Source organism: Diadema antillarum, unplaced genomic scaffold, assembly GCF_040938485.1.
Source record: "Diadema antillarum isolate AM-2024a unplaced genomic scaffold, OU_Dant_1.0 seq00001390_RagTag, whole genome shotgun sequence".
In the NCBI taxonomy this organism is placed as follows: Eukaryota; Metazoa; Echinodermata; class Echinoidea; order Diadematoida; family Diadematidae; genus Diadema; species Diadema antillarum.
This window is the reverse complement of record NW_027272145.1, coordinates 522,501-585,000: the sequence shown is the minus strand read 5'-3', so window position 1 is coordinate 585,000 and position 62,500 is coordinate 522,501. Positions and strand designations below refer to the sequence as shown.

The 62,500-nt window shown below is 39.4% G+C and overlaps 1 pseudogene; it reads left to right on the top strand.

Moving 5' to 3' along the window:
* The first annotated feature begins 8,472 nt into the window (after positions 1–8,472).
* LOC139708926 (uncharacterized) lies at positions 8,473–45,425 on the top strand (annotated as a pseudogene).
* Positions 45,426–62,500: the final 17,075 nt, after the last annotated feature.

Here is a 62,500-nt window from a genome sequence, read left to right as displayed (position 1 = left end):
TATGTAAACACATATCTTTTTTTCTAGTGTCTTTAGCTCCCTTCTATGCCTGTGTAAAGTAGGCCTTACGTTTCTCCCATTCACCATCCTAGTCAACTCCCTGCCGCATATTGCTCGATTTTTCATTCGGTTTCACTGAACGATTTGATATAAAGATGCAGAATTTATATTCGTAGTTTACTGGATTACTACCTCTAAGCGCACGCGTAGGAGATAGGGATAGGAACATTATTAAAACGGCTGTGTACGTTAAACTACAACTCCGTGCCGCATATTGCTCGAACTTCTTTCGGTTTAATAAAAAGATAGTTGAATTCTAGCATGTTTATCTATATAATCGTTTAACCCATACTTGAATATTCTTGTCAAGGATTGAAGATTGAATTATAGAATATTGTAAGTCATGGAGTCTTGGTGTAATATGATATTCCACCAGTGCAGGCCTACATCTGTATAACATAATGCTATATTGAATGAATATAATAATTATATTGAATAAATTATAAAACAATTTATCATATTAAATGCCAGATTAGTGATTTCTTATGTTCACATGGGCTAATCAGAAATAAACGCGTACGTGATGATGTAGTTCATTAGTCTATACAATTGTAGGTGTTTCCTTTTGTTTCGCTTTTTTTCCTTTCTCTCTATCTCAGTCAATGCAATACAGGTATATCAATCTTGTAAACTATGAGAACCACTATTTACTTCCGAGAACCCTTTGGCCAATAAGCGTCCCTTTGCTTTACTTTACCAAGATTAAATGTTATCTTGCAAAAGTATCTTGTTTGCCTTTTTTTTTATTGGTGTTGATATTGCCTTCCTATTATACCTTATCCCAGTGCTAATGATATGATAATTTTCATTATGCCATTTCTTTCTGAATTTGGAACAGTGCAGATAATGAAATTAAACAAAAATGTAATGAAATGTAAATCAACTTGCTTTCTGAGCTTGGAAATGCACAGATGAATGAAATGAAACAAAATATGCATTGAAATGCAAACTTAGTGGAAATAAAACACAGTAATCTTATTTACTTCTGATATTCTAGGAACGGGGGCTACTTTTAGGAGCGGCATTCTCCAAATAAACTTCTATGTTAGACTTTCTCAAACCTACAGATTTAAAAGCCTGTATTCCTTATAAACCAAGAGAGCGTGATTATGCATCATTACATTATCTTTTGAGTGATGCGCACAATTAGGCGTGCTAACCCGGGTTTTATTTTTTATCCCTATAATGCTAATTCCTTGCGGCTCATTGGCCATAGCGTAGTGCGTGTACAGACCTATGTTTAATATTTGTTTGCCAATGTGTATAAAAGTCATATATAAACGCTACTTTTTTTTTCCTTCTTTATAAATTCTCTCATGAGCGTTGCAAGCCATGCATTCAAGGGAATAAATATAAAGCATGTCCCTTGTATCCCTCATTTCCCTCCTCAATCAGTTGCGTGAAGATTGTCTGGAATAGTTTGTTGGTTGAATGTAGATCTGGTTTTACGGCTCATTTTGTAACTTTGATGAAATGGTCATTGTATATTGGCAAAGCAGATGATTTTCTAGCGGTTTGGTGGATTTTTTGTTCCTGTTTGTTGGATACGTCGTTTAGGTAATCATTATTCGCAAAGAAAGAACCAAAAAGAGAGAGAGAGAGAGAGAAGACGTAAATGAGAAAGTTGTAGGCCTGCTACATGTTCTCATCACAAGGCATGAGTTTTTTCATCTTTTTTTTTTTGTAGAAAAGTCATCTTTTTTTTTTCTTGGTTAATGGACATCAGACGAGCTAAAAAGTAGGAAGGCTTATAGTGAGGAGCTAAATGTACACGTATTCACAGTCACAAAGACATGGCGCGCGCGCTCTCACACACACACGCAACACACAATCAGGCAATTTAATGCTCTTCTCAATGCAAAACTATAGCAAACAGAAGAGTGCGAAGACAAATCCCGCGGTGCACGCGCATCTAGACAAAAGTCGCTGCAGATCTTCGTGATTCCATACCATCGAAAGGAGAGTGCGAGCCACACCGTACCGCGAAGTATCAATACGCGCGCTAGCTGCCCGCTTCCTCGGCGTGCGTGGTGCCAAACGCAGAGCGATATTATTTTGTTGTAGTTGTTTATGCGAGCGCTGTACTAGCTTCAGCACACTCTCTCAGCATGGATATAAATCGATAATTTTCTTGCACCGAACAAAATTCCCAGCGCCAAAAATCTTCGCCGAAAGACTTCCCACATGAAATGTTGATGTGCAAACCTCAGTAATTGTCTGTCACTGATAACACTTTTTTGTGTGTGTTTAAATTGTGAAGTGGTAACAGAAATTCTCTTTGATCTCAGGGTGGCTTTGGCTGATGCCGTATTTCACTATAACTTTATGTATATACACTATTAATGTTCTTCCCAGAGAATGCCGATGTGTGTACATCAAATGCCTCATGTGCTGTAAATATCTTTTATAAATACAAATATAATGGGTCAGTATATTTCTCGTGTGTCCTCTTGAATGCTTTATTATAATTATTACATCGTTACTATCTACATACGATAGTTATGCCATACCTTCTAATACTGCTTGAAGAGGCTGTTGAAAAACACTCCGGTAAATAAAGATAAAGGCTTAATTTTTAACCACGATTGTTAAAAGAAGAAGAAAACGGTTTCCATTAATAACGAAATGAAGGAACATTCTCCTTTTCTTCTTCTTCTTTCTCTTCTTTGTTTTTTTTTTTAAAGAAAGACTAGATAACAACGGATGATACTGTACCAGTCACTAAATTACACTCACAATGTGTCACGTGTTGCTTCCCTGTTCATTTTGTGTGATAGGTCAACTGTACCATTTCTATTGGATTGTGAATGTATGTTATGTAATTGTTATTGTGATTTTCGTTTGGCTGAATGGATAATGATAATGACAGAAATAATAATAATAATAATAACAATAATAATGATGATTGTGATTATAATGATAATAATAGTGATGATGACAACAATAATAGTGAATTTAATGAAACGCAATAGACGTCGTTAATAAAGTAGAGTAAACTATGTATGACTTTAAAAAGATTCATCATGGCTTTTTTATGATGATAATTTTTATATCGCGGAATGTTTTCACTTCTATATGCAGTGATATGTTGGAGAACAGACAATTAAATGACTTGCTCAGAAGATGTGCTGTTTATATACATGAACATAATTGCCGTTACTTTACGACCGATTATCTTGGACTGTAATTCCATACTTAAAACAAGAATGCACGCGGCTTTTTATAATCATTATCGTAGAATTTTTTTTTTCGCATGGCTCTATGCCATCATGTTGTGGTGCTGATAGCATTTTCAAACCTATATGTATGTATATAAACATAATGTATATTCACAGATGATAAGGATGTGTGTGAGTGTGTGTGTACATGTTGTGTGTGCATCTCTGTTAAACGTGCCCAACAACCAAATCAGTCAGCCTTTTATGACTGTCTGTGGCCATTGATGTAAATATTGTAACAAATTAATGTTAACGCGTAATTTTTAATACAAGTCTTGCACTGACTATACCTTAAAGGGGAAATCCAGTCCAAAGTGAGTCTGATAAGAAAGAATAAAATATAACGAGTTCAACGGTAAAATTTTGATGACATTTTAAAGTTTCGCTAATTTTTGAGGAAACAGTTCTTGAACGGTCAATATGAATATGCAAATGGCAAAGTGAGCATGTCATCCCCTCACAACTCGCCATATATTTTGTCTATGAAATTTTGAAATTTCCAGTTTTTCATTCAAATGCAATTATGCCCGAGGCTCAAATCCTGATATATCTAACTGATCACTATTCTGAAGTTACTCAACCAGGAATAACATCATGTTTCAGACTTCAATGACAGAAACATTAAATTTTCACCATTTTTGTACACGATCAACACGTGATCAACGGAAAATTGTGAGGTTATGACATGTCATCTCACTCATTTGCATATTCATATCCGCTGTACACGAACTGTTTCGCTAAAATTAGCAACACTTCAAAATTTCATAACTTCCTTATTTTTCATCCAATTTCAGTCAAATTTCAGCCGTTGAACTCGTAAGATTTTACTCTTTTTTTTATAAGACTAACTTATTTTTGGACTGGATTTCCCCTTTAACTTTTATCATAAAGAATGCTTCTGACAGTGACGATTTAATTTCGAAATATTTTTAAAAAGTTCCAAGACCCATCACCATATGAACAGCCACTACTATGGCTAAGGAAACAACAAAAAATGAACTGAAATGAAATTAAAATGAAAAAACACTAAGCATGGACGAATTCATAAGTCGCTTACAAACCTCTGTTTGATTCAAACAGAAAATCGATAGCATGAAATATGCGACAAATCATTCAAGATACAAACTATTAAAATCAAATGGCTAAACATTTACTACTCAAATTAACATGCGTTAATCTATGGAAGGAAACTTGTCAAAGACCAACCCAAAGTAGGTCTATACAACTGAAAATAATTCCTTTAAAATCATAGCTGTAGATCGTAATAAATAAGAGGTGGTGGGGATTTCTTTTTTTTAACCAGAAGTTGAATGTATATCATTATTATAACAACAATCACGTGTTCTCCTACTGAATGATTTACGTTACTCTCATCATTCGTTTTAGTGTTGTCATTGGAATGGTGCCGAAATGACACACAGTAAATCAACAACTTACAAACAAATCTCAATCCTGATTAGGCCATCCTGCATTTCAAAAAGCAAAATAAAGCAAAGCAAACTTAAACGAATTGGATTTGATTTTCTTATTTGTTCTGTTACAATAATAATGAGTTTCCATATATAATATAATGTGGATAATTTTTCTTTCTTTCTTATGAGTTCCTCCACTGACACTCAGTATGATTATGAGATCTCTTAAAGTGAAATTTTATTAGCATGCAGATTTACATAATTGAAGTGTTTTATTTATTAATAATATCATTTCATTTGGTATCAGTACTGGCTTGAGTATTTTTTCTTTTCAAAAGGGCCCTATTTTTCAATAACTAGCAACAACGCATCGACATTGGTTTTATTTCAATTTCGGCGACAATCCCCTCATATCTACAGCTTCTTTTGGATTGAAAATACAATGAGGGAAAATATCTTTCTTTGATACTCGTAAACGTTAGTCATGGAAGTTTGTTGGATATCTGTAAGAACTTTTAATTTTTTAAAGAAGATATACAAAGTGTATCGGGACTCCCAATGTTTCGTAACATCACTGAGAAACATTGTGAGTCCTGATACGCTTTGTATCTTCTATAACATCTCATGTTTCACAAACAAACTTGTAATTCCAGTTACAATAAAAAATATTTCCATATACTGGGGTAAAACAGTAAATTGTTATTGTTTCTGCAATTCCAGTTACAATAAAAATATTTCCATGTCTTGAGGTAAAATAGTAAATTGTTCTTGTTTTCATTTTGTAAAAAAAGAAGACCCTTTCAAGAACGTTACAAAGAAATGTTTTTAGATTATGTTGTTGCCTGCGACTGTGGTATGATGTTTGTTTTTATGGGGCTGCGTGATCTCTTTGTAAAAGTATGACTTTTTACAGAATATGTTGTATTATATTTATTGAGCTTTTTGTCCATATCGAAGACCACATATCTCACAAGGTTACTCTTTTCATAGTCCTCTCTTTCTTTTTAAAAGATATTTGCATTCCTTTATTCGGGCTTGGGCTGCGTGATTATTTTTTCTTTGACATAGATATACGTTTCGAGCAATCTATGTAATGACATCGGTGTTGGGCAAAGGTGGCTGTCAAATTAAAATGCAATTCAAGCAAACATCACATTCTGACGTTGTAATTTTCTTAAAATTATGCAAAGTGATCATTTTCCTTCCATTTGCTGTTTCAAAGAAAACCCTTCAGTGAATGAGGCATTTTCATGGTAAGACTAACGTCTAAAATCAAAGCTTTCATATTAAGCTTTATATAGAGTTATTGCACATAATCTTGTATGCGTTTCGATAAGGCAAAACGTGGCAAACAATGCATGCAGTCGCGCGTGCCAAAGTTGCCTTTTCTCTGTACGTGCGCCCATCCGAGCATGCAACACGTCTGAAAGCTTGCGGTCCAATCCACTCACGACACTTCGGGCCGAGAAGGCTGGCCGGGGAAACTGTGAAGTACCGCCCCGCGATGACAGCGGATTCCATTCACGCTGCCTGCTGAAAGGGATAACTTCGAGAGTGTCGGGCGACGTCTGGCGGAGATCGAGTGCGTTTGCTCGGTCGCCGGGTGGCGGTCGGCGGTCCGTGGGAGCAGCGATGCGGCACGGGAATAGAAGATACCTCTTCGTCTCTTTCTTTCTCTCACTTTCGCTCATTCTTTCTATCCATACCAACCTCTTTAAATGACTGCATAAACGTTTTGTTTCGGCAGCAGATAATCAAATGGTGTCGTAGGGCTTGACTTGGATACGATTCGGGCGAGACACAATGCGACAGTGCCGCAATGGCGACATAGTTCCTGAATCTTGACGCCAGAAAAACCACGTAACTAAAAGAGTGCTTGCGTAATAGGCCTACAGTGCAAAGTGAAAAATGTGATAGACAATGAAAGTGTTACAGAAATGAAGCAAAGGGTTCGTCAATAATAGCTCACACGATCCTTAAAGTCACATGAGAATAATCTCTTTGTTTTGAATGACATCAAGTTACACACAAATGTATCAGTTATGAGAGAATCGGTTAGTATTGTAGCAACAACATTCAAAACATGGATACGGCAAATATTATTTGACATGAAATCAATCAAATCCCTAGAAAGTGATGACACACATTTTCTAAGATATGTGAAGGAAAGCAAGGATCAACAACTAATCAAAATTTAAAGCTTTGATAAATGATTAAGATAGAATAACAAGCTAATCAATGAATAATCATGCTCGTCTAATTACAGAAATTTAGACAATACAGCAGACTGTGATTAAATATTCAAGAAATGTGATAATGGACGTAGCAAATTCTTTCGAAATTTTGATCACACAATTTTGGAGAAAGAAATGGAAAGACAGCATGAACGCACTATATTGATCATAACCTTTCAAACAGAAGGAAAGCAATACATTTAATCAAAATTTCTGTTACTAAACACGATATGAACATTTAAAGTAATCATAAAGTAGGTTGTACATTACATCTGAAAAGAACATTGCACATCCTTATAATTTGACGATCACTACGATCACACACGTCTTTTATGTTCACCGCATTTTGTCATTAATTTTCCACAAAGATGACTTAACTGCATGCTGCTTTGAAAAAGGTAAAAAAAAAAACAGTCGGCAGGGAAAAATCAAGGGAAGTAAATAGGCTGACACAGAAGCGCAGAGTATTAACCTTGGAACGTTACTGAAACATTACGAGATATTTGCATAGTGAGGGTCAAAACACACAAACCACCCCGAGTGTGGTGGAAGAGGAATTTGTCGTCCTTTTCACTGCATGCCTACTGGTGTTGAGGAAGGAGAAAGTGTGTGTGTGTGTGTGTGTGTGTGTGAGGGAGAGAGGGAGAGGGAGATTGAGAGTGCATAGTTTGGGTACTGAATGCCCATTGGTCTAAAATGTCATTAGATTAAAACACGTAATCATCAACAGTTACATACACTCAAATACACACAGACACACACACAGAAACTCACGCATGAGATACTACTGTGCTTTCCCCCTCGAATACCCCTACACACACACATTAATTCTTGCGACCACATACACTAAACACACAGACACACGTGCGCCGGAGGATGGCGAAGCGAAGAAGAAAGGACCACACCGGGAGAGAAACACAAACGTGGCGGCCTATAAACCACACACACACACACACACATACACACATGAGTTCTTGATGGATAGAGGGCAAGTTGGAAGCGGTGCGGCGCCAGAACGTTGGCCGTGTTGAGCTGAGGGTTGACTGCTAGAACACGTTTCATTAGAAATTTCCTATATAATGACACTGCGAGTGCCTGGCGGCTGTCACTTAAACTGTTTAGAGTAGTTTTGTCTGTAGCGCCTTCTACTCCACGGCCACCCTGTGGGAAGTCCCCGATGACCGTATTGGCTGGCCCAATTTCATGCAAAATTGGAATATCCATCGACTGTCGTCCTGAAATGCTCCAAGTTTGGGGGAGTTTTATTGCTCTTCTTTCTCTTTCAAATCCATGATTGAGGGGCTTCTCAAAAACGACGATGTGCAAACATGATTATGCAATCATCCTCCTTTCGGAATTTCTGTGAGCGCTGAATGTCGCGGGATGACATGAATCTACACAACACTGTATTAAACGTTACCGGCAGAATATCATCATAAACACAATACAGTGATTGACACAACTTGATAATCCTTACATTGCAGATATATATTTCTTCGGATAGAAGACAGTTGGTTTATTCCAAATTGTATCGGGACGAAAACGGCGATGGACGCCCAGCTGATGCGGAGTCACCTCTCGCAGGCGAGCATTGGCGGCCTGAGCCCCTTCCCCGCCTACTCCTTCTCTACCGCCGCTCAAGCGCTAGGCTTCCACGTCCCGCCGCCGGGAGCAACGCCGGCAACGCACGGCGAGCTGGCCATCGCTACCTCGGTGGCTGCGGCAGCGGCGGCCGTCCGCGTTCAGAGCTCGATGGCGAACGAGCTCAAGCACGTCTCCGGCGACTGCTTCTCCGCCAAGGGGAAGTTGATGAGACCCGTCAACGATGAGGACGATGACGATAAAAACGGTGAGCGAAACCATTTTGTTTTTTCCGTATGTCGGAAAGCAGACTTATACTCAAAACTGTCATCCTCAACCACTGGAAGTAGAGAACTATGCACAAACTCATCCAGGTTTAAATCAAGAATTTAAGCAGCTTAGCCTATAGATATGGTAAAGGTTGATAGTTTAATAGTTTTCCTTCTATAACCACCGTTTTATTACCTGTTTAGAACATGGAAATGCAACACGGAATGAACAAAAGTTAGATAACCATATTGATCAGACCTCATGTTTTGATAATGTGCTGGTCTTTTTGTATAGACGGGAAAATGATTTTCGCAGATTTCTTTTTCCTTACTATAGGGAGTACTAATATTGTTACACATCAAATTCTGTTAAAATGTATTTGATATCAAGACTTTCGACAAACTGTTAACTCATAGACTTGTCCCAGATGCTGATTACAAAATCTGGAGCTTTGAATTTAATCAACATCAGCATGTTGAATCTGAAATGGTGTGATACGAATTTATGTAGTATTATGGCTTTTCGTAATAATAATAATTCAAAAGCTAAGTAATTATAAAGCGAAGGAAAGACAGACAAGTTGTTCTTTATGGTTTTCCCCCTTTTCATCTTAAAAACACTCCCCGTAGAGATTAAACATAATCTTTCCCTTGTTTGGTATTAATATCCTTTAGGTATTTATTCAGCATGGGTATATGAAACGTTCGTTCGTAGAAATATTGATCATATCGTGGTTTTGATGAAAAAACCTTGCTCTTGAATCTGTAGTCATTCATCCTTCATAAATCATCCGTTCCTCTAAATTCACTGAACTGAAATTGGATACTACCGTAGCGGCCAAGAGGTATATCAGAATTTTCCTTGCGGGAAATGTTTGATTGAATAGCAAGTTGTATCATTATTCATCTACCCATAAAGCAAAACATCACAAAACTGATGTGGGTCTCGATTGGTACTTGAACAAGCGAAGACATCTGAGAGCGCAAAAGCATTTTCAAGTCATGAATAACTCAAAACTATCACTTAGAGGAGGTTTGCCAGCCTATAGATTTCCTGTTTTATGAGAGTTATGTAAGATCATGGCACAGAGAGTGGAAAAGTTACATGACTGTCTCAGAAAAAAAAAGCAATTATGATCTTGAGTGACGAGTTTTTGTAATGTGAAATATTTATCTGTTGATGGTCATCACTGAAATCGGATAACGATATGCTTTAATATTTTAGTGTAACGCGTTATGATCAAATAAAAAACAAACGTAGACAAATATAATCTCACATATTATCTCCGGTCCTTAACCTACAAAATAATTGCTAGTATTTCTTGCTATTACATATTATATATACATATTCTGAGGTCTTTTTTTGTCTTACTTTTGACTTATTTTCATTAAGACTAGGTAAAGTTTGTACACTATTGATAAAGCATTTGACTTGATTCTTCCAAAGTTATTGACTCGCGCTTTAACCTTATGATTGTAAAGTGCATTATCAACTCGGAGGCCAGTACCATCAAATTCAAACAACAGTTAATGTCAATTGTCGGTTTTTTTTTTTTTTGGTCCAACTTTTCATCTCTTCCATTTGCTAGGTCTACGGCTTTAATACAGTATACGTATACATGCGATCTATCACATGAGTTATTTCGAGCTGTGACAAGCAGTCACGTACTTTTTACTTTTCTCAAAATATTTCATGAAGCTATTTATACATATCTTCTTTATGAGGAAATAAAAATCAGAATCAGGAGAGCATCTGTAACAAATCAAGATGACCAAAACAAACGCTCGGCAGTAAAGAGCACAACATAATGTTCCAAGGAAAGTCAATAAAAGTGCTTGGTTTATCGGAGAATGTACTTTTCTTACATTTACAGCACGGCAGTGATTCATTTCCATCATGGCAGTAGGCGACATTTTCTGAAGCTATGATATTCGTTCAAGGTAAAAATACACAATTTTGAGAGTAGAAGTCATTTCGAATGTTACGTCACTTTATGTGACATGGCACAGAGCCTGAACAGAAAGCCTAACATATTTTTGTACTGCTTGCCGCTTTAGTATAATTATAGTCGATAACAGACATACAGGCGTTGTAGATCAAAGTGACTGCCTGTTTACAAAATGGTGATTGAAATCTATAACTTGAATTTTCCTTATGTCACAACCTTTAAGATAAGCAAACGGTTCTATTCTCGCATTGATATCTCAATTTGATCACGGATTTCCGTCATAAGCGTTGATGTGACTGCTCGAAAATCTGAAAAATGTTTAATCTACCCGCTTCACACAACCCGAATCTTATCTTTGGCAATAGGACAGGTTTTGGGTTCCTGCGTCTATACATTAATGTCAAAACACATGTGCGTAAGATCTGAACATGGAAAAAAAATACTACCTTTATGGGGGATCAAAAATCGCAACTCCTTATATCCAAAATCATTCATCGCATATACACTTTGTGAGTACACGTGAGTATACTTATGATTGTAGGTTAAGTTGTGTCACAGAAAATGGAATGTTATGAAAGTTGCTTCATCTTTTGTTCCTTTACTTTAAAAGATTTCAGAGGTTGGCACACTTTGTCGTTTTTCATTCATTGCACAGTAACTTTGAAATTCGATTTGAATTTCATTGAACTGTGCGATTGCTGTTCTTTTCTTTTGAAATAATCTCTGGGAAAATAGAGATGATCTTATGCCGATATTAAACAATCGCAAATGAAATTAGCTGAAATAAATGACGCTTTACAATAATAGAGGGATAATAAAAAGAAAACAAAGCTGAAAAATTCCAGAGGGATGGATGTGATTTAAATTTCCCTTGTGATTTATACGTGTAACGCTATAAAATGGCAATTAAAAAAAAGTCATGTTTAGAGAGTCGTTAGATGTATTTTTAAGAAGTATTCTGTATACTCTAGAAAAACAACAACAAAACCAAGAAACTGTACGAGTTGTGTCAGGTCTGCTCAAGAGTTGTTTGAGTCGAGGTTATTGTCACTGATCCATGAAAGGAGGAATTGCTGAAAGCTCAGGGTACGCGAGCTGTAAAAGGGAATGTTGTTATCTGTGGATGGGAAGGAAATAAGTTGCGCCATTTCTGTCTTTTGATTGGAAGGTCTTCGAGATGATTCTTTAAGGGGAGTTTGTCATTGTCTTAATGACCTACAGGTCTCGATCCCCCCCCCCCCTTCCCTCTCTGTGCCTTTTACAAAATGACGCTCCTCCCTCGGATATTCGAGATGACAAGATGGACCGATTTGACCATGAATGTTTCGTAGCTTCATGATTTGATGTAGCGATGTCAGATCGAGCGAGAGGAGGACATCATATAATGTGATCGCCACCTACGGCGGGTGAGTTGAAACTTCGATATAGAGGAAGAAAACTGAAATTGGTAGAGATGGGAGACGGGGGGGGGGGGGGGGGTAGGGAATGAGAAGGGTATAAAAGAGAGGGAAGGAATAAGGAATTGAAACTGAGAACTACAAATTTGTAGGATGATACTGCTTGTTGCTGGCTTATTTGGCGCATTTGGGAACGCTGTCATAAACGCTTGGTAGCCATTAGCTCTGGCATGGGATGAAATTCCACAAACTTTTGTTGGGATCCATGTCCTTTTGAAAGATGACAACGTGTTTGATGAATAATTTTACATAGTTTCAGTAATGAGGTGCGTGGAGTGCTTCGGTCTTTCTGCCACACCGCGCGGGAGGCGGAGGGAGAGATGGGAAACTGGGGGGGGGGGGGGGGGTGGGTAGAGAGAGAGGGGAGGGGAGGGAGAGAGGGGGAAGGAATAGGTGAAGGGATGAAGGGGGGATTTCGTGCATCACGTTTCAGCAGATTGTGACGGCATGGAAAGGAGACGACAGTTTCTCAGTCTTCGTGGCATTTTTCCCTCTGGTCTTTATTTCTGTGAAATTCCATTAACGGCGAGACGACGATATCAAGATGTCAAGATATCATCCGATGCCATAACGTCACTTAATGTAAGAGGAGACATTTAAGATTTTGTTTTTACACTTGTGTCTACATGCTATTCATTGTTGATGTTTTTGCGATGTTTAGAGCAACATGGGTTGCGATAGAAGAAAGATTTTTTTTTTCTCATCGACAATCTTTGAACGGTACTTCCACACAATTTTCTTTCAAACTGTATTTTGGCAACATTGTTTTTAGCTTGGTACTGAGTGTAGTGGTAATCAATACATCATACTTTCTTGTAAATTGAAATGCATTCGTCTTATCCTCTAATGACCTCCCATGTAAAGTAAAAAAAGTCGCATTTTGTCGATGCATTAAATGAATTAGCTTTGTGTCGTCTCCAACTGCGCATTTGAATACACTCCACTATACATGCCGATATACTTTCAGAAACGAGCTGCCATCCTGAGCTCAGAGTAAAAGAACAAGAACCACCATTACAGAGAATTATGTGATATTTCCCAAATCGCCTTGGGCGACAACTAGAAACTGGGGAAATCGCAAGGCGACGCTCTCATCGCCAAATAAACAAAATGATTTAGGCAGTTTGTGATTTTTCCTCCCTCAAATGTCATCTCGCAGATATGGCTTTATCGGACGGGGGCAAACGAATCATTAAACCGAATTATCCGTTTGTTCTGCTTGTACGAGAACGGTCGCTACTAATAGGTTTGATCCTCCTTTAATTGACTCCTTTGATGAAATTAAAACCCGGCAATGACGCTTACGAGCATTGCCTCGGAATGGGCGAGGCGATATGGCCTTCCCAGCATCCCTCGCCCGAGCAATAAGACTCATGAGTTCTGGTACTTATTATCAAAAATCCCCGGCGATAACGATCCATAAAGTGGATCCTTAAGAACATATCGGCGCTGGAGCGACTCGGTATATTACTCAGATTTTCGGTAACCGCTTCTTCTTGCACTACACGCCAAGACTATTTCAACAGATCGGCTCGGCGTTTATGGGCAGGGATGTCTAGTACACGATGAAGTTCTCTAGGTTGAGGAGAGGTGAATAGTCTTTTGCTGACTTTTTTTATTTTAAAATCTGTTCATGTATACCACATCATTAAGGATAGATGTCATAGTTTGATGGTCCACCACTTTGCTGCCCTGGTTTCGTAATTATGTTCCTAAGTCTATTACATACGGATATTTCCTTATTTTATCATGTTTGTTATCTTCAGGTCACCTAATAATGACCGAACTATCTCAGTTACGTTGAAAAGACTTTAATACGCACACTTGAAAGAGGACAGCTATAATCTGGGACAATGTTTTCGACTTTCTTTCAAACGACACACACATACTGTTGACATGATTACGTAGCTCTTAAACTGGAAATGCACGTAAGGAAAAGCAGAAGAAATTGTCATCATGCCGGAAAAGATGATCGCCTGTACTTTTGGCAATTTAGTATCTTTTTTGCTTCATCGCGTTTTATCATGTCAATTTTGTGTTGAGCACTTTCTACAAGCTTTGTAGAAATTTCCATGCGTATCATTCCTCCGTATACATCATTAGATAATGATTGACATTTGCCGAAATTTTCATACTTTCTTTGATTTCTCTTTGCTGTTTAAAAGAAAATATCTCAATGATTTTGAAACAACTTGTCTCAAAGCCTAGAATAGCGTTCGTTCCATTTTGAAATTGCTCAATACAATTTCCTCGGCCATCATTAACAATGATAATGAAGATATTATTTCAAAATCAAGAGGAATCAAATCTACGTATGAAAATTAATGTAATTCAGTGTGCAAACAAAACGACACTCTTATACTCTCCATTCTACAAATACCCGGATTTTTGCGGCATTTTTGGTAGAACTACTCATTAGGAGCCCCGTCTTGGTAGTTGCTCTCGAGTTTATAGAATGCCAGTTGTAACGCACAGTGGTTGGCAACGGCACGGCCGGTAAGTGCAACCGGTGCAGTAGACCTATAGTCCAGCAGAGATGCTGCGCCGGGATTCGTCAACCCAATCGTCGCCGGATAGTAGTGGCGGACGTAATGGAATCTCCCGTGAGGACTATGCTCTTCTCTACTGTACTACATCGGTTCTTGCCGTTTTGGGCAGACTTTTTTTAAACTTACATGTTGTTTTCGTGAGGCTTAAAAAGACAAGAAGGAAGATTAGAGAAAGACCAAAGAATGCAGTCGTTGGTTTAGTTACAGAGACTTGTAAATATTGTTCAACGACGAAAATTTATTTCATGTTATAAATATATTATTATCATCATCATCATATATTATTGTATATTGATAAGAGTCTGTAGAGCCTGATAAGACACAAGAACAAAAAGATAAAACATGCGGAGGCGATGGAACTTTATTGGAGAGCTGAGAGCAATTTTGACAAGCGCGACGCGAAGCGAGCGGAATCAGAAAACTAAACATTACCTTAGCGCCGCAGCATCGGCGTTGTAATTGTGGTCAGAGTACCGACGAACATGGACGAATTTCATCATCAGGGGCAATATTACGAACGGCCAATGAAATTACGCTGAAGGGGTTACTGCATGGTTTGATACTCGATAACACTCTTTGACTCCTACTTTTCCCAACACCAACCCCCCACTCTTACATCTCCCCACCTTCTCTCTATCTTTCTTCCCCCTCCTCCTATATTTCTTCTGTTATCCCCTACCTTCTCCCGTTTGTCTCTTCAGTGACTCTGCGTTCTCGCGTCGGGACGCTGGGACCCGGAAATTAATAGATACACTTTCCTCCTCCGATACTCTACGGAGTCGGGGAAACCGAGCGACAGTTTCGCGTCACTTTTCATCCACGATGAGCTGTCAGAGACATTTAAAGAGCATTGGGCGGGTCTTTTCTAGTGAGAAGCACGTAACATTAAATAGAATCAATCTTTCGCTAGTCGCCGCAGTCAGGGAGGGCCCGCCGCTTTTTTACACGCGCGCTCGTGTTTACGCAGCCCCGCGGGTCGGAGCAGGTAACAACGCATTTGTCTTGCGGGGTGATGTACGCAGGGCTCCCGCCGCTATAAAAAGTGAGTCATGGAATGGAAACGGCCAATAGTCTGACAAAAATGGCGAAGAGGTAAAGGGTGCTCGTGAATGCAAGCAGGGACAAGATAACGAGTAGCTTTACGCAGTTGATGGGTCCACATTATTACCCTTGCTGCACGCACGCGCATGACTGATCTGTCACGCCGCATTGTGCTTGTTCGGCGGGGACGAATTAAAAGTTGGCGCGCGAAATGGACTCTACCGAAGCAAGCAAGCTCGCCCGCGGGCACCAGCAAATTCCGTCGATTTGGAAAATCATTTTGTATCGTCTGCAACCGCGAGGAAAGGGAGGAAATTATGCGATAACACTTTTCTAATAGGTAGATTGACCCCATAAAATGTTGCAAATGATTGTGGCCCGGGAAAACGGATGTGTTCAGTGGCTGGTAACGTTTTTGACATATTATTGCTGCAAGCGCGTTTTCAAAACAAGGGAAAAAAGACAAGATAAAGAGAAAGAGAAGGAGAGGGGAAGAGTGTGACGAAATAAAGGACAGCGCTCTGCTCGCACTCTCTTCCCGATCAGCAGCGGATGAAACGCAAATGTGTACAATTGCCGAGCAAGATGGTTAACTGGCGTGAACGGACAACCAGCCCGGAGCCATTTTCCCAGGCCCCTTTTCAATTCCTTCCTCGGTTAATTACGTGTTTCACCCCCTAAAACGACGAGCCCTCTGTCCCGCGCGCCTATCAAAACATTTATGTCAATAATTGCCTTCCCTCCTATGTCTTCCATTAGACGAAGGGGGAAGAAAGACAAGATTCTTGATGACTTTTTACGGTGACGCGAAAGCAGGTGTAATCTCGCACAAAATCTTTTAACCTTTTTACCTCGCAACTGGCTTTGAAGGTGCATCGTTCTGGGACGGGCAGGCAGAAACTCCTCGAAAATAGTTTACGAAGTAGAGCATAGACCCTAGGGAGAAGTTTACTCTCGGTCGCGAAAATTAGCTGAGAAATTGCCGTCCCTTCAAAATTGAGTTTTACACGTCGCCTATTAATTTCTCCTATATCCATTTTGTTCCCAGAACCGGGCACAACAACAAAAGTTCGATTGATCTTACATGAGGAGAAGGTGATGTCGATTCTGGAGCATCTATCCAAAAACAGAATTCTATTTACATTATTCACTTTCGAGCACAACGCGTACCTTTTTTTTTCTCTCCCCTATTCACGCAGATGTAATTTTAGAAAGGTGTCTTTAGGAAATATTGATATAATCCTCTGATTTCCCATTTCCCCCTCGTGTGTATACAGCGGGGAGCCTGTGTTATTTTTAAGCGGATTTCGGCGAGGTCTTTGGGGAAAACCCCCGAACGCGGCTCACTCCCGGGTTTGCGGGGTATCACGGCGTACTTATACCTCTGAGTGTATTCGTGTGTATGTGTGTAATGCGATTAGGACTGGAGCAAAATGTTTGCAGTGCTAGATATCTATGAGATGGGGGTTGTCTCGGAGGAGCAGAATACACAAAAACGAAACGTATTACACGCCGATTACATGGCTAACACGCCAGATACCTCTCCGCTTTTTTTATTTGACTCTCATGCATGGGGAAAACAACTCAAAATAAAAAGGACTGTGTTCGACAAAAATGTATTACTTATAAGATCGATGGAATTAGAGCCTTTGAAATTAGGGTAGATGCTTAAAGTGGGGTCCTAGTATTTATTTCGTTATACATCCATCATAGAGGGACAGTGGATATTGAAACACGTTGACACGAGCCAGAGACACGAACAAATTTGAACTATTTTTACTTTTTTCCACTGACTGCTGTGTCTCAAATATCGATGACCTTTTTACAGTTCGCTGGCGACATGTAGCCTACTCATGAGCAGAGAGCTGACAAAATCGTAATTGGGGTGTAAAATTTAATCGTTTGGATACACACGCACATACTAAAATGCTACAAACGTGATGAAAATAAAAGAATAAGTAGTCGTACAAACTCGTATACACACATTATATGGAAACACACAAACCCACACACATCCATACATAACACATATCTAATCAAATAGACGCATCAAGTTCACATATGAGAGAGCTAGTGTGTGTGTGAGTGAGAATACATGGAAGTTAAACACAAACATAATTGTAATCTATGCATGTATTCCCTCACTAAAAGCCTTACGTCTCTATTTTTGCGCACGGACGACATGGATTTTCTACGAGCCTGCAACCATATTACTCAGCATAACCAATACTCCGGGTAAATGGGTTGCCCACACTATAACGCAGCTCCATTGGTCGGAAAGTACTATCGCTTTGACCTACTCTATTAATACCATAAGTATAGAAGCGTTTTGATTGTCGTATCAGCAGTGTACAATCCTTTCATTGTCAATGAGTCAAATGTACACAAATTTGACATACAAACAAAGGTGATTAATGTGGCACCCAGAGAACTAAACATGATAGATTATTTGTCGTTTTTCTTTGCCCCGTTCAGAAAAAGACGACAAAGACCCGAACGGCAGTAAGAGACGGCGGAGTCGCACTAATTTCAACGGTTGGCAACTCGAAGAGTTAGAACGCGCCTTCAACGAAAGCCATTACCCGGATGTCTTTACCAGGGAAGCCCTGGCCATGCGATTGGACCTCGTTGAGTCACGTGTTCAGGTACTTATAAATATTCATATGTCATCCACCCATATAGATTTTTGCTTTTCATGCTTTCCACAGAAATCTGTTTTGATTTCGCTTACATACATTCACAAAATAACAATGATCGTTTTAGATGCTGTGACTGAATGATCATATAGGTGCCACACATTTTTCATTTTCTAATCTTAATATCAATATTCTTTGCATTAATCGTAGCAATGATATATTATTTCTTCGATGTTACATGCAATGTAGATCAGTGTCTTATGGAAATTGGATCAGTCAATGATGAAACTATTTCTGCAAATATCTGATTAAGAAATCAAGTTAACTTTAGCAAGACCTCTTTCTGTGTAGACAGTTCAATCAGTTCTTTGTGACGATGCTAGAGTCCCATGCTAAAAACATCGATATAATGAATAGTTCCATTCGGTTTCAGCAAAGACTCTATGCTGCCGAACTGACGACCCTGTGGCAACGGTTAATCAATTATCATTACCCCCTTTTTTGTCTAAAATTCCCCTTTTTTCATTTTTTTCTTTAAAAAGCCAAAACAACCCAAATATAATTGAATTTCTTGATATGATTTTTTTTTTTTTTGCCCACGATTATTACGGATTATCATAGTCTTTTCGTCGCACAACGTTAATCTTCGTCTGGGAATACATTCATACTATTAAGGCTTTGGAGATGGCGTGAAAACAATAACAGACAGGTGTGACCTTGAGTTTCATATCATGGCAAAATCATAGAATAAACGTCACCGACAAGACGCTGCACTTAAGACATTTGAGGAGATATAAACTTCAAATTCGCAATGGTATAGACTTAGAAACAACAGGTACAAAGAAGAGTACAGAAAGTTGACTGCTGACCACGCACTATGCAGGGCGATATTTAGTCAGAAGTGGTTTGTCTCTTACTAATTAACTAAAAGTTATCTCTGGATCTTTGTTTCGATATTTTTCTTGTGTTTTTTCTTTGTCTTTGTTCTTTGCTGCCTTACACTTGTTTGTTGCTAGAGGCAAGTGTGTCAATCCAGCAAACCTATTTACATAATCTATCTCGCCAGCTCTGCTCTCTCAATAGCTGCCTTCTATTCTTTCATATTTCACCGCTGATTATATAATTGATTGTTCCGCCTATTCCTCGCGCCTACTGGATGAGTTTAGTCACAGCCCTTCAATCGCAAACGGTCAACGCATTTGTAGCAACAGGCGAGAAATATAATGTATAGCACCCGTAACGATTGAGCGCCGGCTTTTGTTCTTTCTGTACGTGTGTCACTGGCAGCCGAGAGAGCTTTCAAGGGAGAAACAAACAAAACAAAACTTTTAAAAGGAGAAGACCCACACCTAAAAACCGTTCGATTGGTCACCCTGTGTGTCAGACTTTAAAGAAAGAAGACTATTTGTAGTGGATATTAGCACAGATAAAGGACGGTCGTCGATGGGACGTGGTGAAATTAATTTACTCTTTGTGCGCTCTCTTTTTTTTTTTCTTCTTTGTCTCTGGTGTTACGCGTAAGCTCGTAGAAGTGTTGATTTAACAGCCACCCTCGTGGCAATTGTTTCTTCCAATGGACGTAATTGACTTCACTGTTGGCAGAAACTTGCTAATGTGTGCGATACAATGACCAGTGCATCTGTACGTACAGTCATAATTTGTAGTCTGCCAAACCGTGGGACCATCTCTCCCCCTCTCCCTTCCGTTGCAGGTAAACCTCACTTCAATTCTTCTGTAAAGAGAACGTTTATGTAAACGGCCATCTATCGACACATTGTCAAAGTTCTGCCCTCATTCTTTCGGTGTCGATCCCGATACGAAAGCTGAATCGAACCATCCTACTTTGTACACAGTCACCAATATATGCACTCTCTCCAATCCAGGCATGGGCTCCCCCGTTTATTCCTATTCTTCTTCTTCTTCTTCTTCTGCTTCTTGTTCTCGGATCCTTCTATTTGTTGTATACCTCGTGGGTTGACATCTATCGAGGACCACTTAAGATCGATAATTGAATCAAAATATTTGCCAATAATGCCCGTAATTAATCTGCGGGGAGCGTAATTGGTTCGGTTCTCATTAGCTAATTGGCAAAAGACTGGAACCCCCAACCGACGACGAACAGTTTCGTTGGCCACATGTTGAACGCGCTATCACGGTGGGAGAACTTTTGTGTGAGAGCCTTTGTTAATTTCTAATTTGGCCTCGCGTCCCTCATAAATGCACTATTTATTCATTGCTCAACATCATTGTTCTACATTATTGTTCATCTTGGTGGAAGAACTCAAGAAATTATGTTTCTGGTTATCTCTTACCAATGTCGCTTAGATATTGAAAATAAAACAAACCACAAATCATTCTCTTTTCATCTTGAGTCCTCTTAATTTCAAAGTGTTCATGCCTTTTATTTTATTAAACACCACGGGCAAGCTTTCATTTCATTAATTCCGTCCAAATCATGAACACATTATACACGTGTTCCCTGTCAAGATTTATTCATGAATATAATTATGGTGTTATCACACCCCTTCCATATCCGTTCTTTCTGGACTGTGATTATCTGAAAAACCACTAAAACCAATAAAATGCAGCTCTAATTTCATGTTTTCTGCTCCCCGTACAAACAAAGTATGATCACTTATGGGATCTTTTGCGTATGTGTGCGTGTATGTATGTGAAAGTGGTGCATTCATTGCTGAAAATCTTTTTTTTTTGGGGGGGGGGGGGGCGGGGGCGGGGGGGGGGGGGGGGGGCAGTTCAAAGAATTGCATGACGAGGACCAGGAAAAAAAAAACCCGAATAACATCAGCAACATTTCAGACATGGAACTGACGTAATTATATTTCTTCCCTTTTTAAATCTCTGTTCTATCATCGTTTGATGCTCCTTGGATCTTAAAAGGATTTGAGGTTTCCAACATTTTTTTTTATGATGATTTTTTTGTTGTTGAGATAATGAGAAACCTCTTATGAAATATGAACGACCATATAATTCTAAAAGAAATTCAAAGCTCTTTTTTGATGAAAATTGGCTTTGAAATGGCTGAGATATCCAAAACAGAGAGATCTTAATAAAAAGTGGGACTCACCTTTTATTTGGATCGCTTTGGTTTACTTTGTTCTTGGATCTCTCAGCCATATCAAACCCGATTTTCATCAAATAAGCTTTTGATTCCTCTTAGAATTGTATGTTTGTTTGTTTTTTACATTTCATAAAGTGCCCTCTAAGTATCTGGCAAAAAGTTAAAAGCTGAATACCCATCTCAACCAATACTGTACCATCCCTTTAAGATTACCTTAAGTTGCAACAACAACAACAACAACGACAACCAAAAACATTTTCATGCCGCTTTGACGTAATGACAGCAACTTTTGTATTTTGTTGTGACGGGAGTGTTGCCAATTTTAAGCCAATATGAGCCACCACCCCCTGTGACCATTCCACTCCCCCCCCCCCCATGATTTGCCCCCCCCCCCCCAAAAAAAAAAAAAAAAAAAGATCTTGAGTCCTCTGTTATACATTTCAATCCATTATTACCGCTGCACACTGCCTCAGTCTAATTTCGGCTCTTCCTTGAATTTGATTTTTTTTTTTTCTCTTTTTTTCTCTGGTCATAACCCAGAACTCGAGGGTCGGTGAAAGCCACTCACAATACTGGGAAATGTAATTAAATAATCCCTCGAAGATTGCCATCAGAATCAATCAGTAATTGCTGAACGTATTGCCGTTATCAACGGCCGAAAATGGAGGACACTAATGGACAATTATTTAATATCATGTCAAAACTGCCACAATTCCCGTGCGGAACGAATTTTATGCAAATATGTACACAGATTAGATGATATCGCACCCGACGAAACTGTAGGGCTGACCTATCCCTTTTCAATCAATGCGATAACACGATTGGTCACGAAATCTGAATCCAATTAAAATCGTCTCTCTCATTTCAGTCCTTAGGTAATTTCCACTGTTTAAAGGAAAGTTACACTTCTCGGTGTCAAAAATAGCAGGTTCCGGAAACATGCTCGGAAAAATTGTCGTTTAATTTGATTCAGACTTAGTGTTACCGTCATTACGATCAATCAAAAGGCCTATCCACGTAATATGCATGCAATGCTTGTATTTTCTGCTTTCGAGGAAAGTGTGCACTTAAATCTATATATCGTACTCGGATCTCATAACATTTCAAGTTCAAAGACTGTCATATCTTTGTCTTTTTCTGTATTAGATTATCTTGATGTTTGAAACGAACTCAGTTCTCTATGAAAATATATTCCATTTGAAAAATCTGTGCATGAGTCTAGTAAAATCTGACGATTTCTCTTCCTCAACAAATACTTACTGGAGCGCGTCCGTGCTCGACTTCGCTGCAGTGCCATACATTTGACCAGAGACTGTGTGGACGTCGATTTACATGATATTTTCTACAAACACAGCTAGTCTTGCCTTTTCCCGTGAAAGCGGCTGAGATCATTCCCATAATGCAAAGTATTAAGTGATCAATGAAAACTCGTAGAGAAGGCGCCTATGAATTATAATCTATGACATTAAACGTAGACAGTTCTCCCTGTCATACAACGATGAAATTGCCCTAATGGTTGATGCTGACGAAAGGGTGATATATTTACGGTAAATTACTCAAACCGAATCACTTTTGTGCGTATATTTAACTAAATATGACGATGATTGTAATTAACATAACCCGATGCACACAATAACCTGTAGGCAATAATACTTGTCGCGCACGCAGTTCCGACAAGCCGTGCCTGAACTCATAAGCAATTAAAATCCTTGCCGTGTACATAAGAAGCGGTGAATTGATTTGTATAAATGGATAAAGGAGCCCTCCTAATTTCATTTCTGATTATCATCGGCCTTTATTTTTTCCAGACTCAGTCTGTGGGACAAGGAAAAGCGTAGAGTTGGCGGTTTCGCATTTCGACCATTCGGACGACCAGCAATCGAACACAAAAGACGTTTCCTGAGAAATAACTCGCAGTTTCCGCCGTCTTGTTCAAGCAAAGCATGATGGACTTGCGCGCTTCGCGAGTTACGCCTTCTCCCCCAGGTCTATCTTTTCATATTATCTGTTGCTGTTTTTGTTTCTTTACTATTTATATGGTTCGGACCAGGAGCAAGGCGTACTCAGAATCAAGATAATTGCGAATTGAAAAGTAATTATTATCCAGCCTTGAGATCGGGAAGGAAATGAAACAACTTTTGAACGATACAGAATATAGCGTGGTTTCCCTGTATTTGATCATTTCTCTCCCTCCCCCTCCCCCCCCCCCCAAAAAAAAAAATTATATGTATATATATCAATGCTTGCATGCAATTACTGGGATGTCTTGAGACAATTGTTGTCTTCAGGGACCCATATATCAGCGGCTAGTTCATCAGATTAAGAAAAGAAAAGTGGGTGTCATTTAGCAAAGATTAATTGATATACTATATGCATCGACAGAACTTGCACTGACTATAAAGTCCGTGTATGCATAAAAGTGGCACATTATGGGAATTCTCCCTGCGAATTAGATACCTTGTGCAGTCGACACAGACAATGCCATTTCACAGATACACTCAGTGTGCAAGGTTCGTATAGGAAAATCTCTTGATGTCTTAACTTGGTGTCATTATCCTTGTCAGAGGAACAACCCCGCACCGCGCATGCTCTTAATGTTTATGTATGTTGTTGTTGGGTTTCTTTTTTTACACGAAAAAAAAAAAGGTATACTCTCTGCAGTGAATTTGCGGATCTTCCGGATGGTTACAATCAATGCCAACCTCTCCTGTTCTTACACAAAAACAATAACAGTGTCAGTGGAGAAGGAGCCGCGCAGTGGGAGAAATGGATTTTGCTGGTTTCTTGAAGTGTTTCGACGCCAAGGCGCGTCCGCTCGCTCGCTGGATGGGCGGCGTATACGAGAGTGTACATGCCAGCTCTTTAATGGCGTCGGGATGCAACAATAGCCCTAGCACGGGATGAAGGCGAATCGTTTTGGAAATCTGCATGCGCACCGTTTTTTTGCCATGGTGCCGTCAGAGGAAACCAGGGGAGAGAATATGAGGGAAAGAGAGAGAAAGACAGACAGAGGGAAGAGATGGGGAGGGGGTAGATAGAGAGAGAGTGTGTGTGTGAGAGGAAGGGGAGAGAGTTCGAACGGAGACTGAGAATAAGCATACTTCTTAGGAGAGATCAATGAAAAGGGATACAAAGGTTTTGCCCGAAGGAGCGCGTACCTTCTGTCGAAGTATTTCTCGTGGCGAACACTTTGTAGCAGATTTTTTCTCCTTTGCTGTCAAAATCCATTTAAGCTGTTTCCTTCTGTTTCAAATGATTTCCTTCTCCCATAATTTAACCCCCACACTTTCTATTCTCTCCCTCCCCCCCCCCCCCCCCTCCTCCTTTCTGGTCAATTTCAAGAAGTTAATGAGCTCAAGTGTGAATCGTGCCTGTTCGCAAAGCAATAAAAAAAATACACCATGTGCAACCATATGAATTTGGGCTGCTAAATATGCTTTTCTAGACGACAAGGCGATCTGTATATAGCAGATAACTGAATAAGAAAGACGGACAGCTTTAATTTTTATTTTTTAAAAAAGGCAGTGACAGAACTCTCCTGTTTATTCACTTTTGATAAAAAAATGTCTGATTACCAATGTTGTTTTGTAGCGTCTTTCTAATTCTCTTTGGTATCACCCACGCGGAGTTTGAATGTTTAGGCAGTCTTTTTAATTGACGCATTCCAAGTATCTCTTATTGAATGAATGTATAAATGATCCGATATGAAAACATGTAAATATGTACATATAACATTTCTTCTGTGAATATCGCAAATGCATTCTATAATTCATATTGTTGAATGGACTGGTCTCGACTAGCCTACACGCTATTACCGGTTCTTTTTCCCCCACACTGTCCTTTACTATTGATTTCTTTGACTACATTGATAATGTTTATTATGTTATTGTTTGGTAAATAAATTTCATTTCATTTCATTTCATTTCATTTCACTTCATTCCATTCCAAAGCGATGCATGGGAAAGCATTGCAACGGTTAGTAGCGGAGAGTCTGGTAGGGCAAAGTTCTTCACGTAGGTTTCAGAGCCACCTGTGCTACCTTCGTTTCCTTAAACTCTTTAAAATGTATTAAGACACATTTGGCATTTCGTAATACTTGTCCTAAATCTTAACCCGATTTTTTTTTTCTGAGCAGCAGCAAACAAGTTGATAAGTCCAATTTGTAACTCTCCTAGGCAGGGATCTCTGAATTAGCTTCCATTTGCTTCTGCCCAATATGTGTTTGAATTAAAAAAAAAAACATTGTGAATCGACACTTTTGTTTGTTTGTTTGTTTGTTATCAGGCTTTTTTTCAAACCACGATTAAGGAAATTTGATGATAGTGATGATGGCATGTGATAACGAGAACGTGGCTTCCCAGAGGCAAATATTACCGCATAATCAGACGATTGTATCACTCGCGATAATAATCTCCTTAAAAAAATGAAGAAAAGAATGACAAACACAAAACAGCGGCAGTAGAAGAATAAGGCAGACCGTTACTGTCTTTACATTGCTTTGCCTCTGGTGCCATTTTATCTCCTTTTGAGAGGAATGCGACAAAACTCGATAATAGTTCGATCTTTCATCTATTGAATTCGTTACTGGAAGATGTTTTTTTGGCAGGGATGATGTATATTTCCCCCCATCTTCGCCGGCCATGTCCCCCCGTGGGATTAGGACAGATCTAATTCGTACCAGACGCACGTGCGGGATTATTTTTCTATGAATATTAACCACATTTTTGTAGGGATTACCGATGATCCTTCGGCGGCTAAGGCTAGGGTTACTCGCCCGCCGCCAAAATGATTATCAAAATTAAATCAGACTCGCATTCAATTGAAATTACAAACTAAGAAACTTTCTTAGGCACACGACCATCCTTTGACGTTTTGAGAAAGAGAAGGAGATTTATACTAAGGCAGAGATGGGGGGGGGTGGGTAGACACCGTCACATTATATGTTTGGCATCGGCTGAGAATCATACACTGTTTTGAAGGGGAACAAATCATGACGAGAATAGAATTGCCTTTTAATGAAGTTACGCCGAGATATTGAATCAGCAGAGCAAGGGAACCTTCGAATCTGAAATTGACCGAACTCATTTGGGATTAAGGACGTCAGGTATCGGTGAACTCATTTCTAGAATTCAGTCCGAAGGTTTATATAGACTGTGGTAGGTTTTGACAAAATAAATTAAGGATTCGAAGTACCAGAAGGTTCCCTTAAAATCTCCATGCAATTTAAGGGGGTGGGGGGGGGGGGCCTTGAATCCTCCCGGTTCAAGTATACAGGCCTTGTAGGAGTACAGTATGAAATTGAATAAGGAGAGAGAGAAAAAAAAGAGGGGATTATTCGGGAAGGGGGTTGATTTTGACTGTGTATACACTGCAGTTCATAAGTGTTTTAATGTAGTTACATACGGGTTAATATACGAAAGGGTTGCATACGGCAAATTTGCGAATTTAACCCTCTGCATACATAAGATTGGCACTATTGGATATAGTATCAATATCAGTAAAAAGCAAGTCCTGTAGGGAAATCACCTTATAAGACATAGGAAGACTAAATACGTATGATGACACTGTCGCAATGCATTCTCTTGATAATCTTCATTATTGCAATCATAATCTTTATCCGTTTCGACAAGCTTGCCTACAAAATTCAAAACACCTGATTATCAGTCCTGATCATGCTATTGGAAAACTAATTCCTTATATAGGTGTTTCTGTAAAGTACCCACACTTTGTATAGGAATGATGAATTCTCGTGGGCAATATGTTAAGTTAAATTATCATTTCCAGGATCGGAGTTGTTTTGTATTCCTTCCTCTTTTTAGAAAAAAAGAAAAGCTTTGTCATGATTTTTTGAATCCATTGGCCTCATTGTTATGACACTTACTACAACTTAAAGGGATAGTACAGTATTGGTGGAGATGAGGATTAGGCTTTTAACTTTTTGCAAGATACCAAGAAAACACTTATTAGATAGTACAGAGCATACCATTTTAAGAAAAATTCAAAGTTTATTTGATGAAAATTGGGTTTGGAATGACTGAAACATCCAAAAACAAAGTAAAACAAAGCGATCGTGATTTAAGTGTGGGTCCCACACTTTAGTGGAATCGCTCTTTTTTGATATCTCAGCCATTTCAAAACCAATTTTCATCAAATAAATGTTGAATTCCTCATGGAATCATGTGATCTTTCATATTCATAAGAGGTTTCTCATTGTCTCACCAAAAAATGTTAGAAATTGTAAATACGGTCTCAACTAAAACTATACAATCCCTTTAATCCATGCAGACATTCCATGATGTGACAAAGTCTGAACTTTTGCTCACCTGGAATCTAAATTTTATTGACCAGTTGTATGTTATCTTTTTTTCATGTGAAAAATGTTAGCTCCCAGATATGCTGTATTTGACAATACAGGCCGAACTATAAAGCAATCGAATCATTTTTTTTTCTTGCTTTTTAATACCGTGTGCAAAAAGGTTGCTTACAGAATAATAATGATTTCCTTCGATACTATTGATCTTTCAGTTGTCAAGCAATCTCGTTAGGCGGAGAGCTAGTCAGGGGTGCATGTTTGTTTGTTTGTTAGTTTGTGTGCGTGTTTGTGTGTGTGTTTTTAAACTGACTTCGAATTGCAATTCCTTCGTGACCTGATTCCCGACCTGTTTCCCATGACCGATAATCCCCCTAAGATCTTACTTGACTTGCACGTTGAGACCATGAGATGCGGACAGTGGGGACAGACACCTATAAGAGTGAACTGGTTTTATTTAGCTTATATGGATTACAGTAACACTTCATGTTTATAAAAATACCAAGGTGCGATCCATGCCTATATTTCAAATTCAACGTAAAGTAAAGAAGACCTTTCAAGACATAAGACCAGGGACTCATTTGCTTATCGAGCAAAAGTTTTGCTGAGAAGAGACTATTTTTGTTATGATTATTTACTTCGATTTTAGAGAATGATGATACAAGCTTTCAGGGTTTTTCCCCAATTGCAACAGTTGTTATTTATTTGTGTATTAGTGCATGTAAAGACTTGTGCTTGATATCTGGTTTATTTGCTCTTGTCAAATGGTTGGATTTCTAACTTTTGAAGAACAAAAAAAAAGGAGGAAGGAATCAATGTCCATATAATGTCCTGCTGTATTGAACACAGTGTCCCACAGTGTAAAACACAATGTAAAACACAGTGTGAACATATTGTGAACACAGTAATCTCTTCACACTGTCAAATTCAAGCGTTTTAACATTGTGAACACATTGTAAATCATCAATTCACAGCATGTGAAACATAACATTATTAAGGGAACTCTATGAGAAAAAACACACCACAGTGTGAAATCATCTTCACACTGTTAAATTCGAACGTTTCCACATAGTCGACTGTGTGAACACATTGTGAACACACTGTGAACACACTGTGGGACACTGTGTTCTTTTCAGCAGGGCGTGCCTCAAAAGGCATTACCCATTGAGTAACCCTATGAATGAATATTGTTTGACTGAGCGGAAGGAGTTAATTCCAATGCATTGCCATTAGATAATATTATTCCATTTCGCTTATTCATTATAGATTGTGGAGAAAATGATATCTTATCCCTGTATTTTGCCCAATATCGATCCATCAGCTCGATATCACTCGTTGTTTTATTAGTGTCCTTCGAGAGCTGTACGTATCACGAGGTGGTTCTTAAACGGATATCTCTTACAAAGTGTGATAAGGTAGACGAGAAAACAAGAGCCTTTAGGGGCGGAACTGCTGCAGCAAATCCATGGATCTGATTTGAAGTAAAGTAGGATACAGTCGCTGTGTGGTTTGTCTGATTTACAATGGGGATGAACCTCCGCGTGAGGAGATTGAACCTTCGATGGATGACTTCAGGCGGACTCTTGTCCTAGCGATACGTTTTACTAAGAGTAAAAAATAAAGAAAGTAAAAGGTAGAAACTAATTTTGAGAAGACCCTCTTGAGGAGCGCTAACAATGATTGTAAGAAGTGTAGCCTTTTTTTTTTTTTTGTCAAGACAGAAGAGAGAGAGAGAGAGATCCGAAGAGGTAAGCAGAAATCCCAGATAATCATAAATTCTATAACTTTCCTTCATTGAATCAGAAGCCTGCACGGTCTCCATATTCTGAGGGTTAGTGACCATTCTTGTCTCATCTAACCCCTATTTCTACCGTGCCATGATCTATGAATATAATATGACAAAATACATCAATTGCTTAAAAGTCATCTTTCACTGCAGACCTGAGCTTGTTTCGCTACACAAACATCCAGTGATGAACGTGGCACGCGCTGTATTGTAGTGTCAATGGTGGCGTATAAAGCATGCCATTACCTTGAACAAAGCTAGATTTTCTTAACATTAACAATGTTAACTTCGAAGAACTGGAATATAACCTTCAAAGGTACAAAATTCATTGTTCAGTCGTATTTTGTTTGAGTCGATGTCGCGCATCTAAGACGCACACCACAGTTGTGGTGAGTATTATGATGTCGACGATCCGAAAAAGGGATACCCCCATTAAATCATCTATCTATCAATGAAGTAGAGGGTTTTGATGCCCTGCGCGGTTCCTCCGTGCTGTCTACAATATATAGCTGGTATTTTCCCTCCTATCGCTTGAAGAGAAGCTGAAAGCAATCACGCCGTTTGTTTCAGTTTATGAACTTAAACAAAGAAAAATTGGTAAGTTGAGCAGTTGATACACAGCAATACACGTTTATCAATCTATATATTTCAGTGCACAGCATAAAATTATGTTTCAATACTAACATGCAAAATAGTAGACGCTAGTGATGATTAGATACTGCCCTATTCCGAAATGTCAAACTTTGTCAATTGATCTTTCTATTTTGCACTGGAGTCTAATTAGGAATATGATAATGGGATGAATTAGATTTGATGAGATGATGATTTGTTACGAACAGATATGTAAGTCTTCATCTAATAAGCGAATGAAAAGTTAAGAGGAAAAAAAAATCATTCCACTCTGCAATTGGCAAATCCTTCTGCGGAGATGTTTAATCGGACATTTTACTTGATGATAACAATTCCAGGAGTCAATTTGTGTTATGGAAAAATCCCCAGCAAACGTAGCGTGATTGAATATTTCTGATTTTCTACTTTATTTCCCTGCCAAAACGCTCATAATGATAATAACAATATTCATTTATAGTGCACATCCACAGAAATAGCTGTTTTTAACAGCCACTTCCGTGGATATAGCGCTATATAAGCATAAGGGCATGATGAAATATTTTTTTTTCTTTCACACGGAGATGACAAGCAGACGTTAGGTGAAGTGATAAGCACACAATGCAGATATCTAATTTTCGAAGATGAGGGACTCATAAATTGTTCACTCCAAAAATGTCAGTTGTCTGTTTTCGCAGTTTCAAGCTTTAATTCTATATGCAGCGAGGCATTTAAATTTCTGTGTTCATCTCTCTCCCTTTCTTTCCCTTCCCGCTCCTTCTCCTCCATCTTCGTCTCTACGCCGCTTTCATTTCTTCGTCTGATATAGTACGACAGAAGTCAAATTTTGATATCATTCTCAAGTCAGGGGTAAACTTATTCGATTTAAAGACGGTGAGTGATTTCCCTCTCCGCGTCGTCGATTGCAAAATTGTTTAAATGAATATTTTCTTCACGCTAGAGGAAAAATTCAGAAGTCGCTTGGCTGCCCGCGCCACTCTCGCGATGCAATCGCGTATTTCCCGATCACACGTTATCTAATTCTGGGGGGTTGAGCATGGCTCTTTCTATCGATTCGAGGCGTGTCTAAATGGTTTAAAAATCTTGCTATTAGCGCGGCGAGTGGAGAATTCTTCGGAGGGTTAATGTTCGTTAGCGGCCAAATAACTAGCGGGTTATTCGGAAGCAAAGAAGCTGTGCGGCTACACGCAAAAAAAAAAAAAAAGAGAGAGAATAATAATAATGAAAATCAGTGTATGTTCTTGAACAGCCCTCCATTTGGAATGCACATAATTCAATCTCGCAACGAGTGCGATTTTTGCATCGGGCTAATGTAGTGTTCAGAAATCCCCTGTCATTTCTCTACCCGTTCATTAGGAAATAAGTGCTGAGTGCCAAAATCACATGATTAAGCATCGTAATACATTTATATGAAGTTAGTTCTCCTCAAGAGATATGGAGTTAGAGAGAGAAAGAGAGAGAGAGACGGAGTCTGCATGACGGTAGAAAGATATTACAAATAGATACCCAATAGAAAATTACCATAGTTTCCACATGTCCATTGCTGGATTACTGCACCGGGCATTATTCAATTACAGACTATCCTTTTGTGCCCACTAAACACTTCAGAAATGTGAAAACCATGAACAAGTACATATTTTCTTTTACATTTGAGTCGCCAGGGATTATGGGTAATGCTTTCCCTCAATGTAATTTTCTTCCTTCGCTTGGATGAGTGGGGGGGGGGGGGGGGTGGGAAAGACCGTAATACAACATCATCATACTGATGATAAAAGGCATTCTAAGTCGAAAGTTTTAATTCTATATTTGATTACTGATGAGAATGTCTCTGTGACTCCTCTTTACATACAACACATATACAGTACTTCAGCTTTGGTATTTTGCATGTACGTCTGGAAACCAAAGAAACTTATGTTTACTATTATTGTCTGTCGTAATTCCTTGTGGAAATTATCTCTAATGTAGGCACTATGGACTTCCCCTATACTGGAAAGAACACAGTGTCCCACAGTGTATTCACAACGTGTTCACATACAGTCGACTATGTGAAAACAGTGTGAAGATGACACTGTGATGTGGTTTTCACAGAGTGTTCACATAATGCTTTCTTTCACACTGTGAATCTATGACTCACATTGTGTTCACACTGTTAAAACGCTCAAATTCAACAATGTGAAGAGATTTCACACTGTGTTCACACTGTGAAGTTCACACTGTGTTTCTCACACTGTGAAGTTCACACTGTGTAGTTCACACTGTGTTTACCACACTGTGGGACGCTGTGTTCTTTCCAGCAGGACGATCAGGCTGTTGTCTCTATCAAGCCATTTGCTTATCTAACGACAGCCTTCCGCATTCCAATCCCGTCAATATACATTCTACCATAAATCTGTCAAATCACCGCTTATTCCTCTCTATTGAATGGTTTAAATCCGCATACATTTTTATTCTGTTATCATCTGACCACTGTGTGTATTTGATTTTAGTTATATTTGAGTGTACCGGTTGCACGTCTTATTCTTTTGGAAAATGGGGAAAAAAGAAGAAGAAAAGACTACATATTTTATTTGTAATATTATGTTTATGCTGAAAACTTTTGATATAATCGAAATCTGAATTCTACTTTGCACTATGAGAAGCAACGTGCAGGGGGCTTGAAAACTACAAAAAACAAAAGCCATCTTTAGTGCAGGCAGTGAGATTGTTTTATAAAAGATAAAAGAATACTAACGTTGGGAGAATGAGAGAAGGAGAAAGACAAAGAAATATGTGAAGAGAAAGATATAGAGGAAGGGAAAGAGAGAGAGAGAGAGAGAGAGAGGGGGGGGGGGGGTGAATCGTGAAAGAGAGAGAAAACGAACCCGAACCGAGAAATCGTGTTCGAACTAAGTGCCAAATGATTGTTCAATATGAAAACGCCCACTGTCTTCGCGTCTGTTGTACTTCACGAATTATTACCGCAAAGCACACAAAATTCTCACATTACGGGGATGACGATGAACGTGTGTCAAGAAAAGAGTATAAAAAGCACCATTTCGGGGTCATTCTCTTTTTGCATTTATTTCAATTTCCTCTTCAAATGGTTCTGTTGTCTTCGCTACAAATCACGCAACATCGGGCCATGATTTCTAACAATTAGGCTGTCATAGGAAAGCCCCCCCCCCCACCACCACCACCACATGTGTTCCCTTCATGTACGTTTTGTCGCTTACAAACGTGTCTCCTGCATCGCAACAAGAACTGATTTCCCGCGCTTCCAATGTGGACATACCATGCAATGATACACATGTCAATTGTTGATTTCTTGTGTCCTATCACCCGTCAACCCTCCCCCACCCCTTTTCAGCTATCTCTCTCCATTTCACGTCTTCTGCTACTTTTTTTTTGCTCAGTTTCCCCAGTTAGGTTTGATTGTTCCCATTTACGCTAAAAACGTGTTGCGGTGTCGCTTTTCCTTGTCGCACCCAACTTCCGATTGAAATTGGACGTCGACTGAAGCTCGCCACTCGAGCCCAGTCCTCGTGCGGACGAGCCAAAAAGCTAATATTGCGATTCTTGACGCGATAAAAGCCCGCCATCCACACGAGTCATTGTCGCGCAGACAGTGTTTGATCTGGTGAAACGTGAAACGAACGCAGATTTTGGCCTATTGTTGACGGCTGTGTCCCGTCCGCGATTAATTCCATTGTATCGTTATTTCGTTTATTAATAATTTTCGCACTCGAATAGAAATTGCCTCGAATCTCGAATGAACTCCCCGAAGAGAAGTTAGGTGCATACTGATACAGCACTTTTCTCCTTCAATCTCTTTCGTCCTGTGATTATTTTGACACCTTTTGGCGAGATGGAAGTGATGAGCGGACGGCATGATCCCGGGCAAGAAAGCAGAACTATAAAACATGCTATTCGTTCCTTTCTTTTTCATTAGATGATACACATACCGCGAAAACGCTGAAGTCCCCTGTGATCCATATCATTGGTCTGGTGGTAGACATAATAACCATCACCGTAAATGTGTAAATAACAAAATTGTTATCTTCTTCTCTGTTCCTGTATGTATGTTGCCATTTATCCACTCGTCGAGTTTATTAATCTGTCCATACCCCCTCCCCCACAGCTAATACAAAGAAACTTTAACACGGATTTGCGTTTTGGGACGTTCCTATTTACAATGTACAAAATAGGCGAACACGTTCAGCCGTGCACATTTCCGTGACTTAGGTATGTCCTCGACCTTCTTTAAAAGGGAACTTGTGCTTCGCATACGCTGCGAAATCTTTTTTTTTCCTCAATCTTCACGGTGTGACATTAGTATCGGTCTTGATCTTTTAAAAAAGTCAGTGTATATCAAATGTAATTTGTGTCAGGCGTTTTTTTTTTTCCTGAGTATGACCCTCTTCTACCAAATTGACAGTTTCAATGACACAGACAACTAACGAGTTGCGCTTGGCTCCCACATCTCCACATTTTTATCATTATTTTTTTTTTTTTGGTCGTGTATACAAATGCTATTTCACTCATGTCGAGCTTAACATTTTCCAACAATATACCAATACCCGTTAATGGCTCTGCTTTTTATTCACCGTATACACCCACTTCGTATCAAACGACTGGACTCTAAGTGGCTGAACGAGATTACTGCAGAGCATGACGACTATTTATACATCGTTTCTGTGTGACCAAAAAAAAAAAGCGCAGAGGTTCAGGGAAAAGTCTCACGTTCAATGCCTCGCGTTAATGCAATTATTAACTCACACTCATTATCGGCCTGTCGATTTGCAGTGAAAGAAAATCTTGATGATGATGACGTCAAAGAGAAACTTGTTCAAATATAATTAGTGCAGTTGTCATGAAAGGTTACTCCCACACTTACAAAGTAGGAAATGATGCGAAAATACAGTTGTCGACGGCAATTTTTTATGTGTGTATTCTTCTTGTGGACAGAGATAAATCAACATACTCTGTGTTGCGACAACACAGCAAAACGGCGCTTCAAGAAAGGATCGCAAACAATCCGTATTTTCCTCTTCTCTTTTTTTTTAATCATTGTGAACCTCAAAGGCAGTCAAAACACTTGACAACAATACCCCTGCTATAATTGTGTGTATGTATGTATGTATTGTATCTTGTTACCGTGTTTGCTTGGTACACAAATGGCTGAATTGTTACAGTATTATCTGGATATTGCTGCAATCCTGACATTGATATCTTATTTCAATTACGTATTATTTTCGTACTATTTTAGTACTGTTGGCAATATGCTTTTATCATAACAGTAATATATTATATATATAGTGCATGAGGCTGAATGCACTATAACAATATATAAAATAGCATACATACTTATGATACAGGCCGGCAGTGCATGACAAAAGTTATAGTGCACGTAAAATATAACGATTGCAGACGATAACCCCCTATCGATTTGATATCGGTTTTTGCTCCCTCATTTTAATCATCGAGTACTTGAATCCCGCACCTTATCAACGCGATTGCGCCACAACCGCGATATGCTTTGCTCGATATTATCGTTATTCCCAATTCTCGCAGGCTGGCTATGCCAGCAACTTATCTGTGTGATGGGACTAGACTTTCAGCGGTAGATTTAAACATGGAAGCTGAAATGAACAGGTTCGCTACTTTTAGAGAGACTGATCTACATAAACAGTATCTTAGACAATAAGGACACAAAGGATGCCATCAAATACGCCCTACGAATTTTGGACTCCTACTGTTCTGAAAAGGAATCAATCCGACGGATATTGAGCAAGTCAACCCAAGATTTGTGCCGCTTTCTCCGTACATTCTACGCGGAAGTGCGCCGTGGAAATGGGTAGCGTGTGTACGGTATACGCTAAGCGCTCTTTGATCACGCTACGCTATGAACTTTTACTACGACATTTACAACACACTCTCGGAATCCACTTGTGCAGCAATGGTGACTTCAATGATGCCTGGCACGAGCCTTGTGTTTAAATCCAGTAGATCCCTAATCCTACAAAACATCATCTAGTCCTGGTCCTGGACCCACAGTGCAGTAAGTAAACTTAGGGCGTCTAACGTGTTACTGTTAGATCCATGGTAGACCTTGTAGGGTCAAGTGTTAACTAACGTTAGCTCTGTCGCTCGTACAATGTAAGTGACGTAGAAACGTTAGGCCAGGGCCCCTAGACCTAATCTATCGTAGGGCTTAGAAATCGTTAGATATAACCACGTAACATTAGACCCTAACACGTCAGGATTTTGTCTACACAGGTTCAAAGAAACTGGTATTATTGCTTGTCTAGACACGTGTAGAGTCTTAAATGATCTAGGCTTTCGTATTTTTTCAATTTATCTTGCCTGGGTATGTATGCTATTTTATATAACACATAGTGCATGACATCTTATTGCACTATAACAAGTACCAAGCACCTCCAAATTCTGAATTTGCCCTCAGGCAATTATATTCAATTCGGCCTGCGGCCTCATTGAATATAACTGGCCTTCGGGGCAAATTCAGAATTTATCGGTGCTTATATTGTTATATAAAATAGCATACATACTTATGATACAGGCCGGCAGTGCACGACAAAAGTTATAGTGCACGCAAAATATAACGATTGCAAACGATAACCCACTATCGATTTGATATCGGTTTTTGCTCCCTCATTTTAATCATCGAGTACTTGAATCCCGCACCTTATCAACGCGATTGCGCCACAACCGCGATATGTTTTGCTCGATATTATCGTTATTCCCAATTCTCGCAGGCTGGCTATGCCAGCAACTTATCTGTGTGATGGGACTAGACTTTCAGCGGTAGATTTAAACATGGAAGCTGAAATGAACAGGTTCGCTACTTTTAGAGAGACTGATCTACATAAACAGTATCTTAGACAATAAGGACACAAAGGATGCCATCAAATACGCCCTACGAATTTTGGACTCCTACTGTTCTGAAAAAGGAATCAATCCGACGGATATTACTGAGCAAGTCAACCCAAGATTTGTGCCGCTTCCTCCGTACATTCTACGCGGAAGTGCGCCGTGGAAATGGGCAGCGTGTGGCGTGTACAGTATACGCTAAGCGCTCTTTGATCACGCTACGCTATCAACTTTACTACGACATTCACAACACACTCTCGGAATCCGCATGTGCAGCATGGCATGGGGCCTGGCACGAGCCTTGTGTTTAAATCCAGTAGATCCCTAATCCTACAAAACATCATCTAGTCCTGGTCCTGGACCCACAGTGCAGTAAGTAGGGCGTCTAACGTGTTACTGTTAGTGTTACTGTTAGATCCATGGTAGCTAGTGTTAGACCTATTGTAGGGTCAAGTGTTGACTAGCTCTGTCGCTCGTATAAGTGACGTACAGTACAGCGTACCGGTACGTAGATCTAGTATAAAAACGTTAGGCCAGGGCCCCTAGGGTCCTAGACCTAACCTATCGTAGGGCCTAGAAAACGTTAGATATAACCACGTAGACCCTAGACTCTATAGTTGAATGTGGATCTTCAGGATTTTGTCTACACAGGTTCAAAGAAACTGGCATTATTGCTTGTGTAGACACGTGTAACTGTTAGAAATGATGTAGGCTTATCTTGCCTGGGTATGTATGCTATTTTATATATCACATAGTGCATGACATCTTATTGCACTATAACAAGTACCAAGCACCTCCAAATTCTGAATTTGTCGGTGCTTATATTGTTATAGTGCATTCAGCCTCATGCACTATATATATAATAGTGCATTCAGCCTCATGCACTATATATATAATAAGCACCGACAAATTCTGAATTTGCCCCGAAGGCCAGTTATATTCAATGAGGCCGCAGGCCGAATTGAATATAATTGCCTGAGGGCAAATTCAGAATTTGGAGGTGCTTGGTACTTGTTATAGTGCAATAAGATGTCATGCACTATGTGATATATAAAATAGCATACATACCCAGGCAAGATAAGCCTAGATCATTTCTAACACTTACACGTGTCTACACAAGCAATAATACCAGTTTCTTTGAACCTGTGTAGACAAAATCCTGAAGATCCAAATTCAACTATAGAGTCTAGGGTCTACGTGGTTATATCTAACGTTTTCTAGGCCCTACAATAGGTTAGGTCTAGGGCCCTAGGGACCCTGGCCTAACGTTTTTATACTAGATCTACGTTACGTACACTGTACTGTACGTCACTTACGAGCGACAGCGCTAGTTAACACTTGACCCTACAATAGGTCTACCATGGATCTAACAGTTAAACACTAACAGTAACACGTTAGACGCCCTACTTACTGCACTGTGGGTCCAGGACCAGGACTAGATGATGTTTTGTAGGATTAGGGATCTACTGGCCCCATTGCTGCACATGCGGATTCCGAGAGTGTGTTGTGAATGTCGTAGTAAAGTTCATAGCGTAGCGTGATCAAAGAGCGCTTAGCGTTTACTGTACACACCACACGCTGCCCATTTCCACGGCGCACTTCCGCGTAGAATGTACGGAGAAAGCGGCACAAATCTTGGGTTGACTTGCTCAGTAATATCCGTCGGATTGATTCCTTTTTCAGAACAGTAGGAGTCCAAAATTCGTAGGGCGTATTTGATGGCATCCTTTGTGTCCTTATTGTCTAAAATACTGTTTATATAGATCAGTCTCTCTAAAAGTAGCGAACCTGTTCATTTCAGCGTCTATGTTTAAATCTACCGCTGAAAGTCTAGTCCCACACAGATAAGTTACTGGCATAGCCAGCCTGCGAGAATTGAGAAAAACGATAATATCGAGCAAAGCATATCGCGGTTGTGGCGCAATCGCGTTGATAAGGTGCGGGATTCAAGTACTCGATGATTAAAATGAGGGAGCAAAAAACCGATATCAAATCGATAGTGGGTTATCGTTTGCAATCGTTATATTTTGCGTGCACTATTATACTAATGATGCACAGGATAGAGTGTGTTAGTGAAGGTGCGGCGCGCTCGAGAGTATTGACAATGGTGCGACATGCACGAGGCGCAGCCGAGTGCATGTTTGCAACCGTTGTCAATACTCGAGAGTGAGCCGCACCTTCACTAACGCCACGAAATAATCCTGTGCATCATTAGTTTTATAAAATGGGTCGAAAACTAATAGCATTATTCACGTACCTTTGTGGGTCAATACCAGTCAGCTACATGTAGCACTCGCTCAAAAGTCAAGATGTCCGAAGATGTTCGTCCCAAACATTTACGCACGTCACACTCGGAAATCCCGCACACTCACCTAGTACTGTACGTACGTATAAGAGTATACGTACGCCACGTACTGTTATGCACAAGAAAGGCCGCCGGCTCTTGTGGCAGCCCGCGGCCCGAACTAGAAGTTGTTTACAGGATTGACAGCGCGTATAGTAGCGCGTGACGCACTTGTAACAACTGATTGAGTGCGCACTGCTAGTGTAAAACATTGTGACGTACGTCAGGCCAGGGAGGTGGAAGAGAGACTCTTCTTAGTGCTTACCTGAAGAAAATAATGCACGCACACGTGACTCATTTCAGCGCTTCCAATTGGCTACATTCTTGAACCCATTTTATAAAACTTTTGTCATGCACTGCCGGCCTGTATCATAAGTATGTATGCTATTTTATATATATATATATATATATATATATATATTCAACATAGATACATTTTGGACAGATAGTCATATTGTTTACCGAGGAATCCACGTCTACAAGCTGTGCTTTTATGTGGATTACTCTTTTCCATCACTTTATTTACTTCTAAATGTGTTTTATACCATTATACACTCATTTGCATATAGATTAAGTATTCTTCTTTACAGTGTATGTACTTTACCTTTTGCTTGTATACTTCGTACTCTGATCGCCTTTTTAGTTTGATGATGGGAACAAAGAAAGGAATTGAATTGAATTGAATTGAAATTATAGCGCTTTCCTATTCGTAGTCTACACAGGCATGTGGAGCCATCATTTTGACTCCGATCATTTTCAGTCATCATTGGTCCTGTAGATGAATCAAGACGTCCGCGTCATCGGCTTCTCAGTCATCACCGTGATCGAGACAGCAATCTGTCATCGTTTGCTGGCGACTTTGTACAAAAAAAAAAGTGTCTTCATGATTTTTGTTACATCACTACCAATTAGCTGTAAAAAAACCAACAACACGACTAAATAATGTAGAAAGGATACACTACCACACCGAATGGCTTTTACGGTGAATTTATTGCGCAACATTGCAATTCTTTGTAAATATCTGTATATCACATTTTCTTTAAATTCCATTTCCTTAAGAAATATATAAGCGTGTTGCAGTTTTAGCAACTCTCGGAGCTGCTTATTCCACATACACTGATTTTCCTAGCGGTTTCTCTTTTATGCAATGCAGAAATCGATATTTTCCCTTTTCTGAAGTTGTCAATACTTTCTGAGGGGCAGTCTGCAGGGAGACGTTTAAATTCAGTGTGCGTCCCTAAACGCAAAAAATCGTCCAAGGATTCAAAGAAATATTGAATAACTTCTAATTTGAGGCCATCTCGCAATCCTTTGGGCTACATTTAATTGTGGCAATCAAGCTGTCTTTCTCGTCACTCTTTAATTACATGCCAAGATAGAAATCTAGAGCATGGTCGAATGAATGTATCGACTTCTATTCGCCAAAGTGACAAGTGAAGACGATAGAAGGAGAGAAAAAGGACGCCGGATGAAAGAGAGGGAGGGAGGGAGAGAAAGAGAGCGATGGAGGTATAAAGAGAAAGGAAAAGTTTGCTAATGTAAAACTCGACAAGTCTGCCAAGGAAATAACACTTGCTCTTTCCACGCGTGTCGATAAAAGTAGAGGCAGAACGGCGTAAAGATTTTCGCGATTGACTCTGACTTAACTGTTTCGTGTCATTGATTTTGTTTATCACTCAGAGAAGAAATCGATCAGTTTTTCCCGCGTTCCTTTTTTTATTTCTTTGCAAGGAGCGAGCCAGCAAAAAAAAGAAAAAAAAAAGAAAAAATGGAGAGAGGTGATAGAATGGTAACAGGATGACTGAAAGGTCACGTGATTAAATTGAGACACGTGACAAGAGCATTGGATATCGCTACTCTTGATCGCGATAGTATGCTCGTGTGACCGACCGATCGCTCACTCTTGCGTAGAGTGACTGACAGCCGCATTTATGAATTGATCCGCGTCGGTATGACATATATAACCCTTCAGGCCCTGCAGGGCCACAGGAATGAGGTGATGCGAATACCCGCATATTCATTTTGGAAGATTAGAAGTAGGGAGATGTTCTTTCTTCCTTTCTTTTTTTTTCGAGCGCGAAGTCACCTTGCACCTATCGGGAGTCTGTTTCAGGGGCCTCGATTACAATCGCAGCGATCGCATCCTCCAGCTTGTCTGCGATAACAAGATTGACACTTAGGAGTAAATGGTGCACTCGCAAAGGACTTCAATGGCTACCCTTTACACTGTCATGGACTACAATGCCTTGATGATAATGATGATGGTGATGATGATGGTGATGTGGTTGATTATGGTAACAATGATGATGATGATGATGATGATTATCATTATCGTAACAATGATGATGACGATGATGGTGATGATGTAGGCGATGATGTTGGTGATAATGGTGATGACAATGAATACGGTTACGATGCTGCTGCTGCTGATGATGATGCTAATGATTATGGTGATGATACTGTTCCTGATGAGGATGATTATGATAGTAATAGACTAATAGTTATCATCATGATGGTGAAGACACCATTTTGTGAGAGATTCTTAGTTTCGTCATCATCATCGTCATCATCATCATCATCACCTTTCATCCACCCATCCCTCTTCTTCGACAGGAAAAAAAAAAATGTCATGCGGAGAAGCTCTCTCCCTCTTCGCACAAAAACCAGTTATCACACTGCCACTAAATCTTGTCAAGAAATGCCACTGCTAATCGATTTCGAAATTGAGGTGATTTCGTCTTTGCTTATTCGCGGAATTATATCGCGAAGAGATACGCTCCGTAGCCGCGAGAAACATCAGCAGACGTCTTAATTGAGGGGCACACTTTGCCTCAGCAACCAAATTTCCTCGCTCGCCGAAAATCAATAACGTCACTCTGAAGGGAGAGCGACGCGGTTTCCAAAACAGGAAGTGACGTTTACGACGTTGACATTACAGTTTCTTTATTCTATCTCTGCTGCCAACTGTTTCCTTCTCTTTCTCTCACCCAGCTCTTCCAGTCAGGCCCAGGCGCAGAAAACTGCGCCTCCCACCAGGCGCAGAAAACTGCTACTTTGGGGTTATTCGCCCGAGCGCCGAGCAAGTGTGCCCGCTACAATCGATTCTCGTAGTTTCTACGAACAGTCGGTTCCATTGATACCGTCTGTGTGCCAGGCGCTCGTTATTGTTTCCTACATCTCTCTCCCTCCCACCCCCACCCCCTCCCAGCCTGTTTCACTGGTGTGCAGTGCACTACTGTATGCAAGACAGTCAAAGTGACAGGTCTTGAACGTCCTTAGAATAAAAAAACACGAGAGTATACCATGTATATTGCACTGTATCACCATCTATCGAAATACGGCATTCGTCATGAGGCATATCACAGAGCCACACGCTCTCACAAACAGACGCCATGCACAGAATAAAGATGTAGCTCTCACCACATTGACCATACTTAGCTCATTCATATTCAAAGAAATAGGCTAGTAAGAATGAAAAGTAGGAGTAATTGTGATTACCTTGCTGTTAAGCTGTTATGCTGCCTTTGATTGCAAAATCATCTGCAAATAACTCTGATAACTTTGGTAAAGCTATGGGATCTCTGGTATAACTCTGTCTTTCTAGAATCTCATCTAAAACTGCAGTGTAACAGCCTTCATATACCCATCGCATAGCCCCTGCCTCTGTTCTTTGCCCATGGTCAGTTCAACACCAGGGAGGTATAGGCCCCACAGAGATGTGAGGCTCTCGCACTTTCACAAAACGTTCTTTGTTTTAAACTGCTGCCCTATGTTTACATAACACCGATAAGAACCCAACCTGCCGGGGAGAGTACCAGGCAGAGGAGAGAGGGGGAAAGAGATGATGTGTTAAGATATGGGAGGTGGCTGTGCTGGGGGAGAGAAAGGGAAAGAGTGCCCCTATCAGCTGTTTAAGATAACAATTCTGTTACACTATTCAATTGCCTGTTGCGCAAGGCTAATAAGACAGCAAACCGTTGGTCATTCAAAAAACATTTACCTAATTATGTATTCCGACCAGAATTACTCCAGTTGTCAAGGTTTTTTTCCCCTAGAAAGGATTCCTATGCAAGATTAGGTATTTGGCTTACTACAGATGAAAAATCAGAAAAGTGTCAGGGTTCAAATTTTGCTACAAAATTAGTATCGATTTGGTGTCTTCATCACCAAAATTTTCCCCATGCCTTTTGCACTATGAGCATCGCGTTGCATGATGGGTATTGTCATTATAATATTCATGATAGCAGAATTCGGCTCTTTTCGACAGGCGCAGTTTTCTGCGCCTGTGCCTGACTGTCTTCCTCTCACACACACACACACACACACACACACACACACACACATACTCATGCACGCATATGCAAACATGCATATATACGCCCACCCATTTTTCTTTTCTCTTTGTTTTCCCTCTCTTGCACAAGTCTCTCACATGCTCTGTCTTTCTCGTTCCAGCGCGTCGTATTTGAACTCTCTCCCTCTAACAACCCTCACCAATTTGTTGTATACTGGATGTCATGAATCTCAGTTGTGCTCCTTTCTTTTTTCCTTCAGATTCATTTCTCGATTTATTGTGTACACATAACCCCTTTTCTTTCCTCCCCTGTTCATAAAAGCTCTGTAATCATCGTGTACAATTGGAAGAGTTGTACTAGATCTTTTGTTTTGCCAATCACGAAGATCAAAGGGTGCGGATTTTGAGTGTTCCTGTGGAAAGGGAATCGAATGTTCAATCTTCTAAGGGTTTGGATGATTGCTTCTTTTTTTTTCATAATATGCATATGGATATCGTACAATCAACAAACAATGTGTTCATGTCACGATTTGATGCACAAATTTGTTCTTTTATTCTTACCTGTGAAAAAAAAAGGACAGAGATGTGGGTAAATGAGTGTAATCTAGATGCCCTCCAGTGTATTTTTAATAGGCCTATTTTCATGTTCCTTCATCTCTTAATTTCGCCATTAGTTTTGTCTAATGTTATGTTTCAAAGGACACTATGATGAAGTACTTCACTCATGTCATTGTCTTATAACCCAGGTCTGGTTCCAGAATCGCCGCGCCAAGTGGAGAAAGAAAGAGAACACGCGAAAAGGTCCCGGACGGCCCGCCCACAACGCTCACCTCACCTCCTGCAGCGGCGATCCCATCCCGCCCGATGAGCTGGAGAGGCGAGAGAGGGTGAAGTTGGAGAAGAAGATGAAGAAACAGAAGGACAAGCTAGAGAAGGCATCGCCGCGGCAAACACAGCGGAAGAGTAACAGCGTGGGCGACGCTTCTGATGGTGGCTGTGGTGGAAATGGACAGGACACGAACGTTGACTCGAATTCCTCCTCAGCGGCCGCAGTGCGCGTAAACGGTTCGGCGGGATACCTGGCAGACGGCCAGCTGGAAACGCGGGATTGCATGGACAGCTCGAGTGCGGAGCCGAGCGAAGTGGACTCAGAGTGCATGGACACGACCAGTCTGGACGTCACGGAGGAAAGGAAGCACCCCGAATCTCCCCGCCTCAAGATATCCGGTAGAACGCTGCTGAATCCGCTAAGGGGTGTCGGACCGCTACCACGTTTTGACGCGGACAAACTGCAGGACTGTGACGCCGCATCGGCGTTCCACAGCTCGTTCAGCATTGACCGTCTCCTATCACGCCAGCCGAGTCATCATCCCGACATCAAGCCAGGTACCGTTGCTGCGGCAGCGGCTGCTGCGGCTCTCTGGCCGGAATTCTGTCCCAGCTACGCCCTGGCCGCGCCCAACCCGCTCGCGTGGGGAGCACTGACCACTTTCGGTCTACCCAGGATGTGGGGTCTGACCGCTGACAGACTGGCAGGCTGCTTGCGAGCCAACGGTCAACCCTTAGGACTCCTGGACGCATGGCGGGAGAGAAAGACTCTGAGCGTCGAAGCTCTGAGGAAAAAAGCTCAGGAACACAAGGAAGCTCTAAAAAAGTCCGACCATAACGAGGAAGACTAGACAAAAATATTTGAAACTTTGCGTCATGTTTGAGAATGACGAACTGACTACATTGCACGTTATTATTTTCAACCGGCGTACAGGGACTCAAGCAGGCCCGATGTAAGAGGCTGAAATTAAGTAATGTTTCTCATATCAAGGTATGCACAAAGAAAGCAGTTTTATAGGGTGGATTACGTTTAACTTTGATCAGAGTCCGCGGCAGGACTCTTTTATGATACTTAAAGTATAGGTCCTGTCGTCATTCCAGTGACATGATGACTACTGGTCTTCGGCTTGAATTAATTTCTATAGGTTTGAATAAGTTTTGATTTGAATAAAATTTGAATAAATTTCTATAGGAAGCAGTGTTCCTCTCGTCTAGACGAAAAAGAGACATCAAGAGTGATGAGGGTACGCACATAGGATAACACGTGACCGTGGCCCCGGTACACTAGCAAGGTGTACGTGTTTAGAATGGTTGCTATTTCGACATGTGGAAAAAAAACAACAATTTAAACAAAACATGATCATGATGCATCCCAAAACTATAATGAGGATGACCGTTATGATACTCTGCATTCATTCCAGTCAAGTTGTGTTGCTCCCAGTTTTTGTCTAGTTTTCCTTTTTGCAAACTTAAGTGCTCACTGACCAGTTCCTTGTCTCTCCGTTATGAAGAACAGAACGAGTAATCAAACTTCACTAAAAATAAATATGTGTGCTGACCCTAAATGCTGTATAAAGGCATGATAATGTGATGCAGACGAATGTGGTGTTTTCGTACTTCAGTTGTTGTCACTTAATATGTATATCTTATTCCACCCTGAAGGTTTAAAAAAATAGAATCCTAGCCCTTTAGAAGAGCTCCATATTAGCTATCAATGTCTGAAATAATTCCACGGCACGATGGCACTATAAACCAATATAAATTTTCGAATACAAAACAAAGAAACACACAATCAGCAACCACAAGACATCTTCCATGGAGTGTGAAGGTGTAAGTTATTATAATTCATTATTTCCTTCTACATAATTGAATTTACCTCCCTGATTGAACCGAACTGAACTGCATTGAACTGAATTGAAAGAATTGAATTGAATGGAAATGAACTGAACTGAATTAAATTGAACTGAATTACGTTGAATTACTTGTTAAGATTGCATTGAATAGAAGAATGTATCAAAATCAAAATCCAGTATTGCTCGTTATGCTTAACATCCCGCCGATGATGATGATGAATTAGATTCAGTTTTCTTAAATCTGGTTTAGTGTCTAAAGATGAAATCTGAATGGAAGGCATTCTTTGCCTACTACAGGTGTGTGTTTGTACAATGTATTCGCAAATGTGTCGTCAATACTCACTCAGTTTATTGTCCGATGACTTTCTATTGCTTTGGGGACTGTGAGGCAAATATCAAACCAAGTCAATCCCCCATCGATGTTGATTGCGAGTCAGGGTTCTAATATCCGTTAAACAATCAGTCGTTTCAACACTCAGATAATGTATATTTTAACTCATGTTGCTGTCTTATGCATTACCCCGTTGACATTTTTGATTCTTCAAACTTAAATCAGTGATGAATATCAAGTAGAAAGGGTGATTAAACCGATTTAATTAAAGTAGTCGGGAGTGAAGCTCTAACTGACGCATGTGTGTAGGCGAGAGATGAACCTAAATACACATATCAATCTCTCCCTTTTCTCTCCCACTATCTGTCTTTCGCTGCGTCCACTTATTTCTGTCGATACTTAATACCTGCTGTCTTCTCGGTCTATCTATAAACCTAGCCATGTTGTTATCTTTCCTTTCCATTTTCCCCACCCAACATCCCAATCTCTTCTCTCTCGCTCCCCCCCCCCCATGTCCATCATCCTCTTCTCTATCTCATCCCGTGTATCTCTCCATCATTCGTTCCTTCCCCGTTTTTTTTTTAATTGAGTCGCAAAACTATTAAATATCCAGCGATAAATCAATGTCTCTTCATCGTGTAAGTGAGGCGTCCAATTTGCGGTGGAAATCTGTTATTCTTGCAACATCATTTGATCTCTTTGCGATAGAAAAGATACGATCTCGATGAGACAGCGCGAGACGTAACAAAAATTTAATTTCCTCGCGGGCTCTTGAGTTAGAAAGCGTAATTTTCTTTTCGCCACGAGTGTGTCCTCCCCGTTTCCTCAGCAGAGGAGAACAAGAGTTAGGTGCTGTTACACGCCAGTCGAGAGCCCGATGAGAGAGGATGCAGCGAGAGGTAGAGTCGAGTTTATTCACTTGACGCAGGCGAGCCTGAATTAACGGTTTTAATTTTCCTTTCTTCGCCCCTCCATGTGATTGAAAAGGAGTGGAAGTTTCGAGTAATTGCAAGTGTCCAACGAGCAAACACTTGTTGACGAGACTTGCCCGGCTCTAGTGAAACTTTACCGTAAACTTGGGCAGTTCTCTCCCCCCCCCCCCCCCTCTCCCTCCCGGCCCATCCCCATATAAAAGACGCTTGCTTGTGTACGATATTTTTTTTTGTTCCACTCTCGTCACACGTTACTACTGAATACAGTACTTTTGTTTTGTGTGCTGATCCGTAGTCACTTAACGACGAAAAAATAGTAGACGAAAAGGGAGGTCATGTTTGAATATCACTTCCTAGAAGCTGTGACGAGGATTTTCTTGTTGGAAAACTTAGGTAAACTGGCATTGAATCCACACTCTTGACGCTTTAATTTATCATCATCTATTCCTGAGTGTTTACAATTACCCCTCTGGTTTACATGGCCGGTGTTCAGCCATGAAAGGAGATAAGTAAACAATCCTGGGTGTTCAGTATATCGAGCGATGATTTTTAACAAAAGCTGCACAGATCTTTTCTAATATTGAATGGATTCTAAACTTGGGAAATGTAATCTAATGGCAGAGAGAACTAGAAAAGCTAGAGGCTGTTTGGTTTTCATACTCAGATCTATTTTCCACCTCACTGGTAATGTGAAGAATGTAGTAATTTCAGATGTAAAACATATTCCATGTAAAATAGCGATAGTTACAATGATATAATGTAATCATAGAAGATATTTACCTCAATTTCCTCAGGTTCTTTTGAAAAATAAAGACAGGAAAACTCGTTTATTTATTTTTCCATTTCTTTGAATACTCCCCGCATGTCACCGTTGCATCGCAATGTCTATCATCTTACTAGCAAGTTTCTGGTATTTACTGCATTTTAAATGCAGCATTTTAATGATTGTATTAGATGACTCGCATGTCACATATTCCAAACGAAAATCAGATTATTCCTTTTACCGTTTACGATGCTGCGTGCAAGAAACTAATTATTTTCATACACCATGGCAAGCATTTTTCTCTGAGTACAGCTCGGAGAAGTAGAAACGATAAATGGTTATTGATGGTATTATTATTAATGACACAGGTCTGGTCAGAAAACAGATGTTAGCTAGTGGTAAATAACAGTTTGGGAATAGTAACTCCAATCTTCTGCCAATCCGTAGAGCACCCTTGGTCCGTTGATTAAGTGAGATAGATCATGTCTGCGTAATTTATCCTCGTCTCTGCTCCATGGGGCGGAGGCGACACGTTCGCAATACATAGCTACACAACAGGCTTCTTCTGCCTCGCTATCACGATTTCAAAACGAAGGACACTCCGGTCCCTTTTGTCTAGTATGGTTTGACATGATTTAATCGATACTGTTTCTGCGTAGAAAAAGTGAATATAAGATTGATGATTATATTAATCACAGCAGTTTCACTTGAAGAAATGATAAACAATCGCTGCTACACACAGAGGCAGCCATTGAATATCTTAAAATAAAGAAGACACCATGACTGTGGAAGGATCCCTGTAGCCAAATACACTACATTTAAGCTATTATGATCCTGGTGTGTAGAACGACACCTGTAGCACGTGTGTGTGAGTGTCAAGCAGGTAGTAGAGATAATTTCACCATCTCCGTTATGTGATTCAGTGAAGAGAAATATGAAAACCATGATAAGGCAATAATGATGATGATAATGATAATAATGATAGTAATAATAATAATAATAATAATAATAATAATAATAATAATAATAATAATAACGATACAGCACTAAGAACTATGGATATAAGGTATAACAATTCTATCTGTCAGTACTATCAAGTATTACACCAGGAATACCTGCCAGAACACAACGAAGGAAGAAGCTCTAAATACGAATTAAGACACTTCGGAATGATGAAGTAATAACTTTAATGATGTCTCAAAAGCCAGATCGCCTGGTTGTTGATGCCCTGATCATAGGCAAGGAAAAATATGCATAATTTGATTGATCTGCTCGCTCCAGATATGATGCAAAATATGAGTTGCTATGTTCCTATCGAAATCTACTACTTGTGTAACCAATGCTCTGGACTTTGCCATTGCACAGACCACCTATACAAAAAAAAAGTCTTTAAGATGTACCTTGCAGGCTTCATTGCTAATGCCTGGGTATAGATCAATCATGTTCTACTGTAGTAAAAGGTAGATGAATATAATATGATATTAATAAATGTTATTTATCGATGCCGAATTGTATTACGGTATACAGCGTTGGGTTATTTGGCCATCAAAATATTTGTGGCAATATGTAAATAATAAAGTGGAGATTATGTGAATTGTTCATACACATGATATAAATTACAAGGATTTATGTACGAGAATCAAACTTGGGTGTCGTCGTCCAGTACTTTACGGATCTTTGTTTTAGACGGTTGTGTGAATGATGGTTTGATGTGGTTGTGATAAAACCTTGTGAGATTTCTCGGTGATAAGTAAATTGACAGCAATGTGCAATAGTTATGACGTCACAGCATCCAAAAAACAGAAAAATACAGATGAATAGGTGATGAAGCAAGTACAAACAAAGGCAAGGAAAGGGATGAGGATAGAGTGAATGATATCTTACAATCTCGACATTTAATAGAATCATTTCGGTCTATTGCATTATTGCAGAAAAGAACACAATTTCCACAAGGAAATGTGAGGAAAATGGTAATCTCACACACACAAACACACACACACTTACACACACACACACACACACACACACGCACGCACACGCACACGCACACGCACACATACATATGTATGGATATACATGCATATATACGTGTATGTGTGTGTGTATATTACAAATATAAATATATACATAATATGTATATTATGTATAAACACATGCATATATGTATTAAAATCTTTTTATTTTTCACATATCTATTATATATTGCTGTTTTAATGTGAGTGTGCATGTGAGTTGTGTGTGTGTGTGTGTGTGTGTGTGTGAACTAAACCTCATGATATTCGACTGATACGAGACACTAGGTGTATAAGCAATGTGCAATGTTCATGTTTGTATATGTACAAGTATGTTCCATCTGCTGTATTGCCCGATTCTTTGATGCGTGTTCCATATCTCACCAAGATGGCGTCTGTCAATTCAAAGTGATGTTCCCCTCTGGCACTTACAAACAGACACTGTTACTCTAGTATTCTTACAAATAATTGACTTATCTAACAAAAGCGACGAGTTTAACGTTTTCCCATGCTGTGATTAGTGATGACTCTAAAGCGGTATGCCCTTGGCCCGTGTTTTTCCGCGGCAAATCGGTGGTCACAAAGAACAATCAAAATATCAAATAATGGCTGGAGTATTACTTTTCGAGGACGACACGGTACACACCAATGTCATCTAGGCAAATCAACACTTATGCACCCGCTACAAAACCAGATAACATCGGCAACGTGTTTATTTGGACAAATGTTGCGAGGTGATTTGAATATCCGCAGACGGTTAACCTGAATGCTTCATTCCCTCTTCTAAAATAATGGATTAAGGCTAAAATACTCAATCAATTTGGATTTCAGTGTACCACGATTGCGAATTTCATGTTTTTCAAGTAGATAGAGTTCTTCATCCTGTGTACCAAATTAACTTGTAAATTCATCATTGTCGTGCAAACTGATAGACAGTTATCACGTGTTAGTATTGGCCCTACGTCAATATCTCATTAAGACGATGAGATGTGTTACAGTTCCCTATCTTTGATAACTCCACATAGCAATAATTACAATCATCTGGGCTGGCATGATTAGTTTGTTTTTCCTATATTGCTCGTCAACCGGAGAATGAAAATATCAGATCACTGTCCACACAAAGTGTTGAATCCAGATGAGTGGAGTTAACACTGTAACGTAGTGATGATGAGCTGAAAAAAATTATCATTATGTTTCGCCGGCCTGCTGCTACTGATGGGATGGTGATAAAGAGGAGGAGGAGGAAGAAGAAGAGGAGGAGGAGGAGGAGGAGGAGGAGGAGGAGATGAGGAGGAGGAGGAGCAAGATGATGATGATGAGGAGGAGCAGGAGGAGGAAGAGAAGGAGGAGGAGAAGGAGGAGGAGGAGGATGGTACCTCGGCTATAGTAGTGACGGTGATGATGGTGAAGAAGAGAAGGAGGAGGAGGGGGAGGAGGAGGAGGAGGAAGAGGCTTAGGAGGAGGAGAGGACAGGGTTTGTGTCTGCTGAGAAAAAAAGAGGTGAATAGTAAAATTGAGGAGATAATGACGGCTCCTGAGTTCTAAACAAAATCCCGAAAAATATTTATATCTAAACATAATATTTGCATGGATCAGTTATGATTGCTCGTTTGCCTTGGGATGAAATACTAATAGGTGTATATATGTATATATATTTATATATATATATATATATATATATATATATATATATATATATATATATATTATATATATATATATATAAAAGGTTTCATAATGTTGATCAAAATGTTATCTACGCCACTGTGTTCTCGTTTAAGTTAAACATAAATCAAATGCAGGTTATTTGTTGAAAGAAAGAGACAGACAGCAGCCTCAGTAGTTTTGATTTTAAAGGAAAGCTTTAAAACGATGAAATAAATCAAACCAGAGAAAAATCTGATGGACTGTTTTTGATAATTTGTACTTTGATATTGTCTTATATGTACTTGTGGGCCCACATTTTGACAAAGCCTGCACTGTAACAAACGTTGAGAAAAGAAAACATACATCGCAGGATGGCTGTCATTTCTTCCGTGCTCAATTCCCCAGTCAGATGCATGGGGCTAAAAACTGAAAACCACATCAATCAAAAACCAAAAATCACATATTACAAAAAATAATTTCGTTTTGTTCCCGGTCCAACCCATCCATCCCAGAAAAGTAGTCTGCTCAGGACTGAAGGGATGAAGGTTCCTGTCAATTTTCTGCTCATTAGATAAATAAATGGAGACTAAAAATTTAATTGAAGAGATTCATAACAAAATAAACTAAAACGGCTATTACTTAGTGGATACTCACTACCCGGCTCTTAGCAACATTTTTTTATATACCCCCAGTCTTTTGTTTTTTATCCGCAGCTCAGAGTTATTTAACGATACCGTTATAGCACTTTTTTTTTGTAAACACGGGGATATATGTACAGTCTCGTTTAAGCGATACTAAAGTATTCATGTGGTTCGATAGTTCGTTCTTAATACTGATTTTGCACTGGTACAATTTAAGTTGGTCGAGATAAACATCTCCGTTCTTTGATAATTTCACGCCTATAAATTCGGGAACCTACAGTTTTTACAAGCATCATTGCTTTTATGTAGGCCCCATCATATTTCTGACATTGATTTGTGATATCCTCAGATGATAATGACCATTTATATTTGTGTGTAATGCTTGTTTGTCTTTTTTTTTCAAACATAAGATATGGTTGTATATATTTTGTACTTTTGTTTTATTGTCAATCATGTTGTAATCCCATCATTGAAAAAATGGAAATATGAAAAATAAACTTGAAACTTGAAAATGGCCATTGTGCCATTTTTCCACATTTTAAAGTAAGTCCATCATCAGATAGAGTGAACTAAACAAAAGAAAACATTTCCCGTGATACATCACTGTCAAGATCACTGTATATCTTGCATGCCTGCATAAACTTATTGCAAGGAATAACTTGAAGCTATGATTAAAAGTATCCCTTATTTTCTTATCATTTCATTTTTTTTTTACAGCTTTAATCGCAAATATCTCAACTTGACAGGAATGGAGATAAAATTATTAATTTGCAATTCTTTAATTTTCTCTTCTCGTTTTCATTTTTTCCCAAAGTTCCTAAATTCTAAGATATCATTCATTCGATTTTCTCCGTTTGAATTTGTGTCATTGTCTGTTAAAAGTTGATTTCTGTTTCGACCCAGCAAAGATTTTACAGAAGAAACTGGATTGACTGCTTGATCGCAAAAACCAGTCGGACTATTGTGGTGTATAAATTGTTTTGAGCGTGTCATCTTGCGATGCTTCCATCTGGTTTTGGGTAAACAAGTAGGTCTGCTGGGCGCCACTAATTGATACGTTTAGGGGGAAATCGGTGGAGCCTGAGGAAGAATTTAGAGACGTTTTCCGCTGTTATCTGCAAAACATAGGGAAAAGGGATAAACATCCTTTGATACCTCTTTGGATCGCAAAGAGGAGATAATCATAATAATTGAAGGTGAACTTTTGTCTGCGCGTTTATGGCGCTGTCATTGCAGGAGTCGCACACTATCCCCCACTCAGTCCCAATAACACGTTTTTGTGTGGGAGCGGGTGGCGGCCATACCACTCCAGTCAGTCTGCCCCGGATAACGGCTGGCTCCGTTACAAATCACAAACCAATTGAAGCTCCTTTATAATCGAGCTGCAAGTGGTGAAAGGGGATTATCTTATATAAACTCCTTGTCACGCTCACCAATCGTACGGACCGTTGATCACCACCAATTACCCGGAATCAATTTTACTGGATGGTGATGAATAGGAAAAAGGAGACGACAAAGGGTGGTTAGAGATCTTTACTGTGGCTGAATTGTGTGATTGAATTACTCCCCGGCGACTTTAACAACAATTTGGAATCGAACCACCTGCGCGCTATTGTGCCCACGCATTCAGACCTTTCAATGGCTACTTGAAATTGAATTTGGAAAATTGCGTTGTTTACATCGTGGATTCTGGGGAGAGTGGAAGGAAAGAAAAGAAATAGAAACTGGTAGGCTGAGCAAAACAGGGAACTCAGCTTTCTCACACGGTGGTCCTTTTGTTGTCCCGTTGCAGGTAAACAGGTAAACAATTGTTTATCCAACATCCAGACGACACGGCGTTTTTTCTCTCATAAAGGGGTTGTTTTTTCATAGGCCCCGCCGTCGTGTAATCGGCTGTAATTAAGTGATAACATTCCTCGTCGGCATTAAAGGGGAGGTAATCTTGACAAAACAACATTGAAACTTTTTGAGGCGTGTCCGTCTACACGATGCATCGACGTGCCGTACGCGGAAACTCAAAACGCAGCCTTGCTATTTGAAAATATACTCTGCAATGTGTGAAAAGGAGCGTTGGTTCTTTACAGCGCGGGCGCCTGCTTCGGCTGTACAGTTGAATGTGAGTGGTCTGCTGACATTGCGTGCGTGCCAGTGTGTTTGTAGGTGTGTGTGTGTGTGTGTGTGTGTGTGTGTGTGTGTGTGTGTGTGTGCGTGCCTGTGTACGCACAATGTGCTGAGAGGTTTTCCATCCCATGAGTGGTATGATGAATAGATAACGAATACAAATAATAAGATGTGAGTATGAGTATGTGCAACCTCGTTGTGTCGATGGATGTCGTGGCGCCGTCTCCAGGCGGCGCCCTTTTCTCCCAAGTTCCCGCCAGCGCCGCCAAACTACCAACAAATTGATGATACTAAATGGAATTTGTAATGGGGCTTTAAGAACAAACCCACCGGCCCGGCCTACGGGCAACCTCTTTGTTGAATACCTGTGAAATGAGTAGTAGGCCTACTTCAAATTGCTAAGATGTAATGAGATTCTTTTTGTCTTTTCCCTGCTGCTTGTGAGGGCAACTTTTTTCCCCTCTTTTTACTTCATGATCTCACAATCATCACCGAATACATTTCGACGTTCACGCTAGATTTCTTGAACAATCAGTTGAATGTGATTATGCGTGATCTACTTGAATAAATTGCCCCTCATGTCGCAATTGTTATTGTCGCTGTATTAGTTTGTCACTAATCAATCAGTCCATCCAGATATCTTCCTCATTTTCAGCCACATCTATATCAATGATCTGTTTTTCTACCCATCTCCCTATTTAATTTTGTTAGAATAAAGAATAATACGAACCGTTTTGAAAAAAATAAGTTGTTTCCTAGCCAAAATAAATGATGTGGTCGATGATCGATTAATAGTATGGAGCTACTAGCTCTATGGTATAGAGTTAGAAAAAAGTTGTAGAATTCCTTTGATACCTTCATGGTACCTGTGCTCCCCCCCCCCCTCCCCCCGATTCTATCCTTGAATTCCTCCTCGTTTCATCAAATTTCTGTCCACTCCTTGGTCAGAATTATCTCCTCGTTTTCTCGGACGAGGCCGAATGTAGAAATCGTGGCATTCGGAGCCCAATTCTGCGTGCCACCCACGTTTCTTTCAATTACCCCACTGCTTCTAACGTCACGCGTCGCATCGGTCGGGTTACCACGTTGTACAAGCAATCAGGGGTGCCTAAAATGGTTTGGAAAAAAAGGAATGAAAAGAAGAGTAGATTAACAGAAAAATTTTAGCCGCCTGGCGAGGACGGCTAACATTTCAAGGAAAATACCACCCCGAGTGAGTGGATCTTTCTTTGGGTTGTGTTGTGTTTAAAGTCTCGCTTTCTTTTCCTCTCGGCGCGACGTACGCCTAAAGCTGGCAACAGAAGCGCGCAAGAGATATGGCTTTACAGGCACCGCGTCGTGGTGGGTTAGTTTGAATCTTCCCCGGAGGTGGCCGTACTATATTTTTTGTGATGATTGTTTGAGTCAAAATGTGGCTGAATGGACGAGGCTATTGCTGAAGGAGATGGTAGCGACAATAACTATGCAAACACATGCAAAGGTGCAAAGCATAAATGTTCGGTCTGCGTATACGTCCACAAAAATACATATCTCTTATTCCCTATTTAAAGGGATCATACAGTTTTCGTTGAGACCTAATTTTGGGTTTCTAACATTTTTTGGTGAAATAATGAGAAACCTCTTATGAAATATGGGAGAGAATGTTATTCTATGTGGAAATCAACGTTTATTTGATGAAAATTGGTTTTGAAATGGCTGAGATATCAAAAAAAAGCAATTCTAATAAAGTGTGGGACCCACACTTTATTACGAATGCTTTGTTTTACTTTGTTTTTGGATGTTTCAGTCATTCCAAACTCGATTTTCATCAAATAAACTTTGAATTCCTCGTAAAATGGTATGCTCTGTACTATAATCATAAGTATTTTCTTGTTATCTCACAAAAAGTTAAAAGCCCAATTCTCATCTCCACCAATGCTGTACTATCCCTTTAAAATACACACACACACAAAAATGTATGAAAATAAGATTTTTTTTTAAATCAATATGTCATAAACCTTGTGAAACTATATAAGCACCAATTGTTTGTACTTAGGTTAAATTGCATCAAGTATACGTTTCATGGTTATTTTTGTTGTGTGGTCAGCAGTGTAAATTGACACATATTTTGCTTCTTTTAGTATACTCGGTGTTATCCTTGGATGTGTGTGTGTGTGTGTGTGTGTGTGTGTGTGTGTATGTGTGTATGTGTGTGTGTGTATGTGTGTATGTGTGTGTGTGTGTGTGCGTGCGTGTACGTATATGCCTTCTTGGAAACATTAACAATAAAAAAATCAAATTTGCAAACAAACCACGGATGAGAAATGTAAAGACTGAATCAGACAGTTATGAGATAATAATGGCACTGAGAGCGATAGCAATTATTATTAGAATTGCATGTTGTATAATGATGTAGAAATGTAACAGCTAATATACACATGGAAATGATAAAGACAACATAATCTGCCAGTAATACTTCAGGATCACAAGAACAGTAATATTTCCCAGGTTCTCATCATCATACATTAATATTTGCATTAAATGTATGCACAAAATAGTTTGTTTATTTTCATTTTGCATTGTGTCAGGGGGAAAAAGTGGAATATTTGAATTAATCATTTATTTATTTTAATTGTCAGATTCAAATTATATTGTGCTCAATTAGTTTGTTCAATTGACTTTGTATTTCATTTATGTATGAAAAAGAAATCAGAAATCAAAATCAAATCAAAATCTTACAGTCCTTCATCAAGACCTGCCGTACACGCGCTAAATGTAAAATTAGGAAGATGTCTATGATACAATGAAAAGAAAAATAGTATATATCTTGGTGTCAAGTCGCAGGGACCAGCAGTATCTATTTAAGTGCTGTTCGTCGATTACATAGTATTGCTCGGTATCACTTTAAAACGTAAGAAAATTAACAACCGACAATTTCACTTTGGACACAAAGACATGTAGAAAGATACAAAGATATGAATCTGTTACCACTCTTTTCTTTGTACTGAAATCATTATCTTTTCGACAATTTAGCTGTTGAAAGCGATGAGTGAATGAAGCATGAAATTGCATAGAAATATGTCTGAAATGACTTTGATCATCAATATCTTTAGCAATATTCTTCTTCTGAGAAAGAATTATAGAAACGAGGCCTGCTGGACTAAATTTGGGGCAAAGAAAACGAGGATTTAGTATAACAGCATAAAAAGCGCCAACAAAAATCGAGGAAAAAGCGCTTCAACATCTTGCGTTCTTATCTCAACATCTAGCTGTCTATCATCCCAGGTGACTGAAAAAGCAAAGGGGAAGAACCAAGCGACTCACGTATGTTTCTTGAAATATCTTTTAAAAAATACCCAGGCTGCTGGAAAGGAGACCATGCTCCATCGTCCGCTGGCTTGGAGGAGAGCTGTGGTGTACGTATCATAGGGACTGTTTTGATTGTCAACAGCGAGAACAATTCTGGCGGAGATGTTCCTCCGCAACCACCACAACGTTCCCCTCAAATTGAAATCTTAGGAAGCTTTTCTTGTGTGTTTTTGTTTCCTTTTTTTTTGTCAAAAAAACATGAAATCTTTTTTAGGGCGGCAGCTCCGTTACCAGACTCATTGAATTACGATTTTCTTCTCCCAAATAGCTGATTGTTTTCGTGACTCCGTTTATCTGCGAGCAGGGCCCGGGGAGCCGCTGGATGCTTGTATAATACAATCGCGGGGGCAGACATTGTCTGCATGCTTTTATCAAGACACATATTGTGACACTATTATCAAGGTGATTTGAAATTTTCACGGAGAAGCACTCTTCGGAAAACCTTAGCAGGAGTATTGACAGAAAAAGTCCCATTTCAGCACATGAATAACGCACAACTATTGTCTATGATGGTTTTTTTTTCTCCACTTGTACCTCGAAATGTATCCATAAAAATTTATATTATATTATGACGGATAAGCCTAGTTATCACTGATTTTGTCATATCATAGCAAATTTGTTGATCCGATACTTTTTTTCTTTTACAACTTGGAAAATAAATCAAACTAAATTGAATTGAATTGATTTTTTTTTCAATTAATTTGTCCGTGCTGAATTTTGTTTCTTTCCAACTCGAAATTGCCTTCTGCTTTCACACACTCACTCACACACACAGACACAAACACTCATCCACACCACACGCAAACCATGTAGAAATTTTACATCCTACAATATTGCAAATTCTGGAAAAGGCCAGCATACAAATTAGAGCGCATTAGTTTGAAACCGACTTTACTATCTGTGACCGTTCACCACAAAACTATAAAATATCATAATATGCGTTGCTCGTTTGTTTGTTTGTTTGTTTGTTTGTTTATTTCAGCATGAGGCCTGACTACATGCCATTTAGGTTGACTCGGCTGATAAGATATCTGAGATGTTTATGACGAAGTTACCGCCTTTCTATTTAAAGTTAGCGTTTGGAAGCCGATAGAGGAAGAGGTTTAAATACAAGTTGGTTTTCTCCATTCGAAATCCAATACACACTGTAAGCAATGCCTTTGGTACCTTTAATAGATATGAATGAAAGTATACAGAGAAGACCCATTCAACAAAATCAAGATAATACTTTCACGCTTTGTAAATAGATTTCTTTTCTACAGGAATATATATTTTCAAAAAATAAACATGATTAGCGAAAACTTATTTCATAGAGCAATTTTGAACAGTCCCCCCAATCTTATACTTGCAACAGTCAAGGAACAGCCGCCAACCTGTGAAAGTTTATCAATGAAGGCAAGTCTCCGAGTGACAATGGTGTAACAATACGTTTTAAATCTTTCTGGAGTGTGGAGTATATATTCACAATGCACAGTTTTAAAGTCTTTGAAAATTTGGCAGGTAACTCTTCTAGCGCCAAAGAAATAATAACACATGCGTTACATGTAATGGAAATTATTGAAATTATACAAAACAACCATACTGTGTAATGCCATATTTTCAATACTTGTTGAAAACTGTTGAAAACTGATGTAATTGTAAAGCAATGCCATAATATAGAGAACAAATCAAATCAAATCAAATCAAATCAAATCAAATCAAAAGTCAATTCTATAACAAAGCGGGAGCGGAAAAATCACTCCTATTTTGTCAATACGGTCAATGAAAGTACCAAAAGTTTATACACTGTGATTGAAGTTACAACAAGAGCAACAGTGAATAAGGTCCATCTTCACCTATGTACGAGCAAACTTTTTGTTGTTGCTTTGATGCCAATTTTTACCAATATTTTCAATTTTTTTTTTCCACGAGGGACCCCACACTCTACAAGCATTGTCTTTTCAGAGGGTCCCTCCATTTTTTTTTTCGCACAGTGCATATTGATATTTCACTTTATTTCATTTTAATCCAGTCTCATTATTACAATGTATCGTTACTGTAAGTTTACAATTATTGTTGTATACTCTGTTCAATCCACATTGTTTTGTTTACATGATGCCTGTTATTAAAAAAAGTGAGATGCATGTTATGTTATTTTAAAAAAAACGGAAATGAATTTGAATTTGAGTGCGTGGAGGAGAAGAATATAGGCCTACCTATACTGTATTTCTTGGAACAAGAATTCTTTTTCGTCTAGTTCATTATTCTGAGGATTGTCATGATATCGGGTAAGTTCAAATATTTTAGCGATTCTATATCCAATGGCGATTTCTGTGTCCTGCCCATGAACGATGCTTTGCTATTTAGTGGAACACTCTTTTGCAACCAAAAATGTACTTTTGTTTTGTTACAATGGCAAAGTGTGCATTGTTCATCATATCGTTCGTACATAACTATTGTATTTTGTATTATATTAAATGATTTGTCCTTCCAAATGGTTTAACAATTGCATTGATAGATGTCTCACTTTGTATTATGTATTTCTTTTTATTGATGAAAAATGAAATAACTGAATTGAATTGAATTGATGTAATCAGACAACATTCAAGGAATGGTAGTTCTTGGAATGAATGAATGAATGAATGAATACATTCTTGAATATTTAAATAGATTAACATGTCAATAAACGGCTGAATTAATACACAATGAATTATTGTGTATACTACTTCTGAAATTATTATATAGGGTAGATTGCCCGTCCACTGCTGCTTGTGTCGAACAGGTATGCTAAATTCAATTCTCATTCTCGGGCCGATTTTGCTCGCAGTGAGGTTAACGATGTAGCGATGTCCCTTAAGCTGGACGAAAACCAGCGAAGTTGACGTGGATTTGACGATGGTTGGAAATACGCACGGGAAGATCAATTGAAGGAAAACTTGAGGCATACTGCCTATTTTGCATATTGACTTGGGATGATGTTCCCCATTTCAGCCATGTAGACGTTGGCAAATACCCCATTGCGAGCTTTAGACTACAGCTAGTCTGCGCCACTGCTGGGACTCAGCTAAATTTTCGTTTAGCTATCGGTGATTAGGCGAACGATCGCCCGGCTCGACTCGGCCGAGACTTAAGTCGAGCCTCGGTGACAATCTCCCTGCCGTGTAATTTAATCACAGATTCCATTTGGTGGGCTCAACGGTGTAAAGCTGCCAGGATTTCCCGGCCAAAAACAAGCGGATAATGATACAAATGTGAAGAGACACAGAATGAGAGGCAAAAATTACTGAAAGCCAAGACAGGCAGAAAGACAGCGCGAGATTTTGTTTTTGCTTTGCTTTGTTTTCATTTCTCCTTAATGCATCAGCGACAACAACTCGTCGGGTTACATGAGCTAATATTCACAAAATATCCCGGCTTGTTCTCGAGTCTTTAGGTGTCATCGTATTTCTCGTCTCTCTATTTGTCACAAATCCAAGCGGAAATCAGCATTATGAGTTTGGAAGCTAGGTCCTGACAACGATACAAAGGAAGTCGGACCGACGAATAAGACTACCGTGCCTACATGTGACTACAGTGAAAATTTAGCCTCGAAGCACAAGATTGCCGGTGTCGTAAAAGTCCTTAAAACTTCAAAACAATGTAAATTATCTCCCTGGTCTCCAAATTCAAGTGAAGTTGAAAGGAAGTCGGAGAATAGTGCTTGTTACCTGTGATGACGTCATACAATAGGGACTCATGCTTTCGTTATATGTAAACTTTAATTGCACGCTATGTACGCATTTGTACGTTACTGTACAGTGCGACAACTGCGCTGTAAGCATTTCTATGACAGGCGTAAGAAAAGAACAACAACAACAATATTTTTGAAGCAGGAACGAAATGAAAATAAAAATCATCTATCAATTCACTTTAACATCATTGAAATAATGTCATCATTCACCAGAATCATTCTTTAAATTCATGTATAAATGGAATAATGTTGACTATAAGGGATGCGTCGATTTCATATGTTCGTGTGCTTTATACATGAATTACCAATAAAACAATGAGAATGACAGCCACAAAATCATAATGATAATAATCATATTGATACTATCAAAATATTGAGAGCAACAACAATAGATAATACGCATTAAATCTATATATGTGAGTATGAATATAGAAACATTTTTTTTTTGCTGGCGAGCTTCAGTCCCCTTCTGTGGATTTCCTCAGGCCAAGTGGTTACGCGTTTCTCTAGCACTGTCCGCTTAATTGTTTCCTAATCTAAGAACAGAAGATTGGTGATAAATTTCACCGTTTTCCATTCTTTTTTATAAGTAACATCATGAT